The 58,376-nt window shown below is 47.1% G+C and overlaps 3 protein-coding genes and 1 pseudogene across 3 annotated transcripts; 2 read left to right on the top strand and 2 right to left on the bottom strand.

The window, feature by feature from the left end:
• Positions 1-5,158: 5,158 nt before the first annotated feature.
• Positions 5,159-6,922, bottom strand: LOC123124891 (aspartic proteinase nepenthesin-1-like). Its single transcript, XM_044545437.1, has one exon. It carries the CDS (start codon positions 6,716-6,718, stop codon positions 5,324-5,326), a length of 1,395 nt encoding a protein of 464 aa, XP_044401372.1. The 5' UTR covers positions 6,719-6,922; the 3' UTR covers positions 5,159-5,323.
• Positions 6,923-20,666: 13,744 nt separating this feature from the next.
• On the top strand, positions 20,667-23,891 carry LOC123124890 (putative F-box/FBD/LRR-repeat protein At1g78760). The gene is made up of 2 exons (XM_044545436.1): positions 20,667-21,912; positions 22,008-23,891. The coding sequence occupies exons 1-2, from the start codon at positions 20,935-20,937 to the stop codon at positions 22,098-22,100; spliced, it is 1,071 nt and encodes a 356-aa protein (XP_044401371.1). The 5' UTR covers positions 20,667-20,934; the 3' UTR covers positions 22,101-23,891.
• A 2,154-nt stretch (positions 23,892-26,045) lies between these two features.
• On the top strand, positions 26,046-28,099 carry LOC123121708 (probable inactive receptor kinase At2g26730; annotated as a pseudogene).
• Positions 28,100-32,129: 4,030 nt separating this feature from the next.
• LOC123124889 (aspartic proteinase nepenthesin-1-like) lies at positions 32,130-33,985 on the bottom strand. The gene has a single exon (XM_044545434.1). It carries the CDS (start codon positions 33,744-33,746, stop codon positions 32,406-32,408), a length of 1,341 nt encoding a protein of 446 aa, XP_044401369.1. The 5' UTR covers positions 33,747-33,985; the 3' UTR covers positions 32,130-32,405.
• Between the last annotated feature and the right edge of the window lie 24,391 nt (positions 33,986-58,376).

Raw genomic sequence — 58,376 nt, 5'->3', positions numbered from 1 at the left:
GTTAAAGACCAGTCTTTTTGGTTTGAATTTCCGGGTTACCCATCTCAGACACCTGATTCTCAGGGCGGTAAGCCGCCTTGTGACGTGTGATTGGCCTTCTTATGCAGATACTTAAAGGTACTTTTTTAAGAAAGGTTGAGAAGTACGAAGGATAATTATAACCCGGAGGAGCATCAAAAAGAATGACTTCAAAGGATTTCAGCATTCATTACGTGCACGAGGGCACGGCAGAGATAAATTGTTGCACCTATTCTATTACAAAAATCTTTCAAAGTTTCAAGGTTGGAGCGTTGTTTGGTGAGCTGCTAGCCGGTTTATGACGCCTGCTGAGTCGAAGTCCCCGGTTCATCTTCTGCTCCGGCTGATCCCAAGGCTTCGAAGGTCGACGACTTCCAGTTGATGCCACTGAGAGCTTCGAACTGAGCTTCTTCGTCAATTAACCCGTCCGGGTTAATCTCCGGGGCGAAGGTGTGCTGGCGAGCCGGAGGAATCAGATTGATGGCTTCATAGCGAGGGGTTGGAATCCTCTGATTCTCCGCGTTGTATCCCGGCTGATACTTGGTTAAATCGGTGTCGTTCCCGATGATGGTGGCCACCGGGCGCACAGCCTTCACACAAGCCGCGAAGTCCTTCTGGTCGAACGCTGAGCCGTCTTCTTCCAGGCTAGGGTAACCCAGGGCGATGTCTGCCGGGTCTAGCTCCGGCAAGAAGGCTTTGGCCCGGCTCAGTGCGGCGATTGCTCCGGATCTCGCGGATGCTCGTCGTAGCTCCTGGATCCGCTGCGGCAGAACTGCGAGCCGGCGCAGGACTTCGGCCAGATGAGTCGGCACTTCATTCGACAGGGCCACCACAGCTAAAGCCCGCTGTGACCCGGTGTAGAGCTGTTCCACCAGGGTGTACACGGCCTTTAACTTGGTGACCACGCTCTGGTTCAAGTTGGCGCTTCTGGAACCTGTTTAACAACATCAGATGACCCGGTGGTAAGGATGAGTTAAGAGATGTAAACATTCCAACGTGAATGAAAGCCGGTGAGGCGACTTACCGAAGATGGCAGCTACCATTTGGGACACTTGGCGCTTTAGACCGGAGAGCTCAGCGGTCTTCTCAGTAAGGGCCTTCTCCGCCTGTTCTGCCCGGGTCACCAGTGCAGTTTTCTCCTCAGCCCAGGCCTTCCGCTCAGCGTCGAATTCAGTCTTCAACTTCTCCTGAGCGGCGATGCTGGAGACAAACTTGGCATTTGCCTTCCGGGTCTCCATCTCTTGTGCCTTCAGCCGGCTCTTGAGATCCGCCAGGTCTGACTCTAATTTCTTGCCAACAGCCTGCATATATTTCCGGGTTATTAACAGTCATCCTATAAAGTCCCAAGCGCTTTCCAAGCAAAGACACTTGGCACTTGGGGGCTAATGCATATTGAACGTATCTATCTATGTACGGCCGGCTCAGTTCAGTAAGCCGGAATCTAAAGTCTACAACATATTCAAGTATAAGTCCTAGACTTGGGGGCTAGAATGGCAAGGATCACTATGCGGAAAGTAAGAGAACAGCAGAAGGTTACCTCAGATTTGTGTTGGATCTGGTTGACCATGGCGATCTCGGCGTCCCGGCTCTTGTGAACCTGGCTGATATAGCCTGAGACGAGTTCTCCAATACTTAAGTCGGTGTAGCTGGAGAGATCCAGATTCACCCGGTGGGGTTGCAGCAACTCCCCCCTCGCGGAGCATTTGGCCAGCGCGGTCGGCCTCCCCGGCTCAACAAACTCCGTCCGGGTAATTACCACGTCCGGGTCGTTAGCTGGTGGGGCTGAGCCGGAGGCCTCCGGGTTAGCTAATGCTTCGGTCGTTGTCTTGGTGGTCGGGGCAGGGGCTTCAGGCGCCGTATCCATGGGAATGGTGGCTTCAGGGGCGGAGGCGACTGGCGGCTCTTGAGCCGTCGTCTCCGGCTCAGGCAAGTCGGGCACTCCGGCTGACCTGGTCTTCTTTACTCTTTTGGTGAGCTTTGCCTGGGCACTGAAAAGGCAGAAGTGTTAGGCATACAAAGGGTAAGTACAGACAGATAATGTAAGGAGATTGTTGTTACCCGGGGGCAGTCTTGAAGGCCGGCAGACTTGACTGCATGGAGTCACCCGAGGAGGGGGAGGTCTCCTGGTAATTGGAGTCAGAAGAGTTGAGTGGCTGACGGATGACACCCGCCAACGGATGAAAAGGGTACAGGTGAGAAAAAACCTCAGTGCGGCGTTTTCTCGTTGCGTCGGGTAACCCAGTGGAGAGGTCGGTGTCCTTGCGGGCCCGGGTGTGACGCCGGCTCTCGTGAACCTGCTGCTTCAAAAGAAATTGAGGGTCTCGGTGAGCTAATGGATGGGAAAAGCTTACTTTCCGGGTTACCCTTCGGACTTTCAGCTGTGGTAAAGGCTCCGAGCCGGAGGAAAGTGATGTTACCTCTTCGACCGCCGGGTTACTGGCGCCGGTGTCATCCTGTCAATAAGCAAGTGTTGATAAGGCGGACAGCATCAGACAACATATACTGCAAGAATTTAAAAGATTTAAGGGTTACCTCTGACTCGGAGCTATCGCTTAATTGCAGCAGCTCCGAAGCAGTGGGTCTGTTTCCCTTTTTGCGAGGGGCGGCTCTCTTGGCGGCTTTCTTCGCCTTCCTGGCCTTCTTGGCCGCCTCGTGGTCATACTTGACCCGCCAGAATTTATCATCAGCCTGAGAAATACAGTAATGAGTTCTTAGTAAGATGACAGGTAAAACAAAATGGAAAGGTTAAAGTCAGCGGCTTACCGCTGGGGCTGGATTGGTCTTGCAGAACGGGGCTAGCCCGGTTCTTCCACAGTCTGCCAGGCTCTCGTTTAAAAGAGCCTTGGTCTCTTCTTCAGCAACGTCTTCTGGAAGATCATTGCGACTGTGCCTCTGCGGGTCATCCTTTCGCCCGGTGTACTCACACATTAAGCCGGGGCGGCGGCTCAATGGGATCACCCGCCATGAGATCCAGACCCGGACCAGGTCAATTCCGTTCAGACCATTGCCTAGCAGGGCTTTGATCTTGTTGATCGTTGGAAGCAGAGGCTGGCGTTCTGCGGCAGTCAGCTTGTCGGATAATGGATGAGTTGGCTCCAGGCGCGTTGGGCGAAAGCCGGGCAGCGGGCTCTCATCAGCCGGGGACGTGTCTTGGCAGTAGAACCAAGTCATGTTCCAGTCCTTGGGGTGACTTGGCGGTTCTGCGTAAGGGAACAGACAATCCCTGCGCCGTTGGATGGAGATGCCGCCTAACTCTAGACTTGGACCGTTTGCGCACTCGGTTTGGCGGTTCAAATAGAACAGCTCTCTGAAGAGCAGCAGACTCGGCTCTTCTCCAAGATATACTTCACAAAAAACTTGGAAGTTGCAGATGTTGGATATGGAATTGGGTCCTATATCCTGAGGCCGAAGATCAAAGGAGTTGAGCACGTCCCGGAAGAATTTTGAGCCGGGCGGTGCGAAGCCCCGGCTCATATGGTCGGCAAAGATCACTACCTCCCCGTCTCTCGGCTGTGGCCTTTCTTCGGACGGGTCAGGGGCACGGTAGGACATCACTTCCTTCTTAGGCAGATATCCGGACTTAACGAAGTTGGCCAGGGTCTCTTCGGTGACGCTGGATTTCATCCAGTTGCAAGTGATGGGAGCCTTGGGAGGCATGGTGACGGTTGGTGGTCTACGAGGAAGAGAAAAGTGTCCGGGTTAATTATAAGCCGGAGTATATCATTCAAGTTACAATGACGGCTTATGAAGGGGACTAATGGTATGTATTGATACGGTGGGTTATCTAAGCCGTCGGGGCTTTTAGGATAAGTTGGTCGTCTACGGCTTACTGCGGTTAAGTCGGAAGATACTACAGAGCATGATTCTCTTTAAACCAGAAAGTTCTACGGTGCGTGTTTTCTCTAAGTCGGAAATATAAGCCGCTAAGATTCAAGGACTGCAGTTTTTACTAAGTGTGGTAAACAGATTTCACATATTACAGTAACTTTTTTGGATCAAAGTAGTCGGAGCGGAGAAAGTTTTCTAGACCTAAAAAACAGAAGCAGGGGAGGTTCTTGAGATGGAACCCAGTCCTTATGCAGTAAAAAGAGGTGTTCTTGCAGAAGAAATGAACCTCAGATATCTACCGCGGTGGTTCTACACAAGCCTAAGGATCAACGGGGGCAGTGGCTACAGGGGTTACCGAAACTTGCGGTAACAGTGATGAACATGAAGAACACAGATGAACTCTGTCCTAGATCTATGCTAGTAAGGCAGAGGGGACTCACCGGAGCTGGAGAAGAGCGGAGGTCGCCGACGTTATCTGGTCCGAGTCAGGTTGATGCAGCGGCCGGGTTGAGGAAGACCAGGGGTGCGACGGCGGCGGCGGCAGAAGCTCGGGCAGAGGAACGGCAGTGCGAGGAAGAAGAAGGAGAATGTGAAGAAGAGAGTGCCGGGCCGGCCTATTTATAAGGCCGAGTCATAAGCGGGCGCGGGATTTGAGGAGGCCACGGCGTGGTTATCTCCCCCCTCACGGCGCCTCGATTCTCGGAAGGTCAGTAAAAGCAAAGATCCGTTGCGGATCTGGCGGAGTAACAAACGGACTTAGTGGAGGATGACGTCACGGCGGATTACCCGGAGTCCGGAGGATGACGTCACTCCGGGTTATGACCTTCACATGAATGATAAGCCGGAGATTTTTTCTGACTGCGGAGCTGAAGATTGACACGAGCCGGCTCAAGTCAATCTGGGGCCTAATGTTGAGGATATAGACCTGGGGGTCACCCGCCAGGAGGGCCGGGTTACTCCAAGGATCATTACCAGAACCCGAAGCTAAGTTTCAGGATAATGGGCTAGAGATGGGCTGAGACCCGGATATGGCTTAAAGCCCGTAGTTACAATCATTGTTATAGTAGACTTGTAGTGTAAGGCAAGTATTGTTTTAGAGCCCGAGCCGGACACTCTTATGAGCCGGGCCGGGACTCTAAGGGCTGCTGGGCGTCAGCCTCCCTATATAAAGGGACGACCCGGCAGCGGTTTGGGGACGACGATAATCTCTCCGAGAGCCGGGCATAGCTGCTTAGCTCCCTGGAGATTGTAACCTAATCAATAACACCTCGAACTGGACGTAGGCTTTACCTTCACCGTAAGGGGCCGAACCAGTATAAACCCTCGTGTTCCTTGTCCCGCATAATCCCTTCAAGTTTCCTAGCTGCGATGGCTCCACGACTAAGTCCTAGTTCGAGGACATCTGCCGTGACAATTCTACGACAACATCTGCTTTGATACACATATATAGCTCCGTTGCATGCCGCGCCCACGCGCATCAGCACTGCGCCGGAGCGAACGACAGGGTCTCGGCCTCCAAGTCGTAGAGCACGCGCATGTCCTGCTGCACGAAGTTACCGATCGTGGAGCCCGAGTCCCCGGAGTCGGCCAGGAGGATGCACAAGCTCCCCCTCCTCGGGTCGTCCAGCACGTAGTTCCGGCGCGGCAGGTCGAGGTCCGCGCCTTGGAAGTGGAACACCATCCTCGGCACCGCCACCACCGCCCTCGCGGCCGACGCGCGCCTCCCCCCGCCTGCGGCCATCGGCGTCGCGAAGCAGACGCCGTCGTCCGGGCTGCTGCTGTTCGCGAACGGCAGCCTCAGCTGCGCGCGGAACGCCCGCAGTACCTCCGCGAGCACCGCCGCCGGGAACAGCGTGAGCGCCGTGCCGGAGTCGACGATCACGCCTCCGGAGCCGTCGGGCCTCAGGGCGAACGCCGAGAGCGGTATCCGCAGCCGCCGAGTGCCGACCGTCACGCCGGTGAACGGGACGTAGTAGAAGGTCGGGTTCTGGCGGCTCTGCAGGAGCCTCGTGGTCTGGACTTGGCCGGTGGCGACGTCGTCGGCGTCGAAGACGCCATCGGAGAGGGACCCGAACAGGAGGGTGCTCTTCCTGGTGCTTGTGTAGGGCGTGAGGCAGTAGGAGAAGCGCCGGATGGACATCTGGGACACGAGCGAGAGCGGGTCCCGGCCGAAGCCGACGATGCCGGAGCCGTTGTTCAGGCTGCCGACGTTCATGGTGCCGCAGCCGAACCCGAGCGGGACGCTGAACCTCTCCCCGGACGACGACGCGAAGGTGAAGCGGTCGGTGGCGTAGACGCCCAGCGTGGTCGTCCCGTCGCCGTAGTTGTAGCGGTAGGTGCAGGTGTCGGGCCTCTGGCAGCTGTGGTGCAGGATGTCGTTGCAGAGCTGGCCGGAGCAGCGCATGGGCACGTACGACGACGACGCGGCCGGGGCGAAGAGCGGGTCCGGCTGCGCGAGGCAGCTCGCGCACGGCGCGCACTGCGTCCAGATGAGGTCGCTGCCGGTGTCCAGCAGCGCCGACACGGGCTGCGGCGGCGTGCCGATGGCGAGGTCGATGAGGTACTCGAGGTCGCCGGACGGGCGGACCGGCACGCCAGGCTGCTGCTGCTCCTCCCCCTGCTGCCGCGCGCTCTTGCCGGGGACGCGCCCGCCGCCGCTCCTCGCCACGGAGAGCGCCGCCGCCCTGGCCTTGCTGCGCTGCATGGCGCGCCTGATCAGCTCGCGCCTGGACATCTGCTTCCCGGCGTCCACGTGGGTCAGGCGGACGCGGACGTCCCCGGCGAAGGCCTCGGCCGTGTCCGGCGGCGTCGAGGCGTAGAGCGAGGCGGCGAGGAGCAGCGGCACGGCCAGCGCCACCAATGCCAGCTTCATGCCGCCCGCCACGATCAAGCGAGCCCCCGAACGAATTGGTATCTCAAGTTGGCGCGGCAAGGCGTCGCATATATATCCATCCACGCACGAACGATTTATTCCTTCCTGCACCGCCCGGACGCAAACACGCAAGGAAAGCAACCTTGCGAGGGCCAAGACGATGATGGTCCGGGCGGCTTTAGAAAATTCCCTTGTCAATGGTGGACGAAGCACCAAAGTAGGGGAATGCTCTTGGCCCCGGGCCGGGCATCACCGATGGATCGCTCGGTGTGTGGAGGTGTGAGCGAGAGAGAGTTTGGCGACCTGCACCTCATCGACCGCAGGCACCACTAAGATCACGGCTAAATTCTTGATGTGACCACCGAACTTAGAGGGGAACTCCGCATAGATAAGGTTGCCGGTGCGAGATGCTCGGGCCCTAGCAATGCGCGCCGCCAGATTCCTGGAAAAGATCAGATATTCGATGTCCGGATCTAATTCGAACCTAATCTAAGCTTCCGAAGGCAGTACTGTACGCAAGAAATCCAATGTACTACTCCTCAAGATGTTGTCATGACAGTATGTCACCAAGCAGTCTTTCCGACCGTCTCGGGTCGGCCACCACTTCGTGTGATGGTGCATTATGCTTGGCTTGCAGACTACTGAACCAAGGCACTAGACAAAGCGTATGTGTGGGCATGAGTAGTGCAGGACGCCGCCCCGGTTCCATCAGGTCGTCACGGAATGAATTATGCCTTGCCTTACCCTTTGCATAATGGAGCGTTGGCTAGTGTGATGTTGATGCAAGTTGACTGGATATGTTCTGGATGGTCAAACACAGAAAACACATATGTGCGGTACACGGCTGCATGGATCAAGGATGAAACCGGCCATCAGCATCAGCTAGCTATCCAAGTGCTCCATCCTATGTGTGATCTTCCCACAACTTTCACCTTATTAATTCGTCCAAGTGCTCCATCCTATGTGTGATCTTCACACAACTTTCAGCTCAGGGGTGGTTGGCGGAGACTTCCCGTCCCCCGCGTCGCCCGCATTTGGCGACACGGGGGAAACCCTTCACTGCCGCCCCCCTCCCCCCACCCCTAGCATCGCCGTCGCCGGCCGGCCGGCCAACGAGCCGGCTGTGCCCAGGGATGGTGGTAACGGGGCGGCTTCGTCTCCCTCAAGCCAAACCCCCTACCTCCCAGACCCGATATGGTGCGCCGCGGCTGGCTCCTCCAACTGTTGCATCCTCCATTATCGGTCCGGCGTGGCAGCGCGACCATGTCCGTGGGTGCTCCTCCCGCGTCGACGCAATTTCCTCTTTTGTGTTGCTGCTCGCGAGGGGCGTGTGAGGCCCTTGGGTGGAGTTGGCTGAGGCTTGGCCCTACCTGGTGCAGGGTGCCCTCTGTCTCCGATGGCGCCTCCTCCAAGCTGCGGCGACGACTTCTGCGGGTGTTTGGTCACGGTGGTTCCTCTTGATATATGGTTGAAGCTTCGTGGTGGATTCTTGCCGGCACCATGCTGGTCACCGCGGCCACGAACCTACGTTCTCGAGCGTCCATAGCTTGACGGTGTCCAGCCAGCGCGGTTTTTGGCCCTAGCGCTCCAGTTATTGTACCCCCTCCAGCTTCTTCAACTCGTTGGCGTTCCGTTGGCTCCGCCTTCGACAGCTCGAAACCGTGCCCCCTTCCGGTTCTTGGCTAGTCGGTGGCGTTGATCGCCACCCCCTCCTCGCGCGGCTCTCTACCCTGCTGCCTCCCCAACCCCATTCACCTACATGACATGTCGTTTCTAGAGCTTGCGTTTTCGGTGACGGAAGGTGCAGCCCCCACCTCCGCCTTCTGAGGGGCAGTTGAACAGCATGTTGAGTTCCTAATCTCCGGATCCTGATCTGGTAGATGTGGATTGCTCAGACTCAGGCTAGGTGAAATTCATGCTCGGTTGCGGATGCTAGCAGCGGCGACACTCGTGGGTGTCATTTCCCTTCTTGGAGGTGCTGTCATGACCTTTATCTGTGCCCCTCCTCGAGCATCGGGAAAATCCCAGGCTCTGTTCTCCGGATCGGATGGCAGCGGCGTCACAACGTTGTTTCCTTCTTGAAGGCGGTATCTTCCTCACTCGCGACGTCATCGGTGTTCACTTTGGAGATGTTCAACGTCGTGTTGTACCGACCTGCTTATCTAATTTTAGGCTTGGTGGGTTTAGTTGTGTCTTTCCCTATTCGAGATGAGCATCCCTTCCCTCTCTCTCTCTCTCGCGCGCGCTCTCTCTCTCTCTCTCTCAGTGTGTGTGTGTGTGCGCGCGCGCTTTGGGTTTCATGCTCATGCCTTCTGCCTTCTTGTGTGTTCATGTCATGCATTGTACCCTCAGTTGTACACATTCTCTTTTCTTCTATTAGTGACAAGATATGCAAGCTTTGCGTATTCGTGAAAATACTTTCAACTTAAGGTTCAGAAAGAAGGAAGTCCACATTTCACCCTTGAACTTTCGAGAATATTTACTTCCCATCCTAGAATTTTCTTTTGGTCCAAGCCGAACCCCGAACTCTCCAGATGGTTCGCCAACACGGTACCTGATTTCCTAGTGACGTGAACACCATGCGGCTAAAATCAAATAAAAATAGAGAAGTTGTGTAACTTGTGTTACCGAACTATTATGTGAATTTAAGATTCTTTTTTGATAAAAAAAATTTAGGATGAAAAGTGAACTTTCTATGAAGTTAAAGTATGGAGAATAGACTTTCTTTGTTTAGAAAAAGGATCACAGAGTTGAAACTGAGTACATACATCCAGAAATAAGAGACGAAGCTTTCACCGAGCCTCCTCAGCGATTTGGATTCCTGGCCGTTGGATCTGGCCGCTTGATGTATTTTCGGTCGTTGGATCCAGAGGTGGGAGGAGCTGGGCCGTCGGATCGGAGAGGGGTAACTGTAGAAATGAATAGTTACCTCCCGCTGTAAAAGATCTCGTGCCACCGCGTGTAATTCCAGCGCCCCCCCCCCCCCGAGGGCATTTTAGTCATTTCACTGTTGGGTATAAAATGTCGCCAGCTCCTCCCGTAGAACCCTAGCCGCCTCTTCTCTCCCCTTCCCAGCCGCTCGCCCCGCCGCATCGCTCGCCCCGTCTCGCCCGCCCCGCCCCGCCCGTCCCGCTCGCCGTGGCCGTGGCCGATGACCGCGGCCCCGTCGTCCCGCCCTTCCCGCTCGCCGTGGTCGTGGCCGATGACCGCGGCCCCGTCGGCCCGCCTCGCTCGCTGTGGCCGATGACCGCGCCACCAGGGACCGCGACCACTCGATGAGGAGGCCTGGACCTTGGCGCAGAGCCGTGCCCCCATGCGGCGGCGGCAGATCCCTCCTCATCGCAGTGCCAGCCCTCCTGCCGGTGCCACGCCGCGCCGCGATGCCGCTGGCTCGATCTCCTTGTCCCCTCCTCTCCTGTCAAGCGCACGACCTCCGCCAAGGCCGCGCCCGAGGCCGACCAGGAGGCCACGGTCACCAAGTGCCCACGAAAGGGCACCACATCCGGGAAGAAGAAGTTGGCGCCCGAGGCGGCGGTGGGCAAGAAGCAGCATAATTGGTGAGAGCCTAGGGTTTGTCTCTGTCCAGGGAACTGCAGGTCGACCCCTTCTCTCCCTCCTTTCTCTTTTCTTGTTTGTCTGTAGGCTTGGGCTTGTAGGTTTTGTCTTCTCAGTCTAGAGATGTTGTTGGACTCGGACTACATTCCAAAGATGGCCACTTTTCTGAGGCCTTTTGTGCTTCCTTCTTTGGAATCGATGGGAGAGAGAGAGAAGGGTTTAGCTAGGTTCCAAATATTGGGATATTTTGGATCTGCCGCTTGACTAGGTTCCAAAAAATGGACTTTTGTTGTTGCCTTGTTACCTTTAGGTGGTTTGCATAAAATGTGCTTTTGTTGTTCACAAGGGACTTGGTTCTGCTTAGGTTCTTGAAGTCGTTTAGTAATTAGGAGGCACTCTTATGATGTGTATTGGGATTAGTGTTTGGGATTGTGGATGTGCTGCCAAGAAGGTGTGTACAGTGAATTATGTGGGCTTTAGTTTGGTTTGGTCCAGTTTCTTCCTTGGGTTAGGGTTAGGTTTGGATGCAATAAACTATGTGCCCTTTGGTCTATACTGGTGCATTATAGTTTACCTTGGGGATCAGCAAAGTCGCATTGTTGGTTAAGTAGAAGTTGTGGGATCTATGCCTGCTATGGGGTTCCAGTTCTTTGGATCAAAGTGTTGTTTTCAGGTGCTAGATTAATTTGTTTCTTGCTTAGCCTTATAGTCACAAGACAAATACGTCATGGTTGCGGTTGTTTGAATCAAAGTGATTTTTTAGGTGCTAGATTAATTTGATCATTGCTTAGCCATATAATCACAGGCCAGATAGGTCACATGGTTGATTAGAAAAGAACATTGAGGTATCTTATAATAGTGAAGTAGAAAATATCTTCTACTCTTTGAGTAATACTAAATGTTGGGTTAAACTTCTTTTACCAGTCTGCCATGTCTCTACATTTTCATCTATGATATATATTGTCTATTTATGAATTAGCTAAGACGGGGCAGGGGGTGCGGTAGGCCGCACTTTCTACACTGCCGGCCAAAGCATCTGTGGGGGCCCCCAAGGTTGCCGGCGACCGGACGCGACCACCTCTTCTGATGTCATAGTCGCCCTCGTCCCACCCCCACGCCACACTTCCGAACAAGTTCGCATGCCTCGCCCTCGCCCCTTGTTACTTTAGCCTCGCTGGTTCCTTCTTCTTTGTACTCAGGGTGTGCTGGTTATTTTTTTCCATACTCCATACTGCACAGTTAGCCACCATCATCCATGTGTGAAGATTGATAGCCGCATTTAATTACACCATAAGTTCTATATGTGATTTTTAAGCTACTTTATTAACCTTGAAAGCAATAGCTAGCTAGCTTTCAATTGTTCTGAAGTATGATGCCAAATTTGACCATTTACAATTAGAATGAAGGGGAACATACAGGAAATGCACCGATGTTTGTTGGCCACTGTGCACATATATTTGTTTTTTTGTTGTGACTTGGAGATCTTGCAGCCTTAAAAATATGTCTCAGATTTAAGAATGTGTAAACAATGGCCAAGTAGCAGGTTTTCATCATCCCATGAATTATAGGAGATGCAGCTGTAGTTTTTAAGATGTATAGGAAAAGGCACTAGCCTAGGACTGGTTATTGCATTCTTAGTTAGGCTCTGTGTAGTTAAGAAAATTGTAGTATGTGCGCTGATGTTGTCTTTGTACCAGTCAAAATGATGTGGGTTGTCCAAAGCACTGCAACACTTTTTTTACAGTGATTCCTTTGTTGAATGTATGTTCTAGGTGGCAGCAGATCCTCTTCTGATGGCATCGGAATAAATTCTCAGGTGAACCCAGATGGCCTTATGTTTGGAGGCGCTGAAAGAGGATGCCTAAATACGCGTGAATAAAGGCAAATGATAAATACATTTGTTTCATTTTCTGATCCCACTGATCATGTTAAGCAATGTGCCTACAACGACTACTGTATGTGCCGAGTTTTTCTAAGCCGTGTTCCGTCTCTTAGGCTTGATACATATGATTAGTGCCCATGTAAATCAGTCAAGACATTGTGCATATTTTCTGGTTATTTGGATAGTGCTAAGATACTCGGAGAAATGTTTTTGAACTAGGAGCTCATTATAATTTATTTTCATAGGAGTTCGGCAACGCTTATGTGCGTATGTATAGCTTATGAAAGGCATACATATAGTCATACTCTTGTAGGGTTGCTACCTGCTGAAACATGGGATTGTTATCCATATTATCTTTATGCATCTCATGGCAATTCTATACATTAGTCTTCTCAGGGGTCATTATGATTTGATCATTTAAGTTGGGCAATCCCTCTTACTCTTATGTGCTGGAGTTCTCGATGTAGGCAATGAACTAGAATTATGTGTGTATTTTAGCTTAAGCAATGTAGGATTCAGTAATGGATGTTGGAGCAACATCTTTCAGAATGTAATTAATTAATTTTACTTCTCGCGAAGTATATTTCTTTTGTTTCGATAAGAATTATGCACAACTCGATATTTAAAGGTGCATTTGTCTAAGTTTCTTTATTTCAAAACTGCATATCCAGGAGAGGCCACACTGAGGGAGGGCTAAATTGTGAGATATCCTTGTTTGGTCCTTTCCATATACCTACAAGGCATGAATCAAGATGGCATGGTTTATCATTGAACTGAATGCTTCCATGGAACTTTGGTTTCAGGTGATAACATGAATATATACTTTTATGGTTTGGCTAGATGGTCCTTCTAGATTTTGTCTGATTGTGTACAAGTAGTCGGGTTATAATTACCAAAACCTCCTATTTTCGACCGTGGCAGTTACTATCTTAAACAACGCTGATCTTCTTTTACTACTACAGGTGTTGCCCACTGCCGCCACGTCCGTCCAGCTAGCGCGTCACATCTGCCACTTCTCCTCCACGGTGTTTAACATAGGTAGCACGTGGGTTGTGCCTATGTGAGCCATGACGGTGCTGCCCGCGCCCCTGCCTCATTCGTGAGCATCACCAAGCACTAGGAGTCTAGGACTGACATGTAACTAGAGTATTGAGTACTGAGTTTCAATACACCACGTCGATTAACCTCTGTCCAAGGCGAACATGAGAATGATACTCTAGATATGGTCCCACTCATTCTGGTTCACAAAATGCAGTAGGTAAGGAATTCATTTATTTTAGTTCCTAGATTACCTCGCCGTCGCCGCCGCCTGCGCTCGCCCACGCGTTTTGCAATGAATATTAATATCTGAAAAGGCTGACTAGTTTTGCAATGAATATTTATATTTTCCATTACATTTGGTCATAAGATTTTACTTTGCTTTGCCAGGAGAGTTTCACTTCATGTAGCGGCATGGATGTGCGGGGAAGTGGTTCCTCGCCGGCTGGACGGCGTTCAGGCGCAACCCCGGCGCCCATTGAGTACTGCCTCGGCTACAACCTCCCTCGGTGATCTCCAACTTCCTCCTGCTCCTCTGCTTTGGCTACTGTATAGGACATGGCCGGCTATGATGATCAAATATGGCTGATATAGGCATGCTCTCAAGCAATCGAGGCACATGTGGGTATTAAGTTGGACCCCCTCGGTTCTTTGAGCCGTTTTGATCACGTTCTTATTTTAGTGGCTCTGTCCTTGCATGGTCATTTCTGATGAGTGATAACCATCCAGAAATAGGAGAAGAAGGCCTCACCGAGCCTCCTCAGCAATTTGGATCCTGGGCCGTTGGATTCGGTGAAGAAGGCCTCACCAAGCCTCCTCAGCGATTTGGATTCCTGGCCGTTGGATCTGGCTGCTTGATGTATGTTCGGCCGTTGGATCGCGAGGTGGGAGGAGCTGGGCCGTCGGATCGGAGAGGGGTAACTATAGGAATGAATAGTTACTGCCTCCACGCGCTGCCGCTTACTTCGCCTGTTCGACCTGGACTCGCTGACCTGTGGGGCCGCTCGCGGGTGGGCCGCGTTGGTCAGTGACCGTGGCTGTGTGCGTGGCCTGTTCGTCCCGTCGCGCGAACCGGCGGGTAAATATCCCGCGCCACCGCATGTAATATCTTGCCCCCATCGAGGGTATTTCGGTCTTTTCGCGTCCAGGCCTCGTGCGTGGTGGGCGGTGGTTGGCTCGTGCGGCTATGGGGTGGGGGAGGGCAGCGGCTTGCCTCTCCTCTCGCCGCCAATGCTCGTGGCGGAGGCTATTCTTTTTAGGGCGACGATGATTAACCGTGGCTGAAATAAGTGTGCCTTTGAGCAATTGAGGCACCTGTGGGTATCAAGTTGGATCCTCCCTGTTGTCTCTAGAATCCTTTTTGATCTTGTGATACCTGTTGTCCTGTCCTTGGATGGTCATTCTTGTTGAGTGATAACTAGGGCAGCTCCACTGTGTAAACAGATTGATCTGGTGATAAGAGATGACGGGAGTAGGTTATATGATCAAGGAAAGTCGAAACTGAGCCCACTATGCAATGAACCTTGAACCCTTTTTATTTGTATTTAAAGGTGTTGCTTATTTATGCTTCAGTGTTCATAGCTGTCTTATGTAAAGATTTCTTGTCACTCATACCTTTATTGCATTTAAGTTGTTCTTGATCTTTTATTGTTTGTTGTTGGTCCTTGATTTAATCTGGTTAAGAGTAAGTTGCACTTTGTTATACTAGAAAGACTCGTTAAAGAACATGCGGTGCCCCCGTGTTTGGTTTTGGTAATTGATGACAATCTCTATGGACTAATGGTTGCATTGAGTTATATTTGAAGGATTTGTCCATAGGCTTTTTCTTGAAGTCCATGTGTTGGTTTGAAGGAGTTTATGAGTTGTCCAAGGTGCTATTAAGGAATTATCCAGATCGGTCATGTGAGTGTTGAGCTTATTGCAAGCATGTCTTGAAGAAGAAGATTGTGTGATCATTCATGTCTACCTTCAAGACATCATCCAAATGAAGAGAGTTGGAAAGATTCAACACACAAAGCGCACAAGATGTACCGAGGGATCAAGTGACTCCATGGTATGGTAAGCATTGTCCATTACGCTTTGTGTGCTAACCCATGGTCTTCGTGAGAGTTCTTTTTGGGGTTAGGTTGCGGTGTGCAAGTTCAAGTGGAGCATCATGAAGAGATCAAATGCTTGAAGCGTGTCGTCCTTTGTGGTGACAATGGATTTGTGAAGATGTGCGGAAGAGTGGCTCACCCATAGTGGAGTATGGGGGAGCAATCAACTAGTCTTCATCGAGCCAACACAATCAAGAAAGGTGGTCCAACTTGAGGGAGTCAAGATCGTCATCATCTAGCTCAAGTGGACCATGTGCAAGGCAAAGGTTTGCCCTTGATAGGTTTTCTATTTTACCGGTCTCACGGTGGTTGTTGGGAGACCGGGTTATAGGATCAATTGCCGTACTATCAAGGGGGGCTCTCGATGAGTAGCTTGATCGTATCATTCGTAGAGAGTTCAAACCATTGCATCCTTGCATCATCTTTCTTGGTTCTTGTTTGCTTCTCTTTGTGAGTTTTGGAGCTTTTGGTCATCTTGTTGACAAGCTCGAGTTCATAAAAAACGGAGTTCACGTGCATCTTCTATGATGTTTTCGATGTTGGAGGGTATGCCGGTTCTTCGCTGTTTTGATGCTACTCGTCTTCCTCTATCCAACAAGCTTGAGTTTGCTCAATTCGGAGTTCTCATGAAGAAGTTATGGCAGTTTTGGGTTTTCTCCCTGCGGTAGTACCGTGGTCGGCAGCGGTAGTACCGCTCGTCATGCGGTAGTACCGCTCGTCATGCGGTAGTACCGCTCTACTACTACCGCCTCGATTTTGGGTCTTGCACTTTTCGTGTTGGGTTTAGCAGTAGTTGCACGGCAGTAAGGCACGGCAGTTCCGCCTATAAGCGGTTGTACCGCTCCGGTCGGGCGGTAGTAACGCTACTGCATTACTGCCGCCGTACTCTGCTTTGCCCTGCCTCATTTGGTCCCGTGTTCTGCTCCTCCAGCGGTAGTACCGCTGGGGTGAGCGGTAGTACCGCTTATAAGCGGTATTACCGCCCCAAGGTTCATGTTTTGTTTCTCCTTTTCCCTGCTTCTTCCGCCCGAGCGGTAGTACCGCTCGTGTGCGGGCTGAGCACATAACGGTTGGATTTTCCCCCTCCTATAAAAGGGGGTCTTCTTCCCCAATGAACCTTATCCTTTGAGCTCGTGTTCTTCCCCCATTGTTGACCTTCTTCGAGCTTGCTAACTCTCAATCCCTTCATGGATTCTTGCTAGTTTTTGGGGGGAAACAGAGAGGAGATCTAGATCCACATTTCCACCAATCACTTTCTCCTCTATGTGAGGGGAACCCTTTGGATTTAGATCTTGGAGTTCTTTGTGTTCTCTTCTTCGTTCTTTCTCTCATTTTCCTCCCTAGCATTAGTTGCTTCGGTGGGATTTGGGAGAGAAGACTTGGGCACTCCGTGTGCCCTTGCCATTGCATTTGGTGTATCGGTTTGAGTTCTCCACGGTAGTACGTGGAAGTTACAAGTTGAGAAGCTTATTACTCTTGGGTGCTTGGTACCCTTGAGCTTGTTCCTCTTGGGTGCTTGGGCGCCCTAGACGGTTGGTGGTGTTCGGAGCTCAATCATTGTGGTGTAAAGCTCCGGTCAAGCGTCGGGATCTCCAATTAGGTTGTGGAGATCGCCCCGAGAAATTTGACGGGTACTGGTGACCGCCCCCAAGGGTTGCCAGTGTACGGGTCCGGTGACCGCTCCCAAGGGTTGCCATTTGTACGGGTTCGGTGACCGCCTCAAGGGTCCCTTAGTGGAATCACGACATCTTGCATTGTGCGAGGGCGTGAAGAGATTACGGTGGCCCTAATGGCTTCTTGAGGAGCATTGTGCCTCCACACCGCTTCAAACGGAGATTAGCATCCGCAAGGGTGTGAACTTCGGGATACATCGTCGTCTCCACGTGCCTCGGTTATCTCTTACCCGAGCCCTTTACTTATGCACTTTACTTTGTGATAGCCATATTGTTTCTTGTCATATATCTTGCTATCACTTAGTTGTTTATCTTGCTTAGCATAAGTTGTTGGTGCACATAGGTGAGCCTAGTTGTTATAGGTTTTGTGCTTGTCAAATTAACCGCTAGGTTTATTCCGCATTTGTTCAAGCCTAAACCGTAATTATTTTAAAGCGCCTATTCACCCCCCTCCTCTAGGCGACATCCTCGATCTTTCAACTCGCTCCCAGCAAGTTAACGGTTGAATGGCTTATTTTAATTCGGTGTGATACTATTACTTCAATTTTTTGGCAAGTTACCAGTTGCAGCTATTTTTTCTTACATGCTACAAATAATAATGCTACAGGATTTTTGAGTGTTTTTTGGAGATAATGTTGGATTGTTCATGTAAAGGGTGTGTGAGGTAGCATGTCCCATGTTGTTGTCTGTATCCTTAGACAATTTTTTGAGTGCTGTGGTTAAGTTGTTGGGTTAATCCGAGCCATTGAGCGGCCATTTCATTTTGTTTTCTGTATAGTTTGTGCTGAAGCTTTCCCCAATTTTGTCTGTCAGCCCTGCATTTTTTGGATCACACACCAGACTAAATGTAGTGAATTTTGAAGGATGTGTGGTTTGTTGGCTTTGTAATTTATTTCCTTGCTAAATAAGCGTTTGGGGTTATTTTGTTTTGTTGCTACCTTCTGGACGACGGGCGAGCGGGCGGATCTGTGGACGGCATCACCACAACCATATTCTGATGGTCTAATCTCGAGGTGAAAATATTCTCTTTATCTCTCATTTATGTTAGTTGAATAGTTACTTGATTTGATGTTGGTTAGCGTACTGGATGCTATTTCTAATTTTTTTTAGTCCCATTCGCAACTACAACTTGCACGATGAGGACAATCGGATAATTCTAATTTCTAATTTGTGTTAGTCCCATGGATGGTAACAATCTTTTACTATTTCTTATTGTATACTATCGTATAGTGCCTCCCTACTTGCTCAAAATCAAATGTACATCTATTTGAAGGTACAAATTAAGGTCGGTACGATAGCAGTAGATTGGCATGTTTGCAGAAAAAATAGCCATGTAAGTTCAAAAGAACATCTTTAACTATTGCTGCTATATGCTTTGTATATTTCCTCTTTGGTTCCTTTAAAATCGGAGAGAGCCAAGGTCTCCATCGTTGATTTTGAAGGAAGCAGAGAGGAAAGAAAATGTATATAGCAGGAATATGTTAAAATATGTTCTTTTGAACTTACATGTTAACGACGTCCTTGATGGTGAGTAAATAGTTAAATGATGTTCGCTTGATGGCGAGTAAATAGTTTGGCATGCTCCAGTTTATGGAATACTCTTGGAAACTTATTCTTCCTATCTTTATTTTTAAGGGGTTTAGAAGCTAGATACAAATGATTATGTAAGGATACAACCCTTGAAAACTATGTATATTCTTATAGGTAAATGAGCAAAATACTTACTGTTGGCCATTCAGTTAGTGAAATTGAAGTAAGACCTTCAGCTGAGACACCAAAAATGTTATTTACCGTGAGCGCTTCCAATCTGCCGGATTCTCTTGGTTACTTGTGCATGCCATTATTAAAAGATGAATTTGCATCATAAAACTCTTCATAAATTATTGCTAATTGTAGGAGAAATGTTCTGCTTGATATTATTCTCCAAATGGTTAATTTGCTCTGTATAAAAAAATTAGATTGTCATTCTCCTAATTTTGCTTCTTCTATTTTAGGACAATTGTACTCATTATGTTGTCTGTAAGGAGAGGTTTGTTTGCCCTATGGAATTTTTTTATAACAAACTATTCTTACCATGCCCACAAAACTTTAACTGGGCTATGCCCATTTACGGGAGATGTGCAATAGGCGAGGATACAAAGTGACGAGTCCTTTGATGGTGCTCGGTTTTCTCCTTTCCATGTTGCCACGCCTCAATCCATTGCTCACAACCACAGCGAGCTCGAATCGATTGAGGAACGAGTCTTGCGGACATTTCTCGGGATCAATCTTCGGCCATGTTTGGTATGTTATTAGCTCCCGTCCATTCCTTTCTCTATTGCTCTCTTCCAAGATCTGTTATGCTTCTACGAGCATGTCATGAGAAGTAGGCACAATACATGGGCGTTCAGAGCACTCGCGACTTCCATTCGGTTCAGTGTGGAGGTTTTATTTGTCCTTGCAGCATGTACTCTCCAGTCTCCTCTCGCCTCCTCTACCCTTCATGGCTGCTCTTTTTCCCTTCCGCTTTCTCTTATTCAGAATGCCTTTGCTTTTTTTTTTGTGGTGAAGAATGCCTTTGCTTCCACGCTGTTATTGTAACTGCATAAGAAAACGAATACACATGCGTATGTTTTTGTTCATGTTAAAAAATACAAGTGCTGCTATACTGATTACCATCTATTCCTGAAAAAATAGATAATGAAAATCAGCTTATTGCTTCACCTCAGTCTCATAGAGAAGCTTATTGTAGTATACATGTGTACTTCCGATTATGACATGATATTAGTAGAGTCTGATCTTTTATGCCATGAAGAATATGTTATTTTCGAACACAGAATAACAGTCCATGTGTTCTTCAAATTTATTACGGACAATTATTATTTTTGATGATTGGTTACAGATAAATTATTCCTAAACAAGCATGAAAATGAATATTAATACTGTTTCACTCTTCCTAGGGCACTTGCAGCAACCACAATATGAAAGGATCAACGAGGAGCGATCTGATCTGCATCGGTGTCGATGAAGGTAAAATTCCGATATATCTTCCTAGTACTACCTGTAATGGACGTCCACAGATCACCTATTCTAATTCTGGCAAGTACCCGATGATATATGATGCCACCAGCCCTTGTGATGTACCGTGTGATCTGCCTCTTCTTTTGTGAACACGTCCCCTTTGACATGTCTATCCATCCTTTTGTGCTCAATATCTACCGTGTATGAACATTGCATCCTTTATTTTACCCTGTATATGAACATTGCATCCTTCAAATTTGTTATACTATTGTTCTGGTGGATATGGAGATGTGTTCTACTACAGTGTTGGTGTCCATCGATGATGCTTTGCTCTTATTACTTGTGAATGTTTCTTCTTTCTTTTATATTGTTATCATGATTGAATACATACGCTAAGCTTGTCTTTCTAATAACTTGACCATTACTTTTTTTTCTGCGGGGTCACTTGACCATTACTTGCTTGGTCACATCGTTGGGACCGGCACCCTTGCGCCAAGGCGCGATGCCGATCTAGTAGACATGGGACTGAGATGGGGGCTGGCTAGGAGGCAGTCGACTGAAAAAAAAAGTTTGAGCCAGTTGGTTTTTTCTCAACGGTTAAATGTAAAGCGATCGGTTAAATATCTATCTTTCACCTCCCGCAAAACACTATTTATTGTCTTCCCACAACCATAGGCTAAACCACCTGCCTCCAATTACAGTTCAAGACTGCTGCTGCTCCAAAAACTTTTTTTTAGCTGCTGCCCCCAAAACTAGATGCTCTGCCTTCTTCCAACATATTTTTAAGCAAAGCTCTGCCTCCTTCCAAACAATGGGAGTCACGGAATACTGTAGTATAAATTTTGGACAAGAAATGCGCCGGCCCAGCCCGGCCCAGTAGGCTGAGCTGGAGACTAGGCAGCGAGTCGTGATCGTTTGATTCAGATCCACGGGAGGGGGCAGCGACGCCGCCCGACTCCCCAGCCGCCGGACATGAAGGTGATGGCGGCGGCGGCGGCGGAGGCTGCGGCGCCCGCACCCAAGAGGAGCACATCCGATGAAGCGGCCGGGCCCAGGTCACAGAAACGGGCACGTGATAGCTTCTGCGACGGCAACGCCATCAGCCACGGCGATCTCATCAGCGACCTTCCCGACGCCATCCTCGGCACCATCTTCTCCCTGCTCCCCACCAAGGACGGCGCCCGCACGCAGGCCATCTCCCGGCGATGGCGTCCCCTATGGCGCTCCTCGCCTCTCAACCTCGACGTCCCGTACCACCCCGTCGGAGATCGGTTCGAGCGTCTCTCCGCCGTCTCCAGGATCCTGTCGGACCACCCTGGCCCCGCACGCCGCTTCGACGTCTTTCTCGTCCGCCTCCACAGAGAGAGAAAAAGGTACGACGAAGATGCCGCTCAGATCGACAGCTGGTTCCATTCCCGAGCCCTTGACAACCTTCAGGAGCTCCACATCAGCTTCGCGCTCTTGGAATATACGCGTGGACGGCCTGAGAAGGACAAGCGCTGCCTGCTGCCGCCGTCTGTGCTCCGCTCAGCATCAACCCTCCTCTTGGTCAGCATTGGCTCCTGCGATTTCCCAAGGGAGATGGCACCTTCTCTGAACTTCCCCCTCCTCAAGCAGCTCAAGCTATGGAGCGTTTCCATCTCCGAGGATGTCTTCTCGAGGGTGCTCTCTAGCTGCCATGTCTTGGAGAGCTTACATTTGTCGAGGATTCTCGAGGGGTCTTGCCTTTGCATTAGTTCACCAACTCTTAGGATCATCGTCACCCTTCGTTTGTTCGAAGGCAAAGGAAAATTGGTCATTAAGGAGGCCCCTCATCTTGAAAGGCTGCTATTACGTTCTCCGGGCTTAGGTGTCGAGACTATCCAGGTAGTTAGGGCACCTAAACTGGAGACAGTGGGCCTTTTGTCTCCCTGCACCTTACAAATTCAGATCAACAATCTAGTCTTCCAGGTAGCAGCTTCAGTCTCTAGACTCGTGCGGTCGAGCTTGGCATTTTTTCTTAAGACTTTTTTATTTTTAAATAACTATCCATTTGTTTTCTTCAGGGATTAATCCCATCGAGCTTGGAAAACCCAATACGCAGTGTAAAGGTTTTGGCTCTCCAGTTCTGTGGCCCTGATTTGAACTCGGTCTACTAAAAGTGGAAAATAGATCTTCTCAAGAGGCTCAACTGGAATTCAGAAGTGGCTATTTTCACTGGGATCTGTATTTGGATACCCGTGACTTGTCGGTTGCCGACCCTTTCGACTGTTGTTTTCAAGAGGGGGTAGATGCTCTTTCAGAAGAAGCATATCTGTGATCTGTCCATGGCTTATCCCATTGACGCCTTCTTTTGCAGATTATGTTGATACCTGAAGATTGTGTTGTCTTATGTCTAAAAGAAAGAGTATGGAATTCTAGTTTCAGTCAGCAGTGCATGCTTGTGTTACAAATCTGCTAGTTTCAATCAGCGCATCATGCTTGTGTTGAAGACTAAATTATCCTTTCTTCTTTCAGACAAAAGTATGTGATTCTTTTTAATACTCTGAGTTAATGCTTGCGAAAGGGCAACCTAGTACAGTCACTTTATACAGTTTTTATTTCCCTTGGACCCCTTGTCACTGTTGAGCCAATGATGCAATTGATCTACTAAGTACTAACAATCACGTGTATGTGCATTCACCAACAATCACATATACTTACTGTTTCCTTGTTTGATCTTACACACGAATGTTATATTTCGGGACACTGCGACTACTGTGTGCAACTTCTCCTTGCATAGGTACAATCTAGCCCATTTCGCCTAGAAGTCTGGTATTAATTTATTTTTCTACATTTTTGAATTGGAAAAATACCAATAAACTAGGGAGATGGTTTTTCATGGTATGTGTACTCGGTCCCGTTTTCCTTTAATATCATTGCTTGTATATCCCTTCCTCTTCAGCAACAGCTATTCTGGAAGCAAACCAAGATGAGTTACAGAAATACTACAAGTCGTCTCTACTGGTAAATTTATATATGCCAGTTTATCAGCAAGTCAATAGAATTTTTCCCCTATGTAGTTCTCTTCGTAGATTCACTAGATTGCGTTTGCCTTGCTCGCACAGCATTTCATGCTACATTCACCTTCTGCTGCTAGACTGCTACTATCTCTTTCACAGTATTTTCCAATCAGTGTCTAAATCAAAGATCTAAGGCACAGCAACACCATCATGATCGCTCAGGATTTCATCCGTCTTTCGCGTTTGATCAGTGCAGCCAGGATCATTTTTGAGGAGGGGGTGCCCGACACTATCAGATAGAACTCCACGGCCCCGGGAGAGAACTCTACTGCTCCTGCATATCTTCTGCAATTCCCACAAGTGAGCAACAACAATCTCCGATCCATGCTCTGGAAGGTCTGGGCGCCGGTAAAGGCAAAGATTTTGTCATGGCTCCTCCACCAAAACCGCCTGTGGTGCAACGACCGTCTGCAATGGCGCGGCTGGGTCAACGGGTATTTCTGCCACCTATGCTTCAGGAATCTGGAGTCCTCCTTCCATCTGTTCTGGGGCTGCAATGTGGCCGTGGCCGTGGCCATCTGGAATCAGGCCGCCAGCTGGAATGGGTGTAGTGCACTGAAGCAGGAAAATTGGGCTAACGCAAAAGCATCAACGGAGACGGCCTCTTGCATCATCAACTGCAGCGCGCCAAGACAAGCAAGAGGAGGAATCAAGTCCATGATCATCTTGATCACATCGGAGATATGGCAGTAGCGCAACAACTATGTGTTCAGGGGGAAGCAACGGCGATCAGGGACGTGATCAAGGCCATAAGATCAACGCTTGAATTATGGCACCTCGCGGGAACAAAAAATTTGGAGAGCCCCTTCAAGGATCCGCCATGAGAGTCAGACTAGCTGCTCTGCCTCCGGGCATTTTTCTTTCTTTTTTCATCTTCTCTTTTCCTCCTTCGATCACTTGATCAACAATGTTTCATCTGCTCTCCTGCTAAAACAATGAATGCCAGCAATGCTGGATCTTTAAAAAAAATAGGGAAACTGGTCAAGAAATCAAAGTAGTATGGGGCAAATCATCTAAGCCAAACTAAAGCGGGGCAAATCATCTAATGCCCAATTAATATGGGGTAAATGATCCAATCCCAGGCATCAAACTCCCAATTTGATGACTGAAAGAGCTGATATTGATAAAAACTCGCGCCACATTGGATTGGTTAGGCTGTTATTCATGGTGCCCGCAAGGCCGGTCGGTGGCTGCCACTGGCGCCCCACCAGATGGCCCAAGTGCCATGGCAGTCGAATGAAGCAGCGAGCGAGGGGCAAAAGGGCCGCAGCGAGGCCTCTGGAGTCAGTTCGGCTGCTGCGGGCGGTGATCAACGGAATTCTTTTGCCGGCACTGGCAGGCATCGTGGCCAGATTTCAGGGGGGGGAGGGGGGGGGGGGCTCTTCATATCAGGTAGAGTATTTTTCGTTTTCACTGCTGGTCGTGCAGACCAATAAACCAGCTCTACCCGTTAATGATCCGAAACACCTTAAAATTGGCCTAAACTGAAGCTAGATTGCTGATCGATGAACCAAAATCATAAGTCAACGTGAAGGTTTGTTATAAGAAAAAACTCGCCACTGGAAATTAGAGGAACAAATGAGTGGTATGGCATGACTGATTGTTATTGAATAATAGGTTACTTACTGGAATTGTTATGCATTTGAAAAATACAGAAAGAATACGTCTCAATTTTTATTATTGGGTAGATGAGAGTAGTTGTCATTAAAGTGCCTCAACCTTCACAGATAAGGCACCCAATTCTTCTTCTTCTTCTTCTCCTTCTTGTTGTTCTGGCAGTTGACCATGGAGGAACAAGTTAGCAACTCATGAAATAAAGTAACTATCTGTTCTTTCTTCCACTTCGATTACATGGCGATGCGTGCAGCAAAGTATGAAAAAGATGATTCATACTTGGTGTTGCTGCATCTGTCCTTAAGAGGTATGTTGGGCTCAACCATCGCTGTGCACATCTTGTTACAATTTTGAGAGATTCGCCTGTGAATTTTTTCAAGAGAGTAGCACTTTGATTCTCTAATTTTTAAGTTATATGCTTCAGTCGGTTCCTACCTGTTTCCTTTCATGTGATATGAAATGATCCTAGTTGTATCTTCAAGGCTTAAGCAAAGCTACCCTTTAAAGTCTTCAACCTAAGTGTAGCAATGAAGATCACTTTTACACGCTCCCAAATATATATTTCAAAATGGTATATTTCCTCTACCAATGATGTCTAATAATAAAAAGACGGTGATGTGCATGTCAATAGCCGCCGCCGTTGGCTGCGCCTACGTGAATTGGTCGGGGAAGACTCCATGATACTGGCCCATCATGGTTGTCTGGGGAGGCACACAGTCCTCCTACAACGCCAGTTCAATTAATATGCAATTAACAGGAATTCACGGATGGTACTAGTAGTATTTCTGATTTTAATTGTTCATGTATTGATACGCTGAGCAAATCGATATCCATCTCACGAGGGCGCCAGCAATGGCGAAGACAAATGCTCCAGCTGCTACCACGATGGGGAAAAACAGTGCAATCGCGGCGGCCTGATGTGGTTGATTCAGATGGAATAAAAGTAAAAACTAACTAGCCAACTCAAAAGGTCTAAAGTACTCCAATAGATGGATGGTTGGATTTATTTGGTACTCCCACATCTCCTTAGGGAGTACCAGGGTACTGTAAAAACTCTCAATAAAAAAATATTGATTTTTTACAATTGTGTGCAAATTTCTGAATCTGAAATCTAATTTGGTTATAGTTCAACCGATCTGCCCCAATCATAGCTAGAGGAGATACTTCATGATTAAAGTAACTCTGATGAAGTATAATTAACATGGAAGTTTATCAATAGGGATCTGTTATGGCTACAAAACACCAACACTTCATTTGCACATGCAGATTGAGCACTCTTACTTTTTTCACTATATATATTACTCCCTCCGTCCCATAATATAAGAGCGTTTTTTATGCTATACTAGTGATAAAAACGTTCTTATATTATGGGACGGAGGAAGTTCTTGAAATTGAACTGTAGCACTAACAAGCTATGTTTAGGTTAAGTTGTCTCTCAACATTTTAGTCAAGGCTAGCAGAGGAGTTCCCAGTTATTACTTTGAAAAATGGATCATCGAGAACACGTGTTAAGAGAACTAATCCAAGGAAATGATAGATCAAAATGGATTGCACACAGCAATCATGATGTAAAATGCTTCACAGAAAATGAGATAAAAAGAATTACCAACAACTACAATACTGAACTTGGGAGAGGGGCCTTTGGAGTAGTTTACGAAGGAGTTCTTGAGGACAGAAGTATGGTTGCAGTCAAGAGGTTTATCCACAATCGAAAAGAAAACTTTGCCAAAGAGTTGACTGTTCATCGTGAAATCAACCACAAGAATGTAGTCAGACTGATCGGCTACTGTGTAGACGAAAATGCCCTAATGATGGTCACAGAGTATATTCCTAAAGGAAACCTCAGTGATGCCCTTCACCACAACAGGATACCCATCACTTTGGAAACACGACTAAGAATTGCCATAGAGTGTGCAGAGGCATTGGGAAATGCCCTAATGTATACCCAGGTAATTCATGGTGATATCAAGCCTGCTAATATACTTTTGGATGACAAGCTCAGAGCAAAACTATCAGATTTTGGAATATCAAGACTAGTCAACACTGATAACACTCTGTACACTGAAAATGTGATAGGGAGTGTAGGTTACATGGACCCTTTGTTTGCTCTGAGTGGCCGGCTCACGGCAAAGAGCGATGTTTATAGTTTTGGGGTTGTCCTCTTGGAACTGATCACGAGAAAAAAGGCAAGAACAGATAATGTGGGAATCAGCCTAGTTGAAACTTTTACTCAAGCTCTCGCAAAAGGGACCAGAGGAGTGAAAGAGATGTTTGATCCTGAAATTGCAAACCGAATTGACATGAAGACCATCGAAGAGATTGGAAAGCTAGCAGGTGAATGTTTGGCTATGGAAACCGACAAGCGCCCTGATATGTTATCGGTGGCAATGCGTCTTCACAAACTCGCGGAAACTCCACACCAGGGACAACAATGGTTGTCTCCGTTCTCTTGGGGAAGGAAACACAAACCAAGCAGTGGCGAAATGATTGTGGGCTTTGGCTCCAAAGAGACAGCTCTTAAGCTGGAGCTGAAGGACCTTCTTGAAGCAGTTCCTGAAATTCTGGGCACAGGCACAGTCGGGACAACCTACAGGGCCAAATTTGAGAGTGGAGCCGAGCTGGTGGTCAAGAGGCTCAAGGGCGTGCACTTGCGGAGGGCGCAGTTTGAGCAGCGCGTCACGGCGATTGGCGACATCCAGAATGAGCACATGACGCCGCTGCGGGGTTATTACTATAGCAGTGATGACAAGCTGCTATTGTATGATAACATGCCCATGGGCAGCCTATCAGAAGCGCTCCACGGTAATATGAATGCATTGCTAGCCCGCGCCTGCCGTTTCTTTTGAGTTGTAAAACTTAACATGTTCTAATGCTTTTGATTTATCACTGGTTCGTGGTGTGTCTCTTCAGGAGAGCGGGGTTCTGGCCAGGCTCTGCTGGGCTGGGAGCAGCGACTGGCCATCTCCTATGCTGCGGCGCAGGGTGTTGCGTCTATCCACTCAGCCGGGCCATCGAGCTGCCATGGTAATATCAAATCCTCCAACGTTCTGTTCACCAACACTTACGATGCTTGCATATCAGAGCATGGCCTGACAGCACTCGTCAGCCGGCCTAGCGAATCATCGGCCTACAGCGATCCAGGGATCACTGGTCGTAAATGGTCAGTCTCCCAGAAGGCCGACGTGTACAGCTTCGGCATTCTGTTGTTAGAGCTGCTCACCGGCAGGTTTCCAGGACCAGGCCGAGGGGTTTCTAATTTGATGAGGTGGGTGTCTAGTGTGATTCGTGAGGAATGAACAACGGAGGTGTTCGACGAGGAGCTCCTGGAGCAGCAAAAGGACGGCCAAGAGGAGGAAATGATGGAGCTCCTGGGGCTCGCCCTGGATTGCTGCCACAGATATGAAACGGGGAGGCCGACAATGTCCGATGTTGTGCAGCAGATTGAAGAAATCCGACAGTCCGTACTGTGTACGGAATTCTAGTTTCAGTCAGCAGTGCATGATTGTGCATTTGTGCTAGTTTAAATCAGCGCTTCATCCTTGTGTTGAAGACTAAATTATCCTTACTTTTTCACACAGAAGTATCTGAATTTTTAATATCTTTTTAATATCTTATACTCCCTCCGATTCATTTTTATAAGTCGTTTCAGACAACTTAAAATGGACTGTTTTGCACATTATCTAAAATGTCTTCAAGGTCTTATAAAAATGAACAGAGGAAATAGGTAATGCTTGCAAAAGGGCAAACTAGTACTGTTACTTTATATTTCCGTTGGACCCTTGATCGCTGTTGACCAAATGACGCAATTTATCTACTAACAATCACATGTATGTGCATTCACAAACAATTACTACATATTCTATCTATTTCCTTATCTGATCTCACACGCGAATGATACATTTCGGGGCACTAAATATAACAAAAAAAAAGGCTTTCTCTTCGCTTTATATATAAAGCAACGATTACCAACAACTCAGTATAAACGCACGTCAACACAACACACGCACACACTCAAGACAGGATACATAGACGCTGAATGCAGCAACACAATCCCTAGCACTACAAGAGCAACCGGGGGCTTCAACCGTGGACACGCCACTGCGAAGAGATGAAACCACATACGACGAACCGTGGGCTCCAAGATGGTGCATTCAGGAAGGTTACGACACTGGAGTACCGCGGCCGCTCGATCCGAGGATCAGATTTTCCCCTGAAGCACCATGACAGGCAATGAGAGCCACGACGACGCCTTCAAGAAGGGAGAGAGCTTCGCCGCCGCCGGTCCATCCGAAGATAGGACAGGTTTTCACCCCGGCCAACACTCACCGCCACCGAATGCCACACTCCGGTTACCACGCCGCCCACACGGCCATGGCCACCGGGCAGCACTGAGCCACGGGCTCTGCTCATGAGCACCGAGCTACCACCATCAGAGCCGCCACCCCAACATCCAAGACCATGTCACCACCTAACCTGAGACCCGCCGCTACCCCAACCAAAAAGACGAGCGGAAAAGCCCCACCTTTCACACCCCTGGGCGGCCCCAGCGCCGAGACCCAATAGGCCGGCCAAAACTGGCCTCCGTCGATCCATCTTGCAGCACCGGGCGCGAGACGATCTCGGTCCTGCCGCCGGGCACGAGACAAACTAGTCCTGCTACCGGGCGCGAGACGAGCTCAGTCCTACGGCACCAGACGCGAGACAAGCGATGGACCGCAGCCGGGAGCGGGCCAGCCCTTCAACGAAAGTAGCGACCAGACGACGAGAAGAGGGATCGATGGCCGAAACAGTCCACCTGCAAACAAGCCGACACCGACGGAGAAGCCAACCATCGCTGCAGTCGGTGCCGCCGATCTACCGTGTAGCCACCACGCCGCAGGACGGCCCCGCCTGGACCACACCGCTGCCGCCCACGGCCAAAGCAGCAACCAAGTCGAGCCACTGCCCCCACCCGCGCCGCCCCCCGGATTTCAGCCGCAAGACCCCACCGAGCACGCGACCACCCGGAGCCCCTGCTCCGCAGTCACCATCCGCCCCAAGGGACCCAACCAGCGCTGGAGAAGACCGACGGAGGACCTCCCGAGCCGTCCGCAGCCCACCGGCACCCAGATCTGGGCTAGAATGTGGCCACAAACACGCAGCCGCCGCGTTGCCGGCCGCCGCCGCCAGGGCGCCATCGTGTCGCAGCACATCACCGACCGGAGCCACCGCCGCATCCCCGCCAGGCCCCGTGTGCGCCTGACGCCTCCGACGGGCAGGCCACCCAGCGCCGCCCGGATCCGACTAGAGGGGAAGGAGCCCCCGCCACCAGCCACCGCAGGGGCTTTGCCCATGCGGCTCCGGTCGGCGGCGCCGGTGGGAAGGGGCAAGGGAGGGGAGCGCCGCCCGAGCCGCCGCGGGGGGACGGCGCGGGGGCGAGAGGATAGGGTTCCGTGCGGCTACGTTTCTTGCAGCTCTGCTGAGTAGTTTCCGTCTCTCCACTTGTCGTCACTAAATATGGCTAATTTTTTTAAATAATACATTTTTTAATTAATTCATAAATATTATGCTGGGTAAATTTTTTTCAAAAATAATACACCGTCGGCCCTAGTCGGCCCACAGCAGGCTGATTGGATGACTGGAGCTAATTAGCTCGCTGTGGGCTAATTGTTTTTGTAAAAAAAATAGGCATAAAAAATATGTTTAAAAAATGTTAATTATGTAATTAAAAAATATTAAACGTGTATAAAAAAAATATTCCTGATGTATACAAAAAATGTACAATATATATGCAAAAAAGTTGACATAAAAAATATGTTTTAAAAAGTGTTAAGCATTTATTTAAAGTTGTTAAATGTGTGTATAAAAAATGTTCCTTATTTATACAAAAAATATAGAATGTATATGAAAAAAAGTTGACACCAAAAAAATATGTTTGAAAAGTTGACATTTTTTCAAATACATGATTAAAAATTGTTAAATGTGTGTATAAAAAATGTTTCTTATCTATTCAAAAAATATAGAATGTGTATGAAAAAAAGTTGACACCAAAAAAATATGTTTGAAAAAATGTTCGAGTTCCATACAAAAAGAGCAACCAATCATACTTAGGTCCGTGATGCTCCCATACCGGATCCGGAGCTGGAATATTTTTTTATACACGTTTAACCTTTCATTCCAATACATGAAACATTTTTGTGTACTCGTTGAACATTTTTTCAAATACATGATTAACATTTTTTTCAAACATATTTTTTTAGTGTCAACTTTTTTTCATACACATTCTATATTTTTTGTATAGATAAGGAACATTTTTTCAAATACATGATTAACATTTTTTTCAAACATATTTATTTGGTGTCAACTTTTTTTCATACACATTCTATATTTTTTGTATAAATAAGGAACATTTTTTATACACACATTTAACAATTTTTAAATACATGCTTAACACTTTTTAAAACATATTTTTATGTCAACTTTTTTGCATATATATTGTACATTTTTTGTATACATCAGGAACATTTTTTTATAATTAATATTTTTTTAAACATATATTTTTTATGCCTACTTTTTTTGCAAAAACAATTAGCCCACAGCGAGCCAATTAACTCCAGTCGGCCTACAGCTGGCCGACAGGACCCAATCAGCCCAAAGTGGGCCGACAGGGGCCAGTCGGCCAGCTGTAGGCCGACTGGAGTCCAATCGGCCTGATGTGGGCCGACTAGGCCCAGTCGGCCTGCAGCGGGCCGACGGTGTATTATTTTTGAAAAAATTTATCCAGCGTAATATTTATGAAAATTAATAAAAAAATGTATTATTTAAAAAATAGCCCTAAATATAAGCCGGCAATTTGGAAGATTTTAGTGCCGCCTAAGCATAATTTTTTTTTCATGGCTTGTCATCCAAGATCGAGTTTGGACAACGGATAGGCTTCAACATCGCGGATGGCCAAATTGTAGTTTATGTCAACTTTGCAAGCGAGAACCGGAGACGGCGGCTCATCTAGAATTTGGTCTGATATCAAGAATTGGCTTGGTCTAGCTCACATCAAGTAGGACAATTGGAGCAATTTTAACTCGGTCAAAGATTGGTGGTACTTGGTAAATGCGAATGGTAATGTGAGGAAAGGTGTCTTCTCCATGGTTATTTTGGCTTCATGGGAGATTTGGAATGAGTGAAATACAAGTCTTTAGGAACATGACGTCAATGCCTGGTGTAATAGCAAGTGCTCTCTCTGTCCCAAAATAAGCGAGTAGAATTAAGGTGGAGTCCTCGTTTGGGGCTTAGCGGGCGCTAAACATTTGAGATCCTTATGCCGCAAGAATAGGCTTATGGTTTTTTCGGTCGCTTTCGGTCATTTCGGTAACCTACTCTTTTTTTTAACTTGGTAACTTAACTCTTCTTAATTAATGAGATATGGGAAAGCTTTTGTGTTGGTTTTAAAACAAATATGAAGTAGTTGTGCCGGAGGGGACAACGCTAGAACCATAAGTCAATCAAAATCTCGTAGGATACAAATAGGGTGTGGCTGGGTCTCAATGAGATAACATACAAGAGAGAAAAAGGAAAAAAAACTAAAAAAATGGTTTTAAATGAATCTTAATGTAAAATTTCATGGATATAACATGGATTGAGACTTAATGAAGTCTCGGTCGACCGAGACTTAGAAAGACTGATACAGATAATCAGCCCGCAGTTAAATTCCTCGCCAAGCACCAAAGCTACGACATTAGTAAGAGAACAGACATGAAAAATGGCGGAATTATGCATAAACGTACAGAAATGGAGAAGGAGCGCTAAACGTGCCTACGTGAGCAGACTCATTAGGTTGCACGGGGCAGGGATGAAGGACAGCAAGCTGTTCTCGTTGTCGTAGAGCACGTGGAAGTTGGCGTGCTGGAAGCTGCCGATGATGGAGCCGTCGTCGGACGGCGCCATCGCCAGGCACAGGTTCCCCGTGCCGCCGTCGATCAGCATGTAGTTCTCCAGCGGCAGATCCATGTCCGCCCCTTCGAAGTGGAGCACGAGCTCCGGCATCGACACCATCCTCTTCGGCGGCGGCGGCCACTTGAAGCACGTGTTCAGGTCGTCTGGCGACGTGACGTTCGCCAGGGGCAGCCCGACCTGCGCCACGAACGCCTCGTGCACCATGTCGTACGCCGGCTGCGCCAGGTACGTGATCGTGGAACCGGAGTCGATGATGACCCCGCCGGTGCCGTCCTCCTCGTTGATGGCGAACACCCACGGCTCGACGGGCAGCAGGTCGCCGCCGACGCTGATGCCCGTCATGTTCAGGTAGTACATGGTCGGCAGCGCCGGGTTGATGATGAACGGCGTGGACTGCACCGGCCCGCTGTCGCTGGTGCTGGTGCTGTTGAGCGTGGCGTAGGCGCCGAAGTAGAGCCGGCTCGGCACCGGCGACATGAACGAGGTGAGGCAGTAGGAGAACCTTGGCGCCCCGAGCTGGCTCACCAGGGACAGCGGCCCCCGCCCGAAGCCGACCATGCCGGAGCCGTTGAAGAGCGACCCGGCGTTGAGGTTGCCGCACCCGAAGGCGATCCTCGGCACGGTGACCCACGTCCCGTTGGTGCCGAACGTGAAGGTCTCGTTGGCGAGCACCCCGGCGGTGTTGGCGCTGTCGCCGTAGAAGTACTGGTAGACGCACGTGTTCTGGTAGCAGAGCGGGTAGTAGAGGGCGTTGCACATCGGGGACGAGCAGGAGAGCTTGGCGTACGAGCTGGAGCGCGCCGGGTCGAAGTAGGGCGTGGGTTGGTCGACGCAGAGCATGCACGGCGCGCACTGCGTCCAGATGAGGTCGCTGCCGGTGTCGAGGATGGCGGAGTAGTACCGCGGCGGCGTGCCGATGGCCATGCTCATCAGGTACTCGCCCTGGCTGGCCTGCACCAGGATGCGCGCCGCGGTGAGCGCGTCCGCGGCCGTCGCCAGCGACTGCAGCGCGCCGGCGCGGGACCTGCTCCGGCGCACCGCGCGGGAGAGCAGCTGCGCGTCCGTGTACCCCGCGCCGGCGTCGACGTGCGTGAGCGTTGCCTGGAAGCCGAAGCCGCCGTCGGGATGCGTCGCGCCGGCGACGGCCGCGGAAAGGAGCAGCGGAAGCAGGACGAGCAAGACCGCCGCGATGCTTGCCATTTTGGAGCGGCGCAGTGGCGAGCGCGGCACGCTACGGCTGTGATTGGGATGCGGTGAGCGTGAAGGCTTCTCGGATTCGTGTTATATATACCGTGTCCGCTCCATGCACATGCGTATGAGTAGCTCGACACTGATCCGGAGGAATCAAGGGTCTGGCCATGGTGCTGTGAATTAACAAAGCTAACGTAGAGCAGGGAATTGCGGTGATCTGGTCATGGAGCAGAGAATTTCGGGCATGGAAAACTTGGCACTTGCAGACTGCAATGATGCATGCACCGCGGTAAAAATATAAGCACTCCGTCTCTTTGCTCCGTCGAATCGATGCCGGCTAGCGTGGGAGGCATAGAGATCTGCGATCGTGCGCATATGGAACTTCAATCAGTGTAGCACAAAATTCGGAGGTGAGCGATGTGCGTCGATCTAACGGAGAGGGTTTGCGAAGCCCGAGCCATGTGCAGCAGCCAACGGGAACGAGGGCCGCCGGGATCGGTTCCATCGGAGCCAGCAACCGAGCACGCGAGGGGAGCAGCCAATCTGAGCATTCAATCGCGTTTGCGTCACCGAATTCTGCGCGGATTTTGATTTCTTGCCCCTCGGATGCTGGAGCCCATGCGTAATGGGCACGGCAGCTCGCAACTTGGCTTACTTCGTGCAATGCCATATTGCCATGTGGATGCACGAGCAGTTTTGAATTCGCCAGAGGTGTGCATATCAAGTCATTATACGGGTGTCTGGATCCAAAACGTATGCATAAAGTTTCAGGGGTATGTCTGGTTTAGGGATGGAATTCCAGCCTCTTGACTCGGCTCGTTAGAGCTCGTTATGATAAAAGTTTTTTGAACATTTGTTAAGATAACAAGTTACCTCAACTTGACTCTTGGCAAAGTCTTATCTGACCCTGCGCTTGCTTCCGTGTCCCTCGTAGGGCGACATCGGGGCACCCCAACCCTAGCCGTCACTGACCGCCACCACCACAACCATGCCACCGCCCTGCCGGCGGCGGCGACGAAGGCGGCTCCTCAAAGCAAGTGATGTTTCCCCCTCCAACTCCAATGCCGTTCCACGCGAGCTTCGCCCCTCCTTGACCCCATCTACAACGACGCTCGCCCTTCGCTCGTGTTGGATGTCGGGTGGATTCCCGCCGGCGAGTGGCTCGATCTGTGTGGCTCTCGGCCACCCGCAGGCTTGCGCGGAGGTACGGCGTGCGATGCGTGCCGGTCGCAGCTCCCAAAAGCATGTGGCGCTGTTGCTATTGGCTTGAGGTGACGCGTGCCAGCATGGGCTAGGCCCTACTAGGGGGCGAGGGCAATGGGTGGCGCCGTGGAGGTGCCAGAGCTGTGTGTGAAGTGGTTGGATCTCGATCCGTTTTGTGGTCTGCTCGATCTGCCCGTCCTATGGAGCTGGAGTTGGATGGGGCCATCGTCGCCGTGTCCACGGTGATAGGAGGCGGCTGGCTATTGGGGTGCTGCTCCAGTGGGGCTCTGGCATGATGGCGGTGCCGCCATGGCCTTGGAGGTCATATGCAATGGCAGATCTTGTGGCTCCATCATTTACACCACTCTGGTCCGCGGCGGTGGTTCTCCATAGATTGCGGTGACCATTGAAAGGTCTTCGTGAGGGTCCTCTCTCTAGATCCGGTGGTTGTCTTCAGTGTGGAGTTGCAAACTACGTGCGACGAATTAGAGGAATGGTTGTGCAGCGATGGCAGTCGCACATTGCATGTAGCTCCTGGGATCATGGAAAAGTGGTGGTGGTAGCACATAAGTGACGTCGATAGCGGTGCTATTCGAGCACCCGGTCTCGAGCATCGGGGTGAAAGCGTAGGTCTGACTTGTGTTAGTTATACCCGACAATGACGAGGTTTCTACGTCGTTACCTTATTGAAGGCATTCCTCGGATATGCTTAGACTGGTTCTTCAAGGTGAGAACATAGATTCTAGCGTTCGATGGTTAGATCCGATGATGGCGGCGATGTAGCGTGGCTCCCTTTTTGAAGGTTTTGCTATTGAAGAACCTCGTCATCCGTGTGGTGTCATGAGATGGTTGGTGCAGATATGGCCATTGTTGTAGTTTTCCGATCAAGGATCCGATCACTCTGGGGTTCTTTTTTCCTTTTTTCCTTGTCTATGAATAGTTTTGGTCTTACGTGACTTTGTTATTCACCGACGAGTTTTTGTGTGAGCGCATTGGTGTTGGATGTGTGCATCCTAGCTATACCAAGGCGGATGTGTGCTCATTGTGTTTGTATCCTCTTGATGTTTTGCATAAATAAAATTCACCCTTTATCGAAAAAGCTCAACTTCACTCTTTAACATAACAGGTAGATATTCAAAACTGGCTAGCTCGTTTAATAACTCGTTAAAATGGTTATAAATGTGAACAATAAATTATATGTATCATCCATGCAATAATAAAAAAATTATGTGTCCTTCGTCTTCAATTTCATTCAGAGAAACCAAAGTTTTAAAACTACTGCTATTTGTGATAGATGTTGGGATTCCGCAAATTGGAAAGACAAAGTAGTGTAGTAGCAAAATGTATTTATCTCAGTTAAGAACCAAGGTTTATCGAACCAATAGGAGACACCATATAGATGAGATAAACGGTACCTGCGCGCACACAAAGCAAATGCTTGGACCCAACGACGGCAAGAGGGTTATCAACCCCCCTTCTTCTCACAAATTGCAAGGATTAAATATGGTAGTGATAGATAGATAAAATAAAATAAAAATAAAAAGTAAATACAAACAATGATGTATTTTAGGGTTTTAATAAATATAAAATGAATGGAACGGGGGGCCATAAGTTCCCTAGAGGCATCTCTCTCATGAGCGTAGTACGGTGGGTAAACAAATTATTGTTCGGCAATTGTTAGAATAGCGCATAGTTATGATGATTCTTCATGGCGTGAGCAATATGTAGACATTACGTCCAAGACAAGTAGACCGAAATTTATTTGCATCTACTATTATTACTCCACCTCTCGACCGCTATCCAACATGCATTTTAAGGTATTAAGTTCATAACAAATAGAGTAATGTTTGGAGAATGATGACATAATGTAGAAAAGTAATACCAATTAATATATTCGAACCTCGTCGGTTTATCCTTAGTAGCAACTATATAAATACGTGCCTTGCAACTCCTCCTGTCACATAACAAGGACACCGCAAGATTGAACCTACTACCAAGCAACTCTCCCACTGAAGATAAATCATTCTAATTGGCCGACGAAGATGGATAGAATGGAGAGAAATGCAAGGATAATATAACGCATATGTAAATCTCAGAATAAACTCAAATACTTTCAATGAATAATCTGATCATAAATGTACAATTCATCGGATCCCAACAAACGCACCGTGAGAATTACATTGAATAGATCTCCGAAGAGGTTAGTCTATTGAAGATCAAAAAGAGATGGAGAAAGCCATCTAGCTACTGCTATGGCCCCACAGGTCCTGTGGGAACTACTCACACATCATCATATAGGCAGCAAGGTCGGTGAAGATTGCCTCCCCAATGGTTTTCCCCTCTGACAAAGTATCGAAAAAGGCCTCCAGATGGGATCGCGGAAGAACAGAGGCTTGCGACGGTGGAATAATTGTTTTGGGTCTCACTCTGATGGTTTCTGGATTTTAGGGAATAAAAAGGCCAGGTATTAGGGCAAACGGAGACACGTGGCAGCCACAAGCTCACATGGCGCTGTTGGGGAACGCAGTAATTTCAAAAAGTTTCCTACGCACACGCAAGATCCATCTAGGTGATGCATAGCAACGAGCGGGAGAGTGTGTCCACGTACCCTCGTAGACCGAAAGCGGAAGCGTTATGACAACGCGGTTGATGTAGTCGTACGTCTTCACGATCTGACCGGTCCTAGCACCGAAGGTACGGCACCTCCGCGATCTACACACGTTCAGCTCGGTGATGTCCCACGAATTCTAGATCCAACTGAGGTCGAGGGAGAGTTTCGTCAGCACGACGGCGTGGTGACAGTGATGATGAAGTTACCGGCGTAGGGCTTCGCCTAAGCACTGCAACGATATGACCGAGGTGGAAATCTGTGGAGGGGGGCATCGCACACGGCTAAGACAACTGTCAACTTGTGTGTTCTAGGGTGCCCCTGCCCCCGTATATAAAGGAGCAAGGGGGAGGCCGGCCGGCCCTCCTGGGGCGCGCCCCAAGTGGGATTCCTACTAGGAATCCTATTCCTAGTAGGTTTCCAACAAGGGAAGAGAGGGGGAAGGAAGGAGAGGGAGAGAGGGAGAAGGAAAGGGGGGCGCCGCCCCCCTTCCCTAGTCCAATTAGGACCAAAGGGGGAGGGGGTGCGCGGCCTGCCCTAGCCGCCCCCCTCTCTCTCCACTAAGGCCCATGTGGCCCATTAGTTCCCCCCGGGGGTTCCCGTAACCCTCCGACACTCCGGTTTTATCCGAAACTTCTCCGGAACATTTCCGGTGTCCGAATATAGTCGTCCAATATATCAATCTTTATGTCTCGATCATTTCGAGACTCCTCGTCATGTCCGTGATCACATCCGGTACTCCGAACAACCTTCGGTACATCAAAACACATAAACTCCTAATACCGATCGGCACCGAATGTTAAGCGTGCGGGCCCTACGGGTTCAAGAACTATGTAGACATGACCGAGACTCACTTCCGGTCAATAACCAATAGCGGAACCTGGATGCTCATATTGGTTCCTACATATTCTATGAAGATCTTTATTGGTCAAACCGCATAACAACATACGTTGTTCCCTTTATCATCGGTACGTTACTTGCCCGAGATTCGATCGTCGGTATCTCAATACCTAGTTCAATCTCATTACCAGCAAGTCTCTTTACTCGTTCCGTAATGCATCATCCCGCAACTAACTCATTAGTCGCATTGCTTGAAAGGCTTATAGTGATGTGCATTACCGAGAGGGCCCAGAGATACCTCCCCGAAACACGAAGTGACAAATCCTAATCTTGATCTATGCCAACCCAAGAAACACCATCGGAGATACCTGTAGAGCATCTTTATAATGACCCAGTTACGTTGTGACATTTGATAGCACACTAAGTGTTCCTACAGTATTCGGGAGTTGCATAATCTCATAGTCATAGGAACATGTATAAGTCGTGAAAAAAGCAATACCAATAAACTAAACGATCATAGTGCTAAGCTAACGGATGGGTTAATTCAATCACATCATTCTCTAATGATGTGATCCCGTTAATCAAATGACAACTCGTGTCAATGGCTAGGAAACTTAACCATCTTTGATCAACGAGCTAGTCAAGTAGAGGCATACTAGTGACACTCTGTTTGTCTATGTATTCACACATGTACTAAGTTTTCGGTTAATACAATTCTAGCATGAATAATAAACATTTATCATGATATAAGGAAATATAAATAACAATTTATTATTGCCTCTAGGGCATATTTCCTTCAGTCTCCCACTTGCACTAGAGTCAATAATCTAGATTACATTGTAATGATTCTAACACCCATGGAGTCTTGGTGCTGATCATGTTTTGCTCGTGAGAGAGGCTTAGTCAACGGGTCTGCAACATTCAGATCCATATGTATCTTGCAAATCTCTATGTCCCCTTCCGACACTTGATGACGGATGGAATTGAAGCGTCTCTTGATGTGCTTGGTTCTCTTGTGAAATCTGGATTCCTTCGCCAAGGCAATTGCTCCAGTATTGTCACAAAAGATTTTCATTGGACCCGATGCACTAGGTATGACACCTAGATCGGATATGAACTCCTTCATCCAGACTCCTTCGTTTGCTGCTTCCAAAGCAGCTATGTATTCTGCTTCACACGAAGATCCCGCCGCGACGCTCTGCTTAGAACTGCACCAACTGACAGCTCCGCCGTTCAATATAAACACATATCCGGTTTGCGACTTAGAGTCATTCAGATCAGTGTCAAAGCTTGCATCGACGTAACCTTTTACGACGAGCTCTTTATCACCTCCATAAACGAGAAAATATCCTTAGTCCTTTTCAGGTATTTCAAGATGTTCTTGACCGATGTCCAGTGATCCACTCCTGGATTACTTTGGTACCTCCCTACTATACTTATAGCAAGGCACACATCAGGTCTGGTACACAACATTGCATACATGATAGAACCTATGGTTGAAGCGTAGGGAATGACTTTCATTTTCTCTCTATCTTCTGAAGTGGTCGGGCATTGAGTCTCACTCAACTTCACACCTTGTAACACAGGCAAGAACCCTTTCTTTGACTGATCCATTTTGAACTTCTTCAAAATCTTATCAAGGTATGTGCTTTGTGAACGTCCAATTAAGCGTCTTGATCTGTCTCTATAGATCTTGATGCCCAATATATATAAGCAGCTTCACCGAGGTCTTTCATTGAAAAATTGTTATTCAAGTGTCCTTTTATGCTATCCAGAAATACTGTATCATCTCCAGTCAGCAATATGTCATCCACATATAATATTAGAAATGCTACAGAGCTCCCACTCACTTTCTTGTAATACAAGCTTCTCCAAAAGTCTGTATAAAACCATATGCTTTGATCACACTATCAAAACGTTTATTCCAACTCCGAGAGGCTTGCACCAGTCCATAAATGGATCGCTGGAGCTTGCACACTTTGTTAGCATCCTTTGGATCGACAAAACCTTCTGGTTGCATCATATACAACTCTTCTTCCAGAAATCCATTCAGGGATGCAGTTTTGACATCCATTTGCCAAATTTCATAATCATAAAATGCAGCAATTGCTAACATGATTCGTACAGACTTAAGCATCGCTATGGGTGAGAAAGTCTCATCGTAGTCAACTCCTTGAACTTGTCGAAAACCTTTCGCAACAAGTCGAGCTTTGTACACAATAACATTACCGTCAGCGTCAGTCTTCTTCTTGAAGATCCATTTATTCTCGATGGCTTGCCGATCATTGTGAAAAGTCAACCAAAGTCCACACTTTGTTCTCATACATGGATCCCATCTCAGATTTCATGGCCTCAAGCCATTTTGCGGAATCTGGGCTCATCATCGCTTCCTCATAGTTCGTAGGTTCGTTATGTTCTAGTAACATGACGTCCAGAATAGGATTACCGTACCACTCTGGTGCAGATCTTACTCTGGTTGACCTACGAGGTTCAGTAGTAACTTGATCTGAAGTTTCATGATCGCTATCATTAGCTTCCTCACTAATTGGTGTAGGAATCACTGGAACTGATTTATGTAATGAACTACTTTCCAATTCGGGAGAAGGTACAATTACCTCATCAAGTTCTACTTTCCTCCCACTCACTTCTTTCAAGAGATACTCCTTCTCTAGAAAGGATCCATTCTTAGCAACGAATATCTTGCCTTCGGATCTGTGATAGATGGTGTACCCAACAGTCTCCTTTGGGTATCCTATGAAGACACATTTCTCCGATTTGGGTTCGAGCTTATCAGGTTGAAGCTTTTTCACATAAGCATCGCAGCCCCAAACTTTAAGAAACGACAACTTGGGTTTCTTGCCAAACCACAGTTCATATGGTGTCATCTCAACGGATTTAGATGGTGCCCTATTTAACATGAATGCAGCCGTCTCTAAAGCATAACCCCAAAATGATAGCGGTAAATCAGTAAGAGACATCATAGATCGCACCATATCTAATAAAGTGCGGTTACGACGTTCGGACACACCATTACGCTGTGGTGTTCCGGGTGGCGTGAGCTGTGAAACTATTCCGCATTGTTTCAAATGAAGACCAAACTCATAACTCAAATATTCTCCTCCACGATCAGATCGTAGAAACTTTATTTTCTTGTTAAGATGATTTTCTACTTCACTCTGAAATTCTTTGAACTTTTCAAATGTTTCAGACTTATGTTTCATCAAGTAGATATACCCATATCTGCTCAAATCATCTGTGATGGTCAGAAAATAACGATACCCGCCGCGAGCATGAACACTCATCGGACCGCATACATCAGTATGTATTATTTCCAACAAGTCTGTTTCTCGCTCCATTGTTCCGGAGAACGAATTTAGTCATCTTGTCCATGAGGCATGGTTCACATGTATCAAGTGATTCATAATCAAGTGATTCCAAAAGCCCATCAGCATGGAGTTTCTTCATGCGCTTTACACCAATATGACCTAAACGGCAGTGCCACAAATAAGTTGCACTATCATTATTAAACTTATATCTTTTGGCTTCAATACTATGAATATGCGTATCACTACTATCATGATTCAACAAAAATAGACCACTCATCAAGGGTGCATGACCATAAAAGATATTACTCATATAAATAGAACAACCATTATTCTCTGATTTAAAGAATAACCGTCTCGCATCAAACAAGATCCAGATATAATGTTCATGCTCAACGCTGGCACCAAATAACAATTATTTTGGTCTAAAACTAAACCCGAAGGTATATGTAGAGGTAGCGTGCCGACCACGATCACATCGACTTTGGAACCATTTCCCACACGCATCGTTACCTCGTCCTTAGCCAATCTTCGCTTAATCCGTAGCCCCTGTTTCGAGTTGCAAATATGAGCAACAGAACCAGTATCAAATACCCAGGCGCTACTGTGAGCATTAGTTAAGTACACATCAATAACATGTATATCAAATATACCTTTCACTTTGCCATCTTTCTTATCCGCCAAATACTTGGGGCAGTTCCGCTTCTAGTGACCAGTCCCTTTGCAGTAGAAGCACTCAGTCTCAGGCTTAGGTCCAGACTTGGGCTTCTTCACTTGAGCAGCAACTTGCTTGCCGTTCTTCTTGAAGTTCCCCTTCTTCCCTTTGCCCTTCTTCTTGAAACTGGTGGTCTTGTTGACCATCAACACTTGATTGTGGCACCCCGGCTCAGAGAAACCGAAACGCCCCGTATTCCAGCCCAGAGATCGAGGAGAAGTCTTCTGGAACACGTCACTGTTTAGCATAGAACAAATCAGCTCTTTATTACAAGCTATATGGATACAATGGGATTACATCAGCACGGCGACACTACGCCTGCCACGGTTGCTCTATGCAAGCAGCAGAACAACTCGATGCAGCAGAATAACTCTAGCAGCGGAACAACGACGAAGGTGGTGAACTCCACTCCGTAGGGACTCTGGCTGGGACACGATCTAGCTCGCACGAACGGACACCTCGACAAACAATCATGCAATCACGGCATCACCTGCAATTTGGCATGACACGCCAGGTCAGTACATTGAATGTACTTGCAAGCTCACAGCAACCAAAGCAATCAAGACAAACAACAACATGACATTTACAGGTTAAGCAGGAATTATCATGAGATCATCAGGATAACATGGCATGAACAACATGAACATGATACATCTAGAACAATATGAGCATGCCATGAACATATAACTCTGACGATACTAGCATGCAACATGATGACACTATATGCACCACTTATTCTGCTCGGGTTACCTCGTAACCATCACATGCATCACTTACCAACCTCGGACATCACACGATCATCTCAGGATCCAATCAAGCTTGGTATAAACAATACCGTAGTAGTCATTAAATGACTACAAGGAGCTTGATCTTTACCCACGATTCTCGCACAACATCACGAATATCCAACAACTCGGTATCCTCGATACCGCGGTGATCATTCACGGATCACAAACGGAACCACTCTTGGCTCAACGGGTTACCTCTTAACCAAATGGTGATCATTCACGGATCACATAACCAACTTATCTCATCATCGAACCAGGGTTGTTATTAAGCACATTATTATTACTATTGACCCACAGTGTGACCAACTACAAACTGGGCCCTTATCCGCAGGCACGGCTATCGATAGATGTAATATACACTCTGCAGAGGTTAGTACACTGTACCCACACCACGGAACCCATGGCCTCGCACTCCCATTTGGGTGGACCAACGGCGTTCCGACAAAACCGATCTACTGTCATGACACCCTCCCGGCCACTCCGACAAACTCCCCTTTTGGCCTAAGTCATGGGTGGCCCCGTGCCTACCAAAGACACCAACAACCACCATCGTGGCAAAACATAAACGGTCCCAAACGGGGACAAGGTACCATAAGAACAACAACGGGCACACAAATCTTATGTCCGCCTACCTGATCAGGGTAGCATGCGCTCATAACCTTCCCTCGTTGGAGTCACCGGCGAGAGGCATGACAATAGACCCAGCTAGGACCTTCCCATTAGGCAAATGTGGTTGCACTGGTCAGCTTGATGTGGTGGCACCATGACTCAGCCAACAGTTGTTCAAGTTCAATTTAATCTGGTTAAACTTGAATGCAATATGCTGAGCCATGATAAAATAACATGATGCAATTATAATGCATGAGCATGATATAAGCATGGGGTGCGGCAACCGTATTAACAATGAATCATATCCAACTGAGCATGGCATAATGACGAGCATGAATATCACAAGTACAACACTACTCATAGCATAACATGACCACTAGCATCGGCAATAAATACCATGCAAGAACACATCAATAACATTACCGAGTAAACACTTAACCCACTAATAGAAAAAGAACAATGCATATCAACGATACTCGGTAACCAACGACAGTCATGCACCGAAGAACATGACCAAACTAACATGTACTACTACCAAGCATGGCAATATGAAAGTAATACTAGCAAGTAGTTCATGATAACAAAGTGCAAGAAAGCATAGCATGAGAGTAATCACCGATCCATAAGCATAACCGAAATAACGACAACAGTAGCAAAACAAACATACAGTTATTAAAGATTCAGGTTGAAAACCAATGCTACTGCATGGCTATCATGCAAATGGTGGTTGTGGCTTGCCTGGGGATGAAGAAATCACCGGGAAGAAGTGCGGTGAAGCCGCGGAAAGAATCACCGGAAATAGTTCTCTCTCGGAGGAGCTGGTTACGAGCAAGGGCAAAGTGGTCATTTCCAGTATGTCAAACCATAGTGAAAATGAAACCAACAGAACGAGCTCGACGAAACGAAGACGTGGTCTTTGGATTCACCTCAAACGGAGTTGCGAGCAAAAAGTTATAGCTCGACAAAGTTCAGGGACCAATTTGTAAAGATTTCTCCACAAACAGGTCCCTGGGCTGAAAAACAGAAAACGTATTTCAGACAATACGCTTTCAGAACTGGAAAGCGTATTCTTGGCTGCAACAGAGAGAAATATGCCTTCCTGAAGAGAAAACGCATTTCTGGTTGAAGCAAAGCAAGAATACGTTTTCGGACAAAGGAAGACGTATTCAGAGGAATACGCTTCCACTTACCACGTGGCCAGGGGCGGGGTCAACGACTGACTGGCTGACGGGTGGGACCGCGGGGTCCACCGGCCAGCTAGCAGGGAGGGGTTCGGGGCCTTCGTCTCCTTCCTCTCGCCCGCGCCTGGCCGCGGCAGAGCCGGCCCCGACAAGGCCTGCCGGAGCTACAGGGCATCTCCGGCGAGGCTCCGCACATGGACGAGATCAACGGACTCCAGCGCATCTCCAGGGCCCATCCACAGACGGTGGGGTGGACCAGGGCGATGGCAACATGGGCGCCGGCGGACGAGGCCTTCGGGCTCTGGCGACCTCGAAGAACAGAGCCACCGGGGAAGGAAGGGAAGCGCTGGAGTGGCTCTAGAGTACTAGGGGAGGGCCGAGGTGGTGGAGGAAGAGAGGGATGGGCTCGGGCTTGCCAATTTAGGCAGCAACCGGTGATGGCCGAGGCAGCCATGGGAGGGCTCTGGACCATCTCGAGCTCGGAGGAGAGGCCGGGGAGGTTTCTGGGAGTGAGGAGAGGGGGTTGGTGATCTCGGGGGTCTCGGGGGAGAGCTTAAATAGGCGCGAGGCAAGGAGGCCGAGCTGGCGTCGCCGTGGATACGTGTCCGGCGCCGCGGACGCGTGTGCACGCGCATGAGCTCGGGGTTAGGTGATGAGAGGGAACAGGAGGGAGAGCTCATGGGGAAGAGGCGTCCAAGGGAGCGCAGGGAGGAAGGGACGAGGAGGAAGACGACGGTCGGCGCACTATGCTCCTGTGGGCGTTCGGTGGCGAGCGTCGGTGAGGAAGCAGACGGAGGGGGTGAGTTGTCCAGGGGGTGGTGACGATGAGGTGAAGACGTTGGACACGGTCACGCGCGCGAAGGCGACGAGAGGAGGAGGTGCTGAAGCACAAACGGCCACTGGACGCGGCCACTGCACACAGATCGCGTGCACAGGCTTGCCATCGTCACGGTCATCGCATGCACTGCCATGTAGCGGGGGAGATGGGCTGGAACCTGTTGTCTAGTGGTAAGTTCATCCAGTAGAGGTTTCAACTGCGGTGGTAGATCGATGAAAAGCTCTGTGGTTAAACGGTAATCATCGTCTGAAGTTTACTACAGTAAACTTGGACGTGTACTAGTGATCAACGGGAACTTGATTGTGGTCAATGGAGTTGTCTACGATGATTAACTAAGGAAGAACTACAATCCTGGAGAGTTTGAGGAGAAATGAATCAAGGATTAATATAGTTGCTTTGCAACTGACCAAAATGGTCCAGAAACTTTAGTATGATGATGCACTCACATGAAGCATCAACTTGATCTCAAATTTGGCATAGGATGATGATTTGGTCATACAATGATGCTGTAAAAATTTCATACCAATTGGATTTACCAAGATGGTACTTGCTTCACAAACATTCTTGCTGACCAAAAACTTGCAATAATTTTAGAGAAATATTGGCTTAGTGAAATGGTGCCAAATTTGGTGGAGAGATCTTATATAGGTAGGAGCATGATCTGGTAATTTATCAGGATTTTTGAAGCAATATAAAATGCACTTGCTTCACAACCTGGAAATATTGCCAGAATGAAAGATTTGGTCCTGTGCTCACATATATGATTGGATGGGGCTGAAATTTGGAGGAGGGTAATTATATGAGCACATGAAGAGACATGCAAAATTTCAACTCATTTGGATAACCCTAGCTAGTACTTCCTTCACAATGGCTTCTGTCTGACAGAAACTTTGAAAAATCACTGAGGAAGATTGGCTAGGCAAATAAAGTTTAATTTTGGCATGAGGCAATTATTTGGACATAAAAGAATGCCCAACAAGTTTGGGAGCAAACAAGATTGGATAGGTGGCACTTCCTTCACAAAATGCCACTCTGGACAGAAATGAAGAATAATTATTGGAGAATTATTTTTGAACTGGCCAAGATGATGTTTGGGCATATTTGAGCAACATATGACCCAAAGAAATCATGGGAATTATTTGGGAATTTTTGGATGGACAGAAATATAGGTTGCTTCACAACCTAGGGCAGACAGGGTTATTCCTTTAATAGAAAAAGGAATATTCCCTAGAAAAAGATTTTAGGGTTTGGTCAAGCAGTGAAGTGACATGATCTTGGCAAGGTTTTGAGAATGATAAGCCACTTGGGAGGGGGAATGAGGATGATTTCCCAGGTGGCAAGGCCACAGAACCACTCCAAAAAGAAAAACAGAGCAAAAACCAATAAATCAAAAAGAAAAAGAAAAAGGGCCAAAAACCAGGCTGTTACATTGATACTCCTTCTTGATTTCTACCTCCGCAGCCTTTAGCATTGTGAAGAGCTCGGGAATTGTCTTATCCATCCCTTGCATATTATAGTTCATCACGAAGCTTTTGTAGCTTAGTGATTGAAGAACTCTGTCAATGACACTATCATCACGAAGATTAACTCCCAGTTGAGTCAAGTGGTTGTGGTACCCAGACATTGTGAGTATATGTTCACTGACAAAACTATTCTCCTCCATCTTGCAGCTATAGAACTTATTGGAGACTTCATATCTCTCAATCCGGGCATTTTCTTGAAATATTAACTTCAACTCCTGGAACATCTCATATGCTCCATGACGTTCAAAACGTCGTTGAAGTCCCGGTTCTAAGCCGTAAAGCATGGCACACTGAACTATCGAGTAGTCATCAACATGCGACTGCCAGGCATTCATAATGTCTGCAGTTGCCGGCGCGGGTGGTACACCTAGCGGTGCTTCTAGGACGTAATTCTTCTGTGCAGCAATGAGGATAATCCTCAAGTTACGGACCCAGTCCGTGTAGTTGCTACCATCATCTTTCAACTTAGCTTTCTCTAGGAATGCATTAAAATTCAATGGAACACTAGCACATGCCATTTATCTACAACAACATAGATATGCAAAATACTATCAGGTACTAAGTTCATGATGAATTAAAGTTCAATTAATCATATTACTTAAGAACTCCCACTTAGATAGATATCCCTCTAATCATCTAAGTGATCACGTGATCCAAATCAACTAAACCATGTTCGATCATCACGTGAGATGGAGTAGTTTTCAATGGTGAACATCACTATGTTGATCATATCTACTATATGATTCACGCTTGACCTTTCGGTCTCAGTGTTCTGAGGCCATATCTGCATATGCTAGGCTCGTCAAGTTTAACCCGAGTATTCTGCGTGTGCAAAACTGGATTGCACCCGTTGTATGTGAACGTAGAGCTTATCACACCCGATCATCACGTGGTGTCTCGGCATGACGAACTTTCGCAACGGTGCATACTCAGGGAGAACACTTGTACGTTGAAATTTAGTGAGAGATCATCTTATAATGCTACCGCCGAACTAAGCAAAATAAGATGCATAAAGGATAAACATCACATGCAATCAATATAAGTGATATGATATGGCCATCATCATCTTGTGCCTTTGATCTCCATCTCCAAAGCACCGTCATGATCACCATCGTCACCGGCTTGACACCTTGATCTCCATCGAAGCATCGTTGTCGTCTCGCCAACTATTTCTGTCACAACTATCACTACCGCTTAGTGATAAAGTAAAGCAATTACATGGTGATTGCATTGCATACAATAAAGTGACAACCATAAGGCTCCTGCCAGTTGCCGATAATTGTTTAAAACATGATCATCTCATACAACAATTTATATATCATCACGTCTTGACCATATCACATCACAGCATACCCTGCAAAAACAAGTTAGACGTCCTCTACTTGTTGTTGCAAATTTTACATGGCTGCTACGGGTTAGCAAGAACCATTCTTACCTACGCATCAAAAACCTCAATGATTTTTCGTCAAGTGTGCTGTTTTAACCTTCAACAAGGACCGGGCGTAGTCACACTCGATTCAACTAAAGTTGGAGAAACTGACACCCGCCAGCCAGCTGTGTGCAAAGCACGTCGGTAGAACCAGTCTCGCGTAAGCGTACGCGTAATGTCGGTCCGGGCCGCTTCATCCAACAATACCGCCGAACCAAAGTATGACATGCTGGTAAGCAGTATGACTATTATCGCCCACAACTCGTTGTGTTCTACTCGTGCATATAACATCTACGCATAGACCTGGCTCGGATGCCACTGTTGGGGAACGCAGTAATTTCAAAAAATTTCCTACGCATAGCAATGAGCGGGAGAGTGTGTCCGCGTACCCTCGTAGACCGAAAGCGGAAGCGTTATGACAACGCGGTTGATGTAGTCGTACGTCTTCACGATCCGACCGATCCTAGCACCGAAGGTACGACACCTCCGCGATCTGCACACGTTCAGCTCAGTGACGTCCCATGAACTCTAGATCCAGCTGAGGTCGAGGGAGAGTTTCGTCAGCACGACGGCATGGTGATGGTGATGATGAAGTTACCGGCGCAGGGCTTCGCCTAAGCACTGCAACGATATGACCGAGGTGGAAATCTGTGGAGGGGGCACCGCACACGGCTAAGACAACTGTCAACTTGTGTATTCTAGGGTGTCCCCTGCCCCCGTATATAAAGGAGCAAGGGGGAGGCCGGCCGGCCCTCCTAGGGCGCGCCCCAAGTAGGATTCCTACTAGGAATCCTATTCCTAGTAGGTTTCCAACAAGGGAAGAGAGGGGGAAGGAAGGAAAGGGAGAGAGGAAGAAGGAAAGGGGGGCGCCGCCCCCTTCCCTAGTCCAATTCGGACCCAAGGGGGAGGGGGGCACAGCCTTCCCTAGCCGCCCCTCTCTCTCTCTCCACTAAGGCCCATGTGTCCCATTAGTTCCCCCGGGGGGTTCTGGTAACCCTCCGGCACTCCGGTTTTATCCGAAACTTCTCCGGAACATTTCCGGTGTCCGAATATAGTCGTACAATATATCAATCTTTATGTCTCGACCATTTCGAGACTCCTCATCATGTCCGTGATCACATCTGGGACTCCGAACAACCTTCGGTACATCAAAACTCATAAACTCATAATACCGATCGTCACCGAACGTTAAGCGTGCGGACCCTACGGGTTCGAGAACTATGTAGACATGACCAAGACTCACTTCCGGTCAATAACCAATAGTGGAACCTGGATGCTCCTATTGGTTCCTACATATTCTACGAAGATTTTTATCGGTCAAACCGCATAACAACATACGTTGTTCCCTTTGTCATCGGTCAAATCACACATCAACTGATACTGGGGCACCCACACAACGTTCAGAAACAACATAGTCAACAATCCTAGCCTAACATTATATAGCTAAAGCAAGAACTAGATAAAGGCCGAGGCACCAGCAACAGTGAAAGAATGTAAGCCACTTGGAAGATGATCATCAATAGGCTGCAAGGAGGATGCTCATCAGCCGCCAATGCGAAGAACTCGCGGTCTCCAGCCCTACGAAGTACCATAAACTTCACTTGCCATCCGCTCTACTATTTTTGCTCCCAGGGTCAGTACCTTTCGCCCTTGCTCCATTGTCTCAAAAATTGACCAATCCAAGATCAAAGAGCACATTAGTTTGATCATTCTCATCTGATCATATATAAACTTTCTTTCGAATATGATATTATTCCGACAGTTCCATATCATCCAAAACATAGCAGCTATCCCAACCAATACCAATTTATTGTCATTTTTTGAATATCTTTTGATCCATCTACCTAAGAAATCCTGAAGATTATCAGGAGTGGAATTCAGACCAAAAGCACATTTCATAAGACTCCAGACAAGTTTAGAAGAAGAGCAATTGAAAAATAGATGTTTAATTGTTTCATTTTTTCCACAAGAAACACAAATTTTATTCCCTTTGCATCCCCTTTTCAAAAGATTTTTGCTGATTAAAATGCTTTTTTTAGTCATTGATACGTCTCCGTCGTATATATAATTTTTGATTGTTCCATGCCAATATTCTATAATAGTCATATACTTTTGGCAACTTTTCATATTATTTTTGGGACTAACATATTGATCCAGTGCCCAGTGCTAGTTCCTGTTTGTTGCATGTTTTATGTTTCGCAGAAAACCCATATCAAACGGAGTCCAAACGGGATAAAAATGGACGGAGAATATTTTTGGAATATTTGTGATATTTGGGAAGAAGAATCAACGCGAGACGGTGCCCGAGGGGGCCACGAGGCAGGGGGCGTGCCCCAGGGGGGTGGGCGTGCCCCTGACCCTTGTGGGCACCCCGTAAGGCGGTTGCTGCTCTTCTTTGGCCGCAAGAAAGCTAATTTTTGGATAAAAATCTTGGCGAAGGTTTCAATCGAATTGGAGTTACGGATCTCTGGATATATAAGAAACGGTGAAAGGGCAGAATCGGAGAGCGCAGAAACAGGGAGAAACAAAGGGAGACAGAGAGACAGATCCAATCTCGGAGGGGCTCTCGCCCCTCCCATGCCATGGAGACCAAGGACCAGAGGGGAAATCCTTCTCCCATCCAGGGAGAAGGTCAAGGAAGAAGAAGAAGAAGGGAGGCCCTCTCCCCCTCTCTTCCGGTGGTGCTGGAATGCCGCCGGGGCCATCATCATCACCGCAATATACACCAACAACTTCACCGCCATCATCACCAACTCTTCCCCCCTCTATGCAGCGGTGTAACCCCTCTTTTACCCGCTGTAATCTCTACTTAAACATGGTGCTCAACGCTATATATTATTTCCCAATGATGTGTGGCTATCCTATGATGTTTGAGTAGATCCGTTTTGTCCTATGGGTTAATTGATGATCGTGATTGGTTTGAGTTGCATGCTTTATTATTGGTGCTGTCCTATGGTGCTCTCCGTGTCGCGCAGGCGTGAGGGATTCCCGCTGTAGGGTGTTGCAATACATTCATGATTCGCTTATAGTGGGTTGCGTGAGTGACTGAAACACAAACCTGAGTAAGGGGGTTCTTGCATATGGGATAAAGAGGACTTGATGCTTTAATGCTATGGTTGGGTTTTACCTTAATGATCTTTAGTAGTTGCGGATGCTTGCTAGAGTTACAATCATAAGTGCATATCATCCAAGAAGAGAAAGTATGTTAGCTTATGCCTCTCCCTCAAATAAAATTGCAATAATGATTACCGGTGTAGTTATCGATTGCCTAGGGACAAATAACTTTCTCGTGACAAAAAGCTCTCTACTAAAACTAATTTAGCTGTGTCTTTATCTAAACAGCCCCTACTTTTTATTTACGTGCTCTTTATATTCTTGCAAACCTATCCAACAACACCTACAAAGTACTTCTAGTTTCTTACTTGTTCTAGGTAAAGCGAACGTTAAGCGTGCGTAGAGTTGTATCGGTGGTCGATAGAACTTGAGGGAATATTTGTTCTACCTTTAGCTCCTCGTTGAGTTCGACACTCTTACTTATCGAAAGAGGCTACAATTTATCCCCTATACTTGTGGGTTATCAAGACCTTTTTCTGGCGCCGTTGCCGGGGAGTCATAGCGTGGGGTGAATATTCTCGTGTGTGCTTGTTTGCTTTATCACTAAGTAGTTTCTATTTCGTGCTCCTGTTTTCTATCTTTAGTTATGGGTAGGAAACACAAAATACAAAAAAAAATTAGTTGTACCTACTGAACCAATGGTTGAAGAACCACTCAAAATCTATCACACTCCTGAAGCTTTTTACTTGGATCATCTTCGATCCCTCTGTGCTCGTGCTGAAACCCCAACTAGCTTAGTTGAGGGCAAATCTTTAGATGAGCATGCTTGTTAAGTGCGACACCGCTTATCTGAAAAAGGGAAACTTTTACTGGATCAAATTCACCATTTGCAATGCTATGCTTGGAATTTATGTGAAATATATGATTTTACTTGTTGTTCTGAAGACCCTAAGAAACACCTTCCCTACAAATGTGAGTTTAGTGATAATGGAATCGTATCTTCGTATGCTAAGGGTGTTTATAATTACTATGATGTTCAACAAATTGAAGAATTCATTGCTTTTAAGGGTGCTTATGAAATTGCTTGTTTGATTGAAAAGTATGATGCTACTCTTTACAAATCTGAAAATTTTGCCATACTTAAATATTGCTATGATAATTATGCTTCTAATCCTTATATTAAACCATATATTGAGGACTCCTCCGTTGTCCAAGAAGAGACTAATATTTTGCAGGAGTCTATGGAAGAAGAAATTGATGAAACTGTGAGCTCATTGGATGAAAATGATGATGAGGAGAGCGAAGAACAAAAGGAGGAAGAGCGGATTAGCTACCTGTGCCCACCTTCTAATGAGAGTAACTCTTCAACTCATACATTGTTTAATTTCCCTTCATGCTTACCGAAGGATGATTGCTATGATGACTGTCATGATCCCGTTGATTCTTTTGAAATATCCCTTTTTGATGATGCTTGCTATGCTTGTGGCCAAGATGCCAATATGAATTATGCTCATGGAGATGAACTTGCTATAGTTCCTTATGTTAAACATGAAATTGTTGCTATTGCACCCACGCATGATACCCTATTATCTTTTTGAATTCTCCCGACTACACTATATCGGAGAAGTTTGCACTTATTAAGGATTATATTGATGGGTTGCCTTTTACCGTTGCACATGATGATTTTGATGAATATAATATGCATGTGCTTGCTGCTCCTACTTGCAATTATTATGAGAGAGGAACTACATCTCCGCCTCTCTATGTTTCCAACATGATAAAATTGCAAGAAACTGTTTATACTATGCATTGGCCTTTACTTTGTGTGCATGAATTGTTCTTTTATGACATGCCGATGCATAGGAAGAGAGTTAGACTTCGTAATTATATGATATATGTTACTTTGTGCTCACTACTAAATTACAAATCATTGTTAATTAAAATTGTCTTTGATATACCTTGGGATCCGGGTGGATTCATTACTTGAGCACTATATGCCTAGCTTAATGGCTTTAAAGAAAGCGCTGCCAGGGAGACAACCCAGAAGTTTTAGTGAGTCATTTATTTCTTTTGAGTGCTGTTATATAGTTTAAAAACAAAAAAATAAAGAGGGGAACCCAAAACTTTTCAAAAAGAAAAGCGAAAGTGAGAAAGATGAGCATTGTTAAAATGGGAGCTAACCTTCAACTTTGTTCATGCCCATGGAAACTTTGTGATCCTTGATTACATAAACTTTTCAACAAAAATAATTATCCCCTTGTACAATTACATTGTATAATAAAAATAATGTGCCAAGGTTTGCCTTTAGGATGTTTACAATGCTTGTTGGTTTGTGCGGCGCAGGACAGAAACTTTGGCTGTAGTGTGCGATTTTACATTTTTTACTGGAACGTCAAATGATTCTGAAACTTTTTGCACTCTCTTTATATACAATTTTTTTATTTTTCCTAATTTTGGAATAAGTTTTGGAGTACCAGAAGTATGGTGACTGTTCAGATTACTTCAGACTGTCCTGTTTAAGACAGATTCTGTTTTTGATGGATAGTTTGCTTGTTTTGATGAAACTATCGATTCCTATCAGTGGATTAAGCCATGGAAAAGTTATATTACAGTAGCTATAATGCAAAAACAAAATATGAATTGGTTTGCAACAGTATTTAGAGTAGTGATTTGCTTTATTATACTAACGGATCTTACCGAGTTTTCTGTTGAGTTTTGTGTGGATGAAGTGTTCGAAGATCGAGGATGTCTCGATATGAGGATAAGGAGGAGAGGCAAGAGCTCAAGCTTGGGGATGCCCAAGGCACCCCAAGTAAATATTCAAGGAGACTCAAGCGTCTAAGCTTGGGGATGCACCGGAAGGCATCCCATCTTTCTTCAACAAGTATCGGTATGTTTTCGGATTCGTTTCGTTCATGCGATATGTGCAAATCTTGGAGCGTCTTTTGCATTTAGTTTTCACTTTTCTTTTATGCACCATGCTGGTATGAGATAGTCCTTGGTTGATTTATAGAATGCTCATTGCACTTCACTTATATCATTTGAGTATGGCTTTATAGAATGCTTCACGTGCTTCGCTTATATCATTTGAAGTTTGGATTGCCTGTTTCTCTTCACATAGATAACGGCCATTTGTAGAATGCTCTTTTGCTTCACTTATATTTGTTAGAGAATGGGCATATATTTTCTGTAAAGAATTAAACTCTCTTGCTTCACTTATATCTATTTAGAAAGTTCACAGGAATTGGTCATTCACATGGTTAGTCATAAAATTCTACATAAAACTTGTAGATCACTGAATATGATATGTTTGATTCCTTGCAATAGTTTTGCGATATAAAGATGGTGATATTAGAGTCATGCTAGTGGGTAGTTGTGGATTGTAGAAATACTTGTGTTGAAGTTTGTGATTCCCGTAGCATACACGTATGGTGAACCGTTATGTAACGAAGTTGGAGCATGAGGTATTTATTGTTTGTCTTCCTTATGAGTGGCTGTCGGGGACGAGCGATGGTCTTTTCCTACCAATCTATCCCCCTAGGAGCATGCGCGTAGTACTTTGTTTCGATGACTAATAGATTTTTGCAATAAGTATGTGAGTCCTTTATGACTAATGTGAGTCCATGGATTATACGCACTCTCACCCTTCCATCATTGCTAGCCTCTTCGGTACCGTGCATTGCCCTTTCTCACCTCGAGAGTTGGTGCAAACTTTGCCGGTACATCCAAACCCCGTGTTACGATACACTCTATCACACATAAGCCTCATTATATCTTCCTCAAAACAGCCACCATACCTGCCTATCATGGCATTTCCATAGCCATTCCGAGATATATTGCCATGCAACTTCCATCATCATCATATACATGACTTGAGCATTTATTGTCATATTGCTTTGCATGATCGTAAGATAGCTAGCATGATGTTTTCATGGCTTGTCTGTTTTTTTATGTCATTGCTACGCTAGATCATTGTACATCCTGGTACACCGCCAGAGGCATTCATATAGAGTCATATCTTTGTTCTAGATATCGAGTTGTAAGTAAATAAAAGTGTGATGATCATCATTATTAGAGCATTGCCCCAGTGAGGAAAGGATGATGGAGACTATGATTCCCCCACAAGTCGGGATGAGACTCCGGACGAAAAAAAAGAGAAAGGCCAAAAAAGAAGGCCCAAAAAAACAAAAAAATGAGAGAAAAAGGGAGAAGGGGCAATGTTACTATCCTTTTACCACACTTGTGCTTCAAATTAGCACCATGTTCTTCATATAGAGAGTCTCTTGAGTTATCACTTTTATATACTAGTGGGAATTTTCATTATAGAACTTGGCTTGTATATTTCGATGACGGGCTTCCTCAAATGCACGAGGTCTTCATGAGCTAGCAAGTTGGATGCACACCCACTTAGTTTCTAGTTTGAGCTTTCATACACTTATAGCTCTTAGTGCATCCGTTGCATGGCAATCCCTACTCCTCACATTGACATCAATTAATGGGCATCTCCATAGCCCGTTGATTAGCCGCGTCGATGTGAGACTTTCTCCTTTTTTGTCTTCTGCACACAACCTCCATCATCATATTCTATTCCACCCATAGTGCTATGTCCATGGCTTGCGCTCATGTATTGCGTGAGGGTTGAAAAGGCTGAAGCGCGTTAAAAAGTATGAACCAATTGCTCGGCTTGTCATCGGGGATGTGCATGATGTGAATATTTTGTGTGGTGAAGATGGAGCACAGCCATACCATATGATTTTGTAGGGATAAATTTCTTTGGCCATGTTATTTTGAAAAGACATGATTGCTTTATTAGTATGCTTGAAGTATTATTGTCTTAATGTCAAATGATAGACTATTGCTTTGAATCACTCGTGTCTTAATATTCATGCCATGATTAGATACATGATCAAGATTATGCTAGGTGGCATTCCACATCAAAAATTATCTTTTTTATCATTTACCTACTCGAGGACGAGCAGGAATTAAGCTTGGGGATGCTGATACGTCTCTGTCGTATCTATAATTTTTGATTGTTCCATGCCAATATTCTACAACTTTCATATACTTTTGGCAACTTTTTATATTATTTTTGGGACTAACATATTGATCCAGTGCCCAGTGCCAGTTCCTGTTTGTTGCATGTTTTATGTTTCGCAGAAAACCCATATCAAACGGAGTCCAAACGGGATAAAAACGGACGGAGAATATTTTTGGAATATTTGTGATATTTGGGAAGAAGAATCAACGCGAGACGGTGCCCGAGGGGGCCACGAGGCAGGGGGCGCCCCCCTGACCCTCATGGTAACCCCGCAAGGCGGTTGCTGCTCTTCTTTGGCCGCAAGAAAGCTAATTTTCAGATAAAAATCTTGGTGAAGGTTTCAATCCAATCGGAGTTACGGATCTCCGGATATATAAGAAACGGTGAAAGGGCAGAATCGGAGAGCAGAAACAGAGAGAAACAGAGGGAGACAGAGAGACAGATCCAATCTCGGAGGGGCTCTCACCCCTCCCATGCCATGGAGACCAAGGACCAGAGGGGAAACCCTTCTCCCATCTAGGGAGAAGTTCAAGGAAGACGAAGAAGAAGGGGGGCCCTCTCCCCCTCTCTTCCGGTGGCGCCAGAACGCCGCCGGGGCCATCATCATCACTGCAGTCTACACCAACAACTTCACCGCCATCATCACCAACTCTTCCCCCCTCTATGCAGCGGTGTAACCCATCTTTTACCCGCTGTAATCTCTACTTAAACATGGTGCTCAACACTATATATTATTTCCCAATGATGTATGGCTATCCTATGATGTTTGAGTAGATCCGTTTTGTCCTATGGGTTAATTGATGATCGTGATTGGTTTGAGTTGCATGTTTTATTATTGGTGTTGTCCTATGGCGCTCTCCGTGTCACGCAAGCGTGAGGGATTCCCGCTGTAGGGTGTTGCAATATGTTCATGATTCGCTTATAGTGGGTTGCGTGAGTGACTGAAACACAAACCCGAGTAAGGGGGTTGTTGCGTATGGGATAAAGCGGACTTGATGCTTTAATGCTATGGTTGGGTTTTACCTTAATGATCTTTAGTAGTTGCGGATGCTTGCTAGAGTTCCAATCATAAGTGCATATGATCCAAGAAGAGAAAGTATGTTAGTTATGCCTCTCCCTCAAATAAAATTGCAATAATAATTACCGGTCTAGTTATCGATTGCCTAGGGACAAATAACTTTCTCGTGACAAAAAGCTCTCTACTAAAACTAATTTAGTTGTGTCTTTATCTAAACAGCCCCTAATTTTTATTTACGTGCTCTTTATATTCTTGCAAACCTATCCAACAACACCTACAAAGTACTTCTAGTTTCTTACTTGTTCTAGGTAAAGCGAACGTTAAGCGTGCATAGAGTTGTCTCGGTGGTCGATAGAACTTGAGGGAATATTTGTTCTACCTTTAGCTCCTCGTTGGGTTCGACACTCTTACTTATCGAAAGAGGCTACAATTGATCCCCTATACTTGTGGGTTATCAGTCATCAACCAGAGA

The sequence above is a fragment of the Triticum aestivum genome, chromosome 5D (assembly GCF_018294505.1).
Source record: "Triticum aestivum cultivar Chinese Spring chromosome 5D, IWGSC CS RefSeq v2.1, whole genome shotgun sequence".
Classification (NCBI taxonomy): Eukaryota; Viridiplantae; Streptophyta; class Magnoliopsida; order Poales; family Poaceae; genus Triticum; species Triticum aestivum.
Note: the sequence above shows the minus strand (reverse complement) of the source record. Positions and strands in the feature narration are given on the sequence as shown.

What these genes read in the sequence shown, in the direction of transcription:
- LOC123124891 (XM_044545437.1), bottom strand. Translation starts at nt 6,718, where the DNA reads ATGAAGCTGGCATTGGTGGCGCTGGCCGTGCCGCTGCTCCTCGCCGCC.
- LOC123124890 (XM_044545436.1), top strand. Translation starts at nt 20,935, where the DNA reads ATGAAGGTGATGGCGGCGGCGGCGGCGGAGGCTGCGGCGCCCGCACCC. An exon ending in TCAACAATCTAGTCTTCCAG is followed by an intron (nt 21,913 to 22,007) that starts GTAGCAGCTTCA and finishes TGTTTTCTTCAG; the next exon opens with GGATTAATCCCATCGAGCTT.
- LOC123124889 (XM_044545434.1), bottom strand. Translation starts at nt 33,746, where the DNA reads ATGGCAAGCATCGCGGCGGTCTTGCTCGTCCTGCTTCCGCTGCTCCTT.